This window comes from Balaenoptera borealis (genome assembly GCF_965194805.1).
Source record: "Balaenoptera borealis genome assembly, chromosome: 4".
NCBI classification, from domain to species: Eukaryota; Metazoa; Chordata; class Mammalia; order Artiodactyla; family Balaenopteridae; genus Balaenoptera; species Balaenoptera borealis.
Window position 1 is genome coordinate 119571723 of NC_138861.1, and position 72089 is coordinate 119643811.

Here is a 72089-nt window from a genome sequence, read left to right on the forward strand (position 1 = left end):
AATCAATAGCAAAATAACTGAGGCAGAAGAACGGATAAGTGACCTGGAAGACAGAATGGTGGAATTCAATGCTGGGGAACAGAAAAAAGAAAAAAGAATGAAAAGAAATGAAGACAGCCTAAGAGACCTCTGGGACCACATTAAATGCAACAACATTTGCATTATAGGGGTCCCAGAAGGAGAAGAGAGAGAGAAAGGACCTGAGGAAATATTTGAAGAGATTATAGTCAAAAACTTCCCTAACATGGGAAGGGAAATAGCCACCCAAGTCCAGGAAGCACAGAGAGTCCCATACAGGATAAACCCAAGGAGAAACACACCAAGACACACAGTAATCAAATTGGCAAAAATTAAAGACAAAGAAAAATTATTGAAAGCAGCAAGGGAAAAACGACAAATAACATACAAGGGAACTCCCATAAGGTTAACAGCTGATTTCTCAGCAGAAATTCTACAAGCCAGAAGGGAGTGGCATGATATACTTAAAGTGATGAAAGGGAAGAAACTACAACCAAGATTACTCTACCCAGCAAGGATCTCATTCAGATTCAATGGAGAAATGAAAAGCTTTACAGACAAGCAAAAGCTAAGAGAATTCAGCACCACCAAACCAGCTCTACAACAAATGCTAAGGGAACTTCTCTAAGTGGGAAACACAAGAGAAGAAAAGGACCTACAAAAACAAACCAAAAGCAATTAAGAAAATGGTCATAGGAACATACATATCAATAACTACCTTAAACGTGAATGGATTAAATGCTCCAACCAAAAGACACAGGCTTGCTGAATGGATACAAAAAGAAGACCCATCTATCTATATGCTGTCTACAGGAGACCCACTTCAGACTTAGGGACACATACAAACTGAGAGTGAGGGGATGGAAAAAGATATTCCATGCAAACGGAAATCAAAAGAAAGTTGGAGTAGCAATACTCATATCAGATAAAATAGACTTTAAAATAAAGAATGTTACAAGAGACAAGGAAGGACACTACATAATGATCAAGGGCTCAATCCAAGAAGAAGATATAACAATTATAAATATATATGCACCCAACATAGGAACACCTCAATACATAAGGCAACTGCTAACAGCTATAAAAGAGGAAATTGACAGTAATGCAATAATAGTGGGGGACGTTAACACCTCACTTACACCAATGGACAGATCATCCAAAATGAAAATAAATAAGGAAACAGAAGCTTTAAATGACACAGTAGACCAGATAGATTGAATTGATATTTATAGGACATTCCATCCAAAACCAGCAGATTACACTTTCTTCTCAAGTGTGCACAGAACATTCTCCAGGATAGATCACATCTTGGGTCACAAATCAAGCCACAGTAAATTTAAGAAAATTGAAATCATATCAAGCATCTTTTTGGACCACATTGCTATGAGATTAGAAATGAATTACAGGGAAAAAAATGTAAAAAACACAAACACATGTAGGCTAAACAATACGTTACTAAATAACAAAGAGATCACTGAAGAAATCAAAGAGAAATCAAAAAATACCTAGAGACAAAAGACAATGAAAACATGATGATCCAAAACCTATGGGATGCAGCAAAAGCAGTTCTAAGAGGGAAGTTTATAGCTATACAAGCTTACCTCAAGAAACAAGAAAAATCTCAAGTAAACAATCTAACCTTACACCTAAAGGAACTAGAGAAAGAAGAACAAACAAAACCCAAAGTTAGCAGAAGAAAGAAATCATCAAGATCAGAGCAGAAATAAATGAAATTGAAACAAAGAAAACAATAGCAAGGATCAATAAAACTAAAAGCTGGTTCTTTGAGAAGATAAACAAAATTGATTAGAGCATTTGCCAGACTCATCAAGAAAAAGAGGGAGAGGACTCAAACCAATAAAATTCGAAATGAAAAAGGAGAAGTTACAACAGACACTGCAGAAATACAAAGCATCCTAAGAGACTACTGCAAGCAACTCTATGCCAATAAAATGGACAACCTGGAAGAAATGGACAAATTCCTAGAAAGGTATAACCTTCCAAGACTGAACCAGGAAGAAATAGAAAATATGAACAGACCAATCACAATTAATGAAATTGAAACTGTGATTAAAAATCTTCCAACAAACAAAAGTCCAGGATCAGATGGCTTCACAGGTGAATTCTATAAAACATTTGGAGAGGAGCTAACACCCATCCTTCTCAAACTCTTCCAAAACATTGCAGAGGAAGGAACGCTCCCAAACTCATTGTATGAGGCCACCATCACCCTGATACCAAAACCAAACAAAGATACTACAAAAAAAGAAAATTACAGACCAATATCACTGATGAATATAGATGCAAAAATCCTCAACAAAATACTAGCAAACAGAATCCAACAGCACATTAAAAGGATCATACACCATGATCGAGTGGGATTTATCCCAGGGATGCAAGGATTCTTCAATATATGTAAATCAATCAATGTGATACACCATATTAAGAAATTGAAGAATAAAAACCATATGATCATCTCAATAGATGCAGAAAAAGCTTTTGACAAAATTCAACACCCATTTATGATAAAAACTCTCCAGAAAGTGGGCATAGAGGGAAACTACCTCAACATAATAAAGCCCATATATGACAAACCCACAGCAAACATTATTCTCAATGGTGAAAAACTGAAAGCATTTCCTCTAAGATCAGGAACAAGACAAGGATGTCCACTGTCAACACTATTATTCAACATAGTTTTGGAAGTCCTAGCCATGGCAATCAGGGAAGAAAAAGAAATAAAAGGAATACAAATTGGAAAAGAAGAAGTAAAACTGTCACTGTATGCAGATGACATGATACTATATACATAGAGAATCCTAAAGATGCCACCAGAAAACTACTAGAGCTAATCAATGAATTTGGTAAAGTTGCAGGATACAAAATTAATGCACAGAAATCTCTTGCATTCCTATACACTAATGATGAAAAATCTGAAAGAGAAATTAAGGAAACACTCCCATTTACCATTGCAACAAAAAGATTAAAATATCTAGGAATAAACCTACCTAGGGAGACAAAAGACCTGTATGCAGAAAACTATAAGACACTGATGAAAGAAATTAAAGATGATACCAACAGATGGAGAGATATACCATGTTATTGGATTGGAAGAGTCAATATTGTGAAAATGACTATACTATCCAAAGCAATCTACAGATTCAATGCAATCCCTATCAAATTATCAGTGGCAGTTTTTATGGAACTAGAACAAAATATCTTAAAATTTGGATGGAGACACAAAAGACCCCTAATAGCCAAAGCAGTCTTGAGGGAAAAAAACAGAGCTGGAGGAATCAGACTCCCTGACTTCAGACTATACTACAAAGCTATAGTAATCAAGACAATATGGTACTGGCACAAAAAGAGAAACATAGATCAGTGGAACAAGATTGAAAGCCCAGAGATAAACCCATGCACCTATGGTCAACTAATCTATGACAAAGGAGGCAAGGATATACAATGGAGAAAAGACAGTCTCTTCAATAAGTGGTGCTGGGAAAACTGGACAGCTTCATGTAAAAGAATGAAATTAGAACACTCCCTAACACTACACACAAATATAAACTCAAAATGGATTAGAGACCTAAATGTAAGACCAGACACTATAAAACCCTTGAGGAAAACATAGGAAGAACACTTTGACATAAATCACAGCAAGATATTTTTTGATCCATCTCCTAGAGTAATGGAAATAAAACAAAAATAAACAAATGGGACATAATGAAACTTCAAAGCTTTTGCACAGCAAAGGAAACCATAAACAAGACAAAAAGACAACCCTCAGAATGGGAGAAAATATTTGCAAGTGAATCAATGGACAAATGATTAATCTCCAAAATACATAAACAGATCATGCAGCTCAATATTACAAAAACAAACAACCCAATCCAAAAATGGGCAGAAGACCTAAATAGACATTTCTCCAAAGAAGACATACAGATGGCCAAGAAGCACATGAAAAGCTGCTCAACATCACTAATTATTAGAGAAATGGAAATCAAAACTACAATGAGGTATCACCTCACACCGGTTAGAATGGGTATCATCAGAAAATCTACAAACAACAAATGCTGGAGAGGGTGTGGAGAAAAGGGAACCCTCTTGCACTGTTGGTGGGAATGTAAATTGATACAGCCACTATGGAGAACAGTATGGAGGTTCCTTAAAAAACTAAAAATAGGATTACCATATGATCCAGCAATCCCACTACTGGGCATATATCCAGAGAAAACAACAATTCAAAAAGACACATGCACCCCAATGTTCATTGCAGTACTATTTACAATAGCCAGGTCATGGAAGCAACCTAAATGCCCATCAACAGATGAATGGATAAAGAAGATATGGTACATATATACAATGGTATATTACTCAGCCATAAAAAGGAACGAAATTGGGTCATTTGTAGAGACGCGGATGGATCTAGAGACTGTCATACAGAGTGAAGTAAGTCAGAAAGAGAAAAACAAAAATCATATATTAACGCATGTATGTGGAACCTAGAAAAGTGGTACAGATGAACCAGTCTGCAGGGCAGAAATTGAGACACAGATGTAGAGAAAAACGTATGTTCACCAAGGGGAGAAAGCAGCAGGGGCGGTGGTGGTATGAATTGGGTGAATGGGATTGACATGTATACACTGATGTGTATAAAACTGATGACTAATGAGGACCTGCTGTATGAAATAAATAAATAAAATAAATTTTAAAAATTAAAAAAAAATCTCATTAATAATTTTCTTTATGGAATTCATGTTAAAATGCTAATATTTTGGGTATATTGGGTAAAATATATTATTAAAAGTAATTTCACTTTTTTATTTTTTAATGTGATTACTAGAATATTTTAAGTAATATATGAGGCTCGCATTATATTTTTAGTGGACAGCATTTATCTAGATATTAATCCTTTGTTAGTTTTCAACGTTGCAACTATTCTCTCTATCCATTAACTTTGTTTTTGGTGTCCTTCACTGAACAAAAAGCCTTAATTCTGATGTAGTTAAATCACCAATTTTTCATTCATGATTTGTGCTTTCATGGTTTAATAAACTTCACAAAGATATTCTTCTTTTTCTTCTACTGGCTCTGTATTTTTACCTTTCTTACTTAGGGTTTTAATCCATTTAGAGTTCATCTTTGTATAGTGTTAAGTCAGAAGTTCAGCTTTTTCTCCCCGTGAAGAGCCAATTTTCTTAATATCATATACCACAACAAGGCATCCTTGTCCATTTTTTATGGTACATTTATATCAAATTCCCATAAACACAGATTTATTTCTGAACTCTACATTCTGTTCCATTGGTCTGTTTCTACCCCAAAACCATACTGTAATATTTCTTAATAACTAATAATTTGAATCACTCCTCATTCCTATGCTGATATCGGTTATAAACATCCCACCAAATGAGTTTCTATATTCTCCCTCTGCTTTGTCTAGTCAGCTATAGGTTTTGACCTTTTAAATATTATTAATACATACTGCCATTAGAACTCCCTTTGACTGCCTTTTTTTTTTTAACATCTTTATTAGCGTATAATTGCTTTACAATGGTGTGTTAGTTTCTGCTTTATAACAAAGTGTGACTGCCTTTTCTTTAAGGAGGTTGTTCTCAGTGAGTGTTTTAGAACTGCTAATGAGTAAAAATCTGCCTATCCACTTTAGACAGAGTTATCTGGTCTCATGAGCTGAACACATTGGATAATACTTGAACAACATAACCCAGAACCCACTAAAATAACCCTCTCAGTATAAGACTTGTATAGGGGCTTGATCAATATGAATGACTGGATTTTTAGGAATATCCTCCAGACTTCACTATTTCAAGTGGTGCACCTCCCAGCTATTTGAAACTGTGGTTCCAAAGGTCAGTGAAAACAATCTATGACCAATGAGTAAATTCAAAATTATTTCATTCACTGATAGACCATTCTGAGGCATGGAGCAGCTAGGGCTCATAATTCCTTATAAAGAATCTTCCATATGCTGGACATTGGAGTTTCAAATATAAATTAAATGCATTTTATTTATACGTTTATATCTTGCTTCTTTCCCCAGAGAGAACTTAAAGAAAATAAAATTAATAAAATAACAACCTTCCCTTTAAGGAGTTCACCATCTAGCACGGAAAACATGTCAAAACTATTACCTTAATACAGAGTAGAAGTATTACAATACACATATATCACTAACAAAGTAAGGGATATTTAATACGTAAGGGGAAGAGATTACGGTATCACATTTGATCTGAAGATTAAAAAATAGTCAGTGAAAATTTTAACTTTAAAATGGAGTGTTCTTGGGGCCATATCTTGATCAAGTGATCAAACTCAGCATCACTAATAGTGGAATAACCAGATATAATGTGTCTCCTGATATGATGAGAAATACACAACATCACCTAAGAAACAGTCTTGCTAAAAATGTTTAGCATGAATCTAATCAAACCTCTAGACCTTTCAGTTTACCAAAAATATAGGAGATAGAGGAATGCCATGATAAAAAACTAGTGCACTATTCTATATGAAAAGTAACTAAAGAAACCCAGCAACCAAATACGAGTGAACAACTTTATTTGATCTTGTTTTTTAAAAAAGATATAAAAGACATTCTTGAAACAATTGGATTAATTCAGTACGGAATTACTATTAATTTTCTGAGGCATAATAATGGAATTGTGTTATACAGGAGTCTCTCTTTATTCTTAGGAGTTGCATGGTGATTGTTTAGCAGGGAATTTCATGATGTCAAATTTATTCTGAAAAAATATAACGCAAATACAGCAAAATGTTAACAATTATTGCCTCCAAGCAGAGGAGGTGTTTCATTTTATAGTTCTTTTAACTTTGATGTATGTGGAATTTTTTTCATAACAAAACTTAGAATAACTTGATTCTCTCCTTTGGGTGATATTAATGTTTTAAAAAAATAAAGAAAGAGTAGGCATTAAGCAAGCAGAGAAGGGGAGGAGCGAGGATGACATCCTAGGCGTATGGGATAGCTTGCGTGAAGGCACAAAGGTAATATGCTTGTGTATTAAGAGACTAGGGAGTTGTCCCTGAGAATGTATAAAATTCAGATCTGAATCACCATGTGGACGATGAGCAAACCTCTACTGAACACCTGCTACTGTAACTGTCTTTCATATCACTTAGAGTTCTTTGGCTGCCAGTGATAAAAATCAGTTGAAGTAAAAGCTGAACAGCCAGGACTTAAGAAGAGCTAGAATGAACACAGCTCTGGGATATAGGATCAATAACCAGTCTTCCCAAGGAGAATGGACCGGCTCTAATCCTCTTCCCTTTTTGGGTTTCTCTACTTATGAGCCAATCCGTAGGAGACAGAGTAAGATCTAGACCCAAGCAAGTCCTCTTAACATGGGCACTAAGGGATCAGTCTCTTACTAGGTGGCATTCTTGCTCACCTAAATTCAATTCTATTGAATTCTATCTTCTATTTTCTGGGCAACCCTTGAAGCCGTCTTCTCTCTTTGCTTGTTAGCCAGAGTTGGCTTGCCACCAAAGAACTACAATACAATTTTGTCTCTTTTTTATTTGTAGTTAGACTCCTGAACATTTCCCCATCATACACTCCGTGACACAATTTCTTGTGGTTTATTTTTGTCTGAATCTTTATGGTAGATATGAAATTCGGAGGTTGAAGTTAAAAAAATATTTTTCCCTCTACATTTGGGAAGGGATAGGGGTTAAGGATGGAAAGTACCGCATAGGGAAAAAGAAGTACATTAATGGCAATAATGTAAGATTGAAGATATCACATGGTAAGAAAGGGGTAAAACTAAAATATGAGAGAAGCATTTGAAGGAGAACTCATGTCTTGTTGAGTGAGAGAAGGTTAGAATAGCCAACACTGGGGATATGATATTTGAAATACAACTTGAGGCACTGGTAGAATTCTCAAAGGCATTTCAGGAAGAAGAAATAGCATAAACCAAAGCATGGAGCTGGGGAATGTAGGATATGCCCAGGAGGCAGGTTGTGATCTTATTAGGAAGAACTTGCATGCCAGGCTAAGGAATCTGCGTTTAATTGTAGGTATTGGAAATCACTTAAGGTGTCTGAATGAGAGAGTTACATGGTTAAAAGCAATGTTTTTAAAGAAAATGAGTTTGTCAGAGTTTTGTAGGACCTTGCTGCTCAAAGTCTGGTCAAGGACCAGCAGCATGATTTCACCTGGGAACCTATGCAGAATCTCAGCCTCCCTTCCCAGAGCCAGCGAATCTAAACCTATAGAGTAGCAAGAACCCCTCAAGTGCTCTACTCGCACATTAAACTTTGAGAAGCACTGATGTCAAATACAGTGGAAGAGGAAGATTTGACTTGAGACCAGTTGGAAGACTAGGCCAGAGAGAGATGAACAAAGGTGAGAGAAGCGGACACACCAAGACTAATGAGATTGGCCAAAAAGGGAGAAGGCACGATGGCACAGAGCTTTTAGGCTGCCTCACTCATTTTCCTAATAGATTAATCCTCTTACCTTATTCATTAAAGTCATTGTTTCCTTTTAATACATTTTTCTTCTATTTGTTCTTTCTATTCATTAGCAAGCACTCCTTCTTTCTAATTGTTTCATAGGCCATAAAACCAATGAGAAATTTTCTTGAGCCTAGTTTGTAAGGGATGCAGGTTGCAACTACTGCTGTGCCACATGCTGGAACAAAAAAAACAAAAATCGCATAAAGAGATTAGAAGGGAGAAATAAGAAGAGTGAAAATATCTCCTATTGTATTTCAGGGTTCTCTTCCCTTCTGTGTTTAATATGAATCAAACAGGTGTACATTCAGAGCGTGCAAGTGTGTCTTCATGAGCTTTTAATCATCAGCTTCAAGAAAATTCAGATCTCTCCGAAAGAGGGAAAAATAAACAGCTGAGCAGTGTGACTCATTTACACTTCAAATATACTTTGAATTGGTTATTCCTCAATTAATCAAATAGCTGGTGTATCCCTAAAGTAGTATAAAGTGACACGCTGTGTGAAATCAATTTTTCTTTCCAAAATCATTAAATCCAGTAGCCTGTGACTACATCCCTGCTAATCCTGGTACCAATCCTTTCATCCTCCATTAACTTTGGCACGCCTAACAGGCTGTCAAGAATAATTTCCCAGGACGTAAATAATTCAGAAATTAAAAATTAATAAATAATAACAGAGAACTACTGGGAGATGGGCTGGGTCAATTAGTGCTTTCTGCATTCTGTTTCTTCGCAGCAGGGGGCGGGCAGCCACATTCGTTACTTGAATCTTTCCCTCAATTCTGAGGTCTGATTTACAGCTCTTCATTACTGGATCCAGTCAGACACAATTACCTCCATCACTATCTCAGTTCCTAACTTCAAAGAAACGAACGTTTTCTTGTCTGCTTTTTTTCTCCTTGCAGCAGGCTCAGCTTGACATCCCTGGAATTTCTTCCACGCAGACTAATTAATAAGTCTTTGACTTATCGTATTCACTTCTCTTCTTTGATGTGCTACCTTAGTCCATCATCCCATTTAATTAGAATTTCAGTGATAACTTTACTTATCTTGTGGCGAGATGTAAATTCAAATAATAGGATTTTAATTCTCTTTTTTATGGGGTTATGACATTTTGCAAGAAAAAGTTTCAACACAAACATGATATTATGTATTCTCTATGCAGGGGTAGAGGAGCATTCTGCAAAACTATTTTCCTCTTGCTACAAAATAGTATTGCTGTTAAGCAAGCAATAATGGAAATGCACTGGATTTTTCTATAGCATCGTTTCATCAAGTCCTTTACAGAGAAAAAAATTACCTTGATTTGCATAAATAATTGGAACAAGGTACAGGTCATGTTGCCAGTAAAGGCACTGGCTATGTTTTGAAGAAAAAAGTATCTCCAGAAAGTCAAGGCTTTGATATACCAACCCTGTTAACTCTTTTTGCCCTTGCCTGTCAATCCATGCTAATTTCCATTTTAGTAAATTCTCTACCAGTTTCTTTAGACTTCTTCCCTAATATACCACAAGGAAATAAAAAGGTTCTCCCAAGAACTGAACAGACATTAGCAAAGCACAAGATATAACACTGATGTGCAAAATTGGTTAATAAGGGAAATCAGAAAGCAGCATTTCATTTCTAGAAAACAATACTAAGACCAATATTTATTGGTGTACCACTGTGTACCAGCCTCAGTCTCATGCATTACGTCTGTTAATTCTTCCAGCATACCCATAATAAAGGATTATTATTCCCATATTACAGACAAGGAGACAGTGTCAGTGAGGTTAACCTGGCCTTCCTAATGTCACAAAGGTAGCATATGAGGATGAAGAAATACAGAAGGCATAAGAAGAATAACGTTTAAGTCTTTGAGCATAGCATTTAAAGCCCTCCATGATCTGACTTCATACTGCCTGCCAAACTCATGTTCTATTCTATTACATAAACTCATCCAAAATACATCTCCAGGCATTAACCCAGTGCCAGATTCTAGCATTATACCTTATTAATACATCATCGATGGTTGCTTTAATGCTTATAGACATTGGCTGAAATTCAGTCATTGTAGTTATAAATAGTAATCTCAATATCATAAATATATTATTTTAAAATAGCGAGTACAAACAGAAAAGCACATATATATGCAAGTTTTAGAATAAGAAAATAATCTTTTCTCACATTTTCTTGTACTGTTTTTTCCCAGGAGTAAAACGATTAGCTTTTTTGTTTGTGGCTTAAAAAAAACAGTTACTAACAATAGGAACATCAATGGGAATTAGTCTATCCTTGATCTCTCAATCTTTCCCCTCCACTATGCTCAGTAACAATGCCCAGTAAGACAACAAACAGAGGTTACGGTGACCAATAGAAATTTATTTCATTAGTTAGACCTGAAACCACTGCATTAATGCCATTTTGAAGCTAACCTTTCAGGGATTTAATACAGTTGTTCTTTAACAATAGAACTTGGTTCATTTACTGCTTAAGACATGATTATTTAAATTAAAGTTAATTGGTTTCCTTACTCTCCTTTAGGGCTTTAGGCTCAGAACATTTCTATTAGAAAAATCTAATTTGTCTCAAGTTCCTATTTCTAAATTTTAGAGTGGTTAAAATGCTCTCATATTTTAACTCTTTTTAGCAAAAATTATGTCTAAATTACAGCTCAAACTGGCAAAGCAATTAAAGATGCAGGTGACGCAATTAACAAAAGCGGTCAATAGTAGTTCAGAAGACTTGGAGCTACAGTGTAAGTTGAGCAGTCGTCTCTGCCAGGGTCTCTCACAGGTTGAGAAAAGCTTGAGGCTACTTTTCCTGAGGTTCCCAAGTATCAATTTAAAAATGAAGACATGCCAAAGCAAGATTACCAAGACCATGACATATTTTAAGTGTTTACATTGGACCAATTAATGTTTTAATACACAAAATATGGTGTAACAGAATTAGGCTATTCATAAATAATCACAGTACCAATAAAATGCATAAATTCATGGAGCACTATAGGCTGTGATATCCAGTAATGGGACAAAGTACACAAGTTCTACAATGAAAGTCTTTCAATCCCTTTCCTGTATCTCAATGACTGTAAATATAACCTCATCTCGGAATAATGTTAAATTCTTAACTTCAGGCTCTCTGGAACAGGAGGCTTGAGTTCAAATGCCCCTCTCACCATTCCTTGATAAGTTCCAATCTCATACATTCACTCAAAAATTATTTTGAGGGGCTTCCCTGGTGTTGCAGTGGTTGAGAATCCGCCTGCCAATGCAGGGGACACGGGTTCGAGCCCTGGTCTGGGAGGATCCCACATGCCGCGGAACAACTGGGCCCGTGAGCCACAACTACTGAGCCTGCGCATCTGGAACCTATGCTCCGCAACAAGAGAAGCCGCGATAGTGAGAGGCCCGTGCACCGCCATGAAGAGTGGCCCCCGCTTGCCACAACTAGAGAAAGCCCTCGCACAGAAACGAAGACCCAACACAGCCAAAAATAAATAAATAAATTAAAAAAAAAATTATTTTGAGTGCTTACTACATGCCAGGAACCACTCTAGGCAATAAAAATATATCAGTTCAAAAAAAATTCTTTTTAAAAGGACGAAACTCCCTACCTCATGGAGCATATTTCTAATGGAGACAGATAACATATAATAAACACAATAAATAAATATATAGTATGTCGAAAATAAATGCAGGAAAAAATACAGAACAGGGTTGAGGGGATCTATAAGTGCCAGCGAACGATAGAAATGTACGATTTATCAATATATAGGATAGTTAGGATAGGCCTCGCCAAAAAGTGACCTTAAGCAAACAAGTGAAGGAAGTAAGTAAGAGTAAGCCATGCAGACATCTGGGGGAAGAGCATTCCAGGCAGAGGAATGGCCAGTGAAACAGAAACACCATGGTGCCTTTGTGCAAATTAGAAAAGGTGTTGCTTCCCCCTCCCACATGAATTGATCTGAGGAGAAAATTTTAATTAGCATCTTAAAGGATACTGAGAAGAAAATTAACAAATTCAACACCCCTTCCTGACATGGCAAAAAAATTAAATAGATTAAGAAATAATAATCAATGGCTATCTCCTTAACACAACTTAGCAGAGAAGCACTGGATGCTTTCCTGCTAAAGTCAGGCATATGCAAAAAAAAGTCCATTATCTACACTACTATTTAACGTTGTGTTTGAAGTATCAGCCAATGGAACTGGACAAGAGGTATAAGAATTAGAAAGGAAGAGGTAATATACCTGGATAATATACCTGGCCACCCCTCCAAAATAAATTTAAAAATTAAATACCAATAATAAGTAAGGTAGTAGAATATAAATTAATAAACAAAAATTCATAGACTTCCATAAAAAGAAAACAGTTAAATGGAGTAATGGAAAAGAGAATGCCATTTATATTAGCAGCAAAACAGATAAAATACCTAGAAATAAACTTAATTTAAAAAATGCAGAAAAACTATATCAATAAAGCTTTAAAAATAAAGATGAATAAACAGAAAGACAGTCCATGTTCTTGGATAGGATGACTCAACATCATAAAGAGGTCAATTCTCCCCAAGTTAACAGATAAAGTCAATGTATTAAAAATGTCAACAAGTTTTTGTCTGGAGCTAAACAAGTTGATTCTAAAATTTGTATGTGAGTAGACATGCAAGGCCTAAAATTATTTTAATTTTTCATATAAAATATCCTGAAATCAATAAAAAGCAATCAGCCACATGAGATGACAAGACAACAAAAACCAAGAGAAATATCACACAATAGAAAGCCATGCTTGGGGGATTCAGAGAATAGAGTTATCAGTCACAAAACATTAAATAATTCTGCTAAATATACTCAGGTACTCAAGGAAAGAAAAATCAAGGTTAAAAATTTCTGCATAGAATGAGAAATATAAAAAGAGAAATAAATGGAAAGCTTAGAACTGAACTGAAATTAAAAGCCCACTGGAGTTATACTGAAAAGAGAATTAATGAACTGGAAGACAGGTGAAAAGAAAACAGAACAAAGCATGGAAAAACAAAAGGATAGTAAATATTAAAGAGTGTAGGAAACTGTGGTATCTTTAAAATATGATCCTAAAATCATTGACACTCTATCCATCAAGAGGTGAGGATATATGTCCACTGCCTTTGAATCTGGGGGGCTCATAACAGCTTTGACCAACAGAATATGGTGGAAATAATGCTATGTAACTTCCAAGGCTAGATCATAGAAGGCCATGCAGCTTCTACTGGTTCTCTTAGACTGCTTGCTTTCTAGATGCTCCCTCTCAAGATACTCCCTCTCAGCTGCCATGTGTGAGAAGTCCAAGCCCCATGGAGAGGCCATGTAGAGGTGCTCTGATTGACAGTCTCAGGCTGAGCCTGGCCTTCGAGGTATCCCAACCCAGGAATTAACTAAAAAAGTGTTCAGATGATTCCAGCCTCCAGCTGTCCAAGTCACCCACAGTTGAAGCACCCCCAGTTATCCCGTAGCAAGGACAAACCATTCCCACTATGCCATGAAGAAATTCCTGACCCACGTAATCCATAAGCATAATAAAATGGTGTTATTTTATGCCACTAAGTTTGAGGTGGTTTGTTACAACAGCAACTGATAACCAGAAGAGGGGCCTAGAAATACAGTGATAAGAATACAGTACATAACTGGATATACTTAGTAAGTGTACCCAAAATTAACAAACAAAGAGCTAAAAGGAGAAAGATTAATAAAAACAAGTGAGGTTCTTTGAAATGTTTACTAAGATTGCCACATCTCTGGCAAGTCTGATCAAGAAAAAATGCAAACACAGAATGAAAGAGAAGAAAAGTCATGTTATAGAACTGGGTTATGTAGAACAAGGGAAAACTGTGACAGTGAGACTATTGTTCTTATCTGCTGGGGTGGAGGTGGGCACAGAAAAGTAGGTAAAGTACACTAAGTACACTACAGTGTGCTAAGGGCTCCCCATCTTCTGTTATACTCAACTGCCCAGCAAAGTCTCTCCAGAAATAGTGAGAATATATTCCAAGTAAATGCATTCTTTTGTCAAGGTCAGGGGAGAAGCAGCTATGTGAGAGTCAGCAAAGGGAGGGATATAACCAGAGACTTCCATCTAGTGTGGTAACAAAGATGGCAGTGATGTGAGGCAAGATGGAATTAAAGGCCTCACAGTCTGAGACAGATCTCTGTATGGATGGGGCATTTGCCCTCAGTCACTTGCCTGCTTTCTCACCTCTATAATTGGACTGGAAAACCTGAAAGGGAACTTGAGTGGACACTGGGATACTCTATTCAAATCCTCTCTTCTGGGCCAAGGATATTAGTTGGGTCACTGGACATTGTTCGCAGCTTCAGGAAACCACGTCACCCATGGTCAGGGAGCAGGCAGACCAAAGACTGGCTGATGTGGGATGCAAAGGCCCAGCTTCCTTGCCAGTTTGGGACAACTATGAAGAGCCATCCCAATTCCAGAGCTCCCCGTTGGAACAGCTGAGGCCTCAGTTGTGACAACACTGTGGGTCTCCTGATCCTACGTTCCTCACTCCCTTACAGGTGTATTTTTTAAGAGCACTCCTCAGTACACCAGCATATAACTCTCAGTATGTTTCCAGGGAGCTTAATCTAAGATTAAAAATGTAAAGACCGTTTATAGCAGTCTTCCTTAGAGCCCAGGTAAAGTGTTTACTTTTTTGGATGTCATGAACCGCTTTGACCATATAATGAAAACTAAGGACCCTCTTCTCAGAAAAATACACAGAAGCACTTAATGTAAACTTTCACATGCTATTTTAGAGAGGTCTTTTTTTTTTCTTCCTCCTCATCTTTAAGGCCCTGTTAAAGCTTTACCACCCATGTGAAGCCTCAAGAAACTCTTTGTACATAATCATAAGATTAACCACCATTTATTGAGCACCCACTCGCTACAAGAGGGGTCCGCAACCGGCCGTGGACCGGTACCGGTCAGCGGCCCGTTAGGAACCGGGCGCACAGCAGGAGGTGAAGAGTGGGCAAGCAAGCAAAGCTTCATCTGCGGCTCCCCACCGCTCGCATTACCGCCTGAACCATCCCCCATATCCCCTCCCGCCCCCACCCCCCAAAAAAAACTGTTCCACGAAACCGGTCCCTGGTGCCAAAAGGGTTGGGGACCACTGCTCTACAAGATACCGCGCTGAGTGCTTTAACTTCATGATGCTTTTGATCACGACATAACTCTGCAAGGTTACTAACAGCTTCCTGTTCGAGATGTAAGGACTCACCCAACATAACACAGCTAATAATTAGCAGATATTGGATTAAAATCCTAATTTGTAAAATTTGTGCTCTGAATGAAGGACAAGAAAAAAGAAGGGACGGTTAAGGACAGCAAGTCCTCAAAGGTCACCTAGTGATCAGGGTCAGCATTGGGCTTTAAACTCAGGCTTAACCCCAAAGGTGGCGCTCTTTAAGTCAAATATGTCTTAGCGCCCTTGAGAACGGAAAAAGGCTGGTTTTGTCCCACCTCCGCCCTCCGTAGATCCTTTGTCACTTATGTTTCTTTCTACAGCGATTCCCAAAAGACCTTTGCGTGGCGCTGTTGCGGAAGGCTGGGCGCATCCCGGCCCACACAGGGGTTGCACGTCGCTTGACTTACAACGCGGCGGTGCTATGAATCCCCGCCCACCAAGGGGAGCTGCGTGGCTTCCGTACAACATGGCGGCGTTCTCGCCGCCACGCCCCTTCCTATGACGTACTTCCTATCATGCGCAGTGATATTTGACCCGTGAACTCGCGGGCGCTTTCTTCTTCCTCTTCCGGGGACAGTATTTAGAGGTATGGTTGCTTTTTCCTTGTCTTTATCGTTACTGCCTTTACAATCGGCCGCCATCCGGGGTGTTGCAGGAAACTGGGTCTCTCAGGCACAGTCTTTAGAGCTGGCGTGGGGGTAAGGGCTTAGGAGGAAGGTTGGTAGTGAGCAGTTCCCCGGACTTTAGCTTCAGACCCCCCTCGATCCCGACCTCCGCTCCGCAGCAGTGAGTGGCAGGAGCTCACCACCCCTGGCTTTGCCGCCTTTGCAGTCCGGCGTTCGAAGACAAATGAGTTGTGAGTTCCGGCTGGTGGAGACTGCGAAGTCGCCGGACGTTCTCATATCTTAACGGCCGTGCTTTAACCCCGGGCCTGTAGCTGTTCTCCAGGCTCTGGGAGGGTCGACGACCGGCATGGTCGGGTCATTTCAAAATGTGTTGTAAGACCAATAGCAAGGAAGATAAAAATGTTTTAATAGGGAGTTTTTTGTCTTGGTTTTGGAGAGGCAAACGGCTTATTGGGTCACTCGCACCGGCCTTCCGTTTGGGTTTTGGTGTCTGACAGTTCCAGTGTAATGAGAGTAAGGAGCTTGCAACAACAGATACAGGCTGTTGTCTTTCAAGTAACATACTGTGACGAAATGGTTACAAAATTTGGGGAAAATTAGGTTGATTCAAGTCTTGTTTATGTTTTATGGTATTTTGGGTAGTTCACTGAAAAAAGAAGAAAAACCAGTTGGATGCCATAATCCAGAGACACTTGATCCAGTACCAAAATTAGTATTAAATGGCACCTGACTTGTCCCGGATGCTGCTTTGGGGGCAAAACACTGAACCCTGGGCAGCCACTAGGTTGGGCAGAATGCCTGCTGTCGTTTAATCCTAATGACAGTTGTGTGAAATAGTCAAAAATTATATTTTACAAATAAGCAAGCTGGCCTATGGAGCTTTATAGTCTCAGTAAATGGTATAGCTAAGGATTCAACTTACACGTGGGTGTGCTCGTGTGCCCTTCCTTTAAAACCAGCGTTTCTCAAACTTGCCTGTTGGTAGCACTTTTCTGGATACTACTCCAAACAGAGTCAGACTCTTTGAGAGAAAAGCCTGGTAATCAAAATTTTAACCAAGTGCCACGTTTGATTACCGTCAGGAAAACAAACATCGCCCCTTAGCATTCTTCCCAATCACCCTTAAATATAAGTATAGCTGTCCCTCAGTATCCTGGGGGATTGTTGCAGGATCCCCGAGGATACCAAAATCGCTGATGTGCAAGTCACTTGTGTAAAATCCTCCCATATACTTTAAGTCATCTCTAGATTTCTTATAACACGTAATACAATGTAAATGAATATATAAATAGTTGTGGGCACGCAGCAAATTCGAGTTTTGCTTTTTAGAACTTTGTGAAGTTTTTTTTCCCTGAGTATTTTTGATCCGGGGTTCGTTGAATCTGCGGATGCAGAACCTGCGGGTACAAAGGGTCAGCTGTAGTTTATTTATTTATTTTGGTATACAAATGTGTTTATTTTAGGGGAATGTAATCGCCACTGCACAGTAGAACCTCAGAGAAAAGAGGATTTCCACTTTCCCCTTTGTTTTGCTGGGTCGGGGAGAAATGGTCAATAATCTTAAATAACCATCATACTCAGGATGGATCAATCTGCACTGGGTCCAGCCCTAGGTCCCAAAGACCAAGAGGATGCTAAGGGACTTCCGGTGGGGGCATAAAGGATCAATGTTCCCTGTTCCTTCCCCTGCTTAAATCACTGGCTTTAGCTACCCTCCTCCAGGAAGCCCCCTGATTAAGCCAACCCAGGCAGCTAAAGCATCTTCTTTCTCCCTCCACCTCTGAGCTCTGGGCTGAGAGATTCTACTCTTTGTGGTTTGATTCAGTCTCCCCGGTTCATCCTCATGTAAATCATCAGCTGTGGTTTTAAAACATGGAATCCTTTTCATAAGATACCTTAAGATAAGGATATTCTATGTAAGAACGTAATGGGTAATGTGTAAACTCTGTGATGCTGTTTTGTTTTAAGGTTTGAATTTTTTCTACAATGCAGTTTTATTTTATCTTGATTTAGGCATTCAGGATGGTTCAGCGTTTGACATACCGTCGTAGGCTGTCCTACAATACAGCCTCTAACAAAACCAGGCTGTAAGTATTTCCAAAATTAATACACGTATTGTCATTTATTCTGCAAAATGTTGAGCTATTGTCTATTCTCTCACTTTCTAGGTCCCGAACCCCTGGTAATAGAATTGTTTACCTTTATACCAAGAAAGTTGGGAAAGCACCAAAATCTGCATGTGGCGTGTGCCCAGGCCGACTTCGAGGAGTAAGTGATCCTTTTGCTGTGAATAACATAAGGGTTGAGCTTTTGAGCATTAATTCCTTTGGTGAGTGAGTGAAGGAGAGGTCACCGCTAGGAGGGTTGAGAATTACTAAGCCTTCATAATGCATATCTGTGAAGAACATAGACTTTCTTTTAAAGCCTATGTGGCAAATACAGTGAAATGCCTTTCAGGTAGATCAGTGTACCATTTACCTTTGTAACCTAGATTAATGTTTATACTTAATACTCGTCAAAAACCTAGGACAATTTCTGTTTCTGTTAAAGCATCACAATAATCTCAGCGTTTTCTTTATGCAGGTTCGTGCTGTGAGACCTAAAGTTCTTATGAGGTTGTCTAAAACGAAAAAACATGTTAGCCGGGCCTATGGTGGTTCCATGTGTGCTAAATGTGTCCGTGACAGGTAAATAACTATGAAATCACATGGGCTGTCTTACGTGTGTGTGTGTATGTTGCACTGCATGCTAATCATTATTAGAAGACTGGTGAAAAAATAACAAAAGTTGCATATTGTATCAGTAGAATCCTCCTTGACTAGGGATAATCGATGCTGAACAAACTAATAAATGATATTAGCTCCTATTCAGTTACGATGTTGGGACATCTTTATGCTAGATGTAGAAATTAAAAGGTTGGGTGGGGCAGGCAGGTAAGAAAGTATCAGGTTGATGGAGAGTGGAAGGTCTTAAAAGTGTAGGAACAAAATCGCCGTACGTAGTTCTAGTGTGGCTGGAGCAGAATGTTTTGGGAGATGATAGACAGGAAAGGTAGAAACATCGCAGGTAGTGAAGGGCCTCATAGGACAGGTTTTTTGGCTTGATTCTTTAAAATGTGGTAATTGATGGGGTTTGAGCAGGGCAGCGAAACCTTTGGTGTGCCAGAGACTAAATGTGCGGCAGGATGGATAGTGAAGTCATTCTTTCAACAAAGGATGAGTGCTTGGAACAGTTTGTCTACTTTGTGAAGGCTGACGAAATGGCACCTACATGAAGACCAAAGGCTGGATTGGGGGTGAATGGGGTTATTGGGAGATGACTGGGTCTTGTGGATGTGCAAGAGGATTAGTAGTGGCATAGGTAGGAATAGAAGCAGTGGAGTTTATAGTGATAATATTTGCTCAGCATTTTTATGATAAGCTCTGCCAAAAGTCCATCTGGGAGGTATTTTTTATTTATTTATTTTTTGGTGGAGAAACCAAGGCTTGTTGCTTAAAGTTACATAGATGGTAAGAGGATTCGTTCCAGGTTTTATTGAGGCTCTTGCTCTTAATTAACCCTACTGGCTACATTAAGTTTTCTCCAGAGACCTAAGTGGAAAGATTTGAGAGGTGATTGGTCTTTATAAGAGAAGAAGTTGGTTCAGAGGAGTGGTTTGCCTTCAGTTTATTCAGCTTGTTCTATAAAGTAGTCTGGCTAAGTCTCTACACCAAATCTGACATCAAACTTTGCAAGTTCATTCTACCTTTCAGGAGTTAATTTGTAAGGGGAGGTTAGGCATGTTACATTAATACAAAAACAAGCTAAATACAACTTCCATGAAATATAGGAAAACTTAACTATGGTTGAAGTTTGGAGGAGAAATGACTTTAAAGTAGCTGAGAATCTGGAAGTGGTATTCGAGGTGGAACCTGAATGACGGGTAAATTTTAGACAAGAGGTCGAGGGGGCATTGCAGGCAGGGAATGAACATAGTTTGATCTGGCACATTGAGGGTATAAAAGGAATGAGAAATGAAATTGGAAAGGTAACGTTGGAGATGAATGAGTCATGAGTTTCAAGCTAGAGGAGTTTGGCTTTTTACCAGTCTTTGGTTCCCAGACTTTGCTAAACATAACCACATGAGCACATTTGTTAAAAAATAAAATTCTCAGGCCCTAGCTTCTGGAGATTTGGGTATAGATCTATAGGGTAGCCTAAAGAATAGCATTTGCTGTGACACTGAGGGAGTCTGTGTAGTCTTTGTTCTGGGTAAGAGTGACATCAGCTCTATTTCTGTAATGTGATTACGTGCAGGACATTTGAAGTAGTCAGAAATCCCAGGCTTTTGAGGGTAGATTGTTAGATAACCAGGGGTACCAGAAGGACACCTTAAGCTGAAAGGGTCTGTCCATAGAATTTTTTCAGCTCTTAAGTTTTAAATCTGTACTTGTATAGGTTTCGTTTACTTTTCTGGGTATCTTACCTGATTGCTTTACTTGATTCTTTTATGACACTTTCTTGTGTTAAATTGATTTTTTTAAAACTAACATTTTCTTTTCTAGGATCAAGCGCGCTTTCCTCATTGAGGAGCAGAAAATCGTTGTGAAAGTGTTGAAAGCACAAGCGCAGAGTCAGAAAGCTAAATAAAAAAATGAAGCTTCTTTGAGTAATAAAAAAATCAAAAAGCCTTGTTCTGTTATTTCTGTTGTGGTTTGTTAGTGTACACGTTTGGTTTCTGTAGTAACTAGAGGGTCCCCCAACACACACACACACACACAATTTTTAGTTGATTACTTTTTCTAAAAGTAATTGGAGGTCAGTGATGGCTAAAATTTTTTGATGGTAGCTCTAGACAACATTAAAATATGGACCGTAATATATTTTCTCTTAGGAGCTATGTTATGTGTTCCTGTTAACTCTTAATAATGCAAAAGTATGTAAAGATTTTAATAATAGCTCCTTCTTTCAGTGCCTGGACTGTATCGAGCAGCCCTCCCAAGTATTCTACATAAGGTCTTCTGAATTGTCTTCCAGGACGATTTCTTCAGGCCACGTCAAGCTTATTTCCCATCTCAAGGGAAAGTAGAGAGCAGGTGCTGTTTTTACAAGCCAAGAATCTAGAAGCTGAAAGAGTATCTGAATTCTATAAAATTTGATCCTCTTCCATTTAGGCATTTACTGTTGCTGGCAGGATGAGACTTAAATGTCTTATGCAGAGGAGTGTTTCCTTGATTAGAATAAAAGTGCCCTTTCCGAAGGAAAAAGGCAGAAATCTTTCTGGCCTCTTAAAACCATTGTACCACAGCCAGCTAACTTGTTCTTGGTAGACAAAATTTTTAATTAACATTTTTGCAGAAGAGGAAAGGCAGCATAACTGGCTGGGTGGCACTTGGAACTCAGGGCAGTTAAAAATGTATTAATGGCGGTACTTAATGGCATCTCCATAGCACTTAACATCTTAATCGAGCAACAACCCTTTCATACCTATTTCTGTTTTACAAGTGAGGGGATTGAGGTGCATAGGTTGTATGTGTTACCTAGAGCCATTTGTGTTGGTAGGATTTTTGCAAGTGGTGTCTTTAGTGATTTGAGACTGAATGACTGGGCACCCCCAGTAAACACTTTGGCACAAGAAATGATAGCTGAAGCCCTTTCTTGTCAAAGTTCAGTCTCAAGACATCCATCAGGCTTCCCTGAACACCTGCAAATCCCAAGAATTGTTAAGCAACCAGGATAATACAATTATCTTACGTGATGTTTAATCACTATTAAAATTTTTAATGGGGGTGCAATTGAAAAGCATTGGATTCGGAGGTAGATTAAACATTTCTCTGTGACCTAGGCTGATGTATACTGCATGGACATGTTTTGTGATCCTGTAGTATTGTGTTTGATATAAGGACTTAAAAGTTGGTACTTATAAAATTACACTCCCAAAAACAATATGCCTTATTTAAATTCAATTACTTGATTGGCTTGTAGACTAAATCTACATTTTGAAAGTCTTGAGTTGAATATTTTAGTAACAGCTGTGGAGGAGAAAGCCTCCACTTGCCAGCCCAGCACGAGCTCTTGCCTGTCAGGACTCCTCTCTCCCTACTACGTGAAGTTCCGTGGGACAACTTGACTGAATACAGATGAACTGAGGACTATCAAGTTTCTGGAAAATAAGTGGGTTAACTTAGAAATTTGAGAAAGCTAAAGCATTAAAGTTTTGTACTTTTAAAAGGATTCTTCATAATGTTAGATGGGTTAACCTTTTCTAAATTTGAAATGTCACTTGTCTTAAAAAAAACTTTACAGACAATTTGGAAAGTAGGGGAAAATAGAATGAAATCACCTTCAGTTTCAGTATGCAGATAATCATTTTTAACAGTTTAATGTCTTTCCTCCCATTTTGTTTTCTAGGTATAAGGAAGACTTAATTTTTTAATTAATTTATTCTTTTTTTGGCCATGCTGCGCAGCATATGGGAGTTTAGTTCCCCGACCAGGGATAGAACCCGGGGCCCCAGCAGAGAGTGCCGCGTCCTAACCACTGGACCACCAGAGAATTGCCAAGGTAGACATTTTAAATAAAAATTGTAAGCATACTGTATGTGTAAAAATTCAACCCTTCCTCCCCCCCTTAACCCCTGTGAGCATATTTTGAAAAATCAGTTTAGCGGCTACATATGTCATCAACTCTATGTGCCATAATTTAAATAGTCCCTTTCTTTTGAACATTTGGGCTATATCCAATTTTTCTCTATTTTAACACTTGTGAGCATTCCTATACAGCTGATTATTTCATTTATGCTGATTGTTTTTTTTAAATTCGTAAGCTGGTACTGAAGTACAGTACTTCAATAGTCAAGTTTAATTATTGGGGTTACAATGATGTTTCCTAAGAGTCTTAGCTCAGGTTGCTGTAACGAATTACCATATACTGGGTGATTTAAACATCAGACGTTTATTTCTCACATTTCTGGAGACTGGGAAGTCCAAAATCAAGGTGTTGGCAGATTGTTCTTGGTGAGGGCCCCCCAGCCTTCCTGGTTTGCAGATGGCTGCCTTCTGCAAGCTGTCTTTTGTCTTTCTCTTTTTTAAAAAATAAATTTATTTATTTATTGGTTTGCTTTTGGCTGCATTGGGTCTATGTTGCTACACGCGGGCTTTCTCTAGTGGCGAGCGAGGGCTACTCTTCATTGCAGTGCGTGGGCTTCTCATTGCGGTGGCTTCTCTTGTGGAACACGGGCTCTAGGCACGTGGGCTTCAGTAGTTGTGGCACGTGGGCTCAGTAGTTGTGGCGCACAGGCTCTAGAGCGCAGGCTCAGTAATTGTGGCGCACGGGCTGAGTTGCTACACAGCATGTGGGATCTTCCTGGACCAGGGCTCGAACCCGTGTCCCCTGCGCTGGCAGGTGGATACTTAACCACTGCGCCACCAGGGAAGTCCCTCTTTTGTCTCTTCTTACAAGGGCACTAATGCCATGATGAGGGCTCCTTCCTCCTAATTGCCTCCCAAAAGCCCCCACCTCCTAGTATCATCACACTGAGGACTCAAGTGTCAACTTACAAACTTGTGGGGAACACAGACATGCAGTCCATAAGACAGGATATGAAATGTGACTGATTGGTGACCATTTCTTCATCTAAGTTTAGCCACTAAGTTTTTGACCACAGACCACACGTCTTCATGCTCCCTCTGCTAAGGCCTCTCCTCTTCACCTTACCCTCTCACACTGCCCGGTCCAGTTCTCTCCTCCCACTCCACCACTCCCAGGGGTGCAGAGTTCATCTTGTGATGTGTAGACACAGGAGAGCAAAGATTGGTGGGAACATAGTACCAACTCTGTCCAAATGACCAAAATGGATTCTGCACTGTTCTGGGTTTTGATTTTATAAAAAAAATAAAGCTTTTATTGAATCCAGTTCTGTGTGTGTGACTTAAAGTATTCTTGACAGATTCCTAAAAAGACATGTGAATGTAGTCAGTGGTTTCTTTTTAAAGTCTAGTATTTCTCCTTCCATTGAATTGCTTATAAATTCTATTAGAAGGACTGGGGGGAAGGGGAGTTCTTTCGCCCTTAAAAGCAGAAAATCTCCATATGTTTAAATAAGTAAATCAAGTTTATTTTCAGCAGTGTAATAGTATACCTACAATTTTTACCCTAATGACTTGGAGCTTGGGCTCCCAGAGTTTTGATAGTCAGGGCTATGTCTAGCTTTAACTGTAAACTATCTTATCACACCAACTAAAACCAAAACCATATACAATTCTTGTGGAGTAAGATTGTGAAGTACGGCTGAAGATTATGATTTTTTCTCTGAGTCAGATTACTTATTGCTGGTAGTCCTATAATTATTATGTATAACCAAGAGCGTCCGTGGTGTGCGGATCCAGCTCATCCCGGATGTGAGAGTCAACTGTGTTCCGTGATGTCAGTTTGGTACCTTGAACTTCGCATGGTAGGAGTATTTATTCCTGGGAAATCAGCGAATGCTACAAAATCCTTTCCCTGCTTGCCCACCCCCCCAGGGAGCTTGATGTTTAATATTACTAGGAAGTCACTGGATATTCTTCAAATTACAGTCTATTATCACAATTTAGGCATGATGCTGTTGGTAGCAGGAGCTCTCTCTATATATATCTGGTGCGTGTTTGATTATGATTTGCACTGAAAAATTTGTTGTAATAAATTCTTATTAATACTTTGAATCTATGAATATCCTGGAATTTGATTTTATAAAAGACAAAACGGAGATATTATTGAATCCAGTTCTGTGAATGTAGAGGAAAACAATTTAAAATCTTGCAAAAGTGAAAGTTTCATCTCTTTGAACAGTGATAAACATTGTACTCTACACCAGGAATAGAAAAGTTAAGACTATCTCCATGAGTTTCCTTTCTAAAGGAGAAGATCCACAATAATTCTGGATCAGGGACTTCCCTGGTGGTCCAGTGGATAAGACTCTGCGCTCCAAATGCAGGGGGCCCGGGTTCACATCCCTGGTCCGGGAACTAGATCCAGCCTGCATGCCGCAACTAAGAGTTTGCATGCCACAACTAAGAAGTCCGCATGCCACAACTAAGATCCTACATGCCGCAACCAAGACCCAGCACAGCCTAAATAAATAAATAAATATTTTTAAAAATAATAATTCTGGATGAAAAGATACTTTCTGGTTTCCAAAATATTAGCTAGTCAATACTTTTGAGTAAGTCTTAAATGTTTCTGGTTAATTTGAAGGATTATATAAATATTTTTGCCATACATTTACATTACTTTATAACTTGCTTTAGATTTCATTTATTCACTCAACAAATAGTTTTGAGAAACTACTATGCCAGATAAATATTAATATGACAGTTAACAAAGCAGAGTCTTCTCCTGTTCTCGTGGTATATGGGGGACCCTGTTAAATGAGGATACAAATATGTTTTTAATTGCACACATTGGGGTAAGAATTACAAAGGAGGAGTACACAGTGCTGTGAAACTGTGTAAGAAAGGAACCTCAATGGGAGTGAAGGCAGACTTTTCTGAGGAAGTCACATTTAAGCTCCGAGCAAGGAGATGTCAGCTGGATGCCAAGTAGGGAGAACATTCCAGACAAGAACCAACATGTACAAATGCCCTAAGAAACAACTTGTATTAAAAAAAAAAAAAACCCACAAGGACTCAGAGGCAAAAAATATACAAATCAATTATCACTGCAAAGTAAAGGAGCTGTTACAGTGGAGGATTACTGGACTGAATGTCAATATTATGACATAGTATGAGTGTGTTTTGTGTTTGGTAATTGCAATCATTGTTGCTTTTGTTGTGGTCATCCATTTACAATGCTTGGTGTCAGTTTATTTATCTCTTGTAAAAATAAAATACAGTGTGTGTGTGTGAAAAAAAAAAAAGAAAATACAGATAGGGATGACATCAATAAAAGATTTGAAGTCAGCACACACACAAAAAAAATTGTAACATAGAGATGGAGTGCTGGAGCAATAAAGTGTACTATAATCCTTGCCAAGTGAAAAAAAAAAAAAAAGCAATACATGCATCTCAATTCACTCTCAGTATTTAGAGTCCAGTAAATCTAATGTGTGTGAGCAAATTACTAATCACTAAGAAAGAGCATCCCTTTTAGCACATAGATTTAGTCCACCTATGCGGCCCCAGAGCCAAAAGATCTGTGCTACCTTTTCCTTCCTAAGGGAGACCAGTGAAAGAAAAGCTTTCCTAAACTGTTTACTTAGGAGCAAAGACATCCTTCTGCATTAGAGGATATTTAAATTATGCAATCCCCTAGATAATTTAGGCATCAACCTATTATTAAGGAGGAAAAGGATCAAAATTATTGACTCAATTCCCCTGATATTCATTCAGCTTCTATATTCCTTGGCCTGTGCAAATAGCCTCAGGACTATGCCCTCTTCTCTCTCTCTCTCTCCCTCTGTCTCTCTCTCTCTCTCTCTCTCTGGTTGGAAATAAGCTTACAACTTGACATGCCTACAAAACAAATGGTCTTAAAGAAAATTCAAATGTTTATTGCATCTTACCATAAGTTATGTAAAGACTTTGTAAACCATATGGTCTCTGTTGCAACTACTCAGCTCTCCTGATAGAGTGTGGAAGCAGAAGTAGACAATACCTATAGCTGATTCACTTTGTTACAAGGCAGAAACTAACACACCATTGTAAAGCAATTATACTCCAATAAAGATGTTAAAAAAAAAGAAATAGACAATACCTAAATGAATGGTCATGGCTGTGTTCCAATAGAGCTTTATTTACAAAGCTGATGTTGGGTCACCTTTGGCCTGCAAGTTGTAGTTTGTGGACCTCCCTGCTCTAGATGACTCCTGCTTCCAGCTACAGCTACCAGCTGACCAACTGCATGAGAAACCTCAAGCAAGACCAGCAGCAAACTGCCTTGTTGAATCTAATCAACCCAAAGGACAGTGAGAAAAAATAAAATGGTTTTTTTATCCCACTGAATTTTGAGGAGGTTGGTTACGTAGCAATATACCACTGAAACAGTGGTACAGTGCAATAGTCTTGAAAAATTTTTTTTGCTTGCATATTCCTTAAAGAATTTTGAAAAGCTATGTAGACCCTTGCATATTTTTAGATTATCATCCAAAATTTTTTATTATAAATTTAAATCATTGCAAAGGATATAATTTCCAGCATAGTAAAGATATGAATAATTTTTTTAAAAAACTGTTCTATCACTTTTTAAATATATCAAATAGAAGCTACGTAGCAACCATTTTAAAAAAAAAAAGAAATAAGCTCTCTTAACAGTTGGAAGTTTTATAGTCTTCCTTTTTTTTGACTCATGTTACCATTCCATTTCCTCTGTGGAATTTTAAACTATGTTTTTATGTTGGAAGTGTTTTCCTGATTGGTAATTCCCACGGTTCTATTTCTAAGAAAGAAAAACCAAACGAGAGAGGCGTGGAGTCTTGCCACCCATTTGTCCTCTGGATAAAATAAGGCATCACTGCTTTTTCAACCCTGTTCTCTTTGCTCTACTCTTAAGGGACTCTCGCTCAAGAATGATTCATTTGACAATTTGGGGGAGATAAAAGAGGTGAGGACGTTAAATGACAACGGTCATCGTCTATATTCTACATTCTACATTACATCTGAGTTCAGGTCATCCCAGTGTGGGCCAGGATATCCTGCTCCAACGTCTACCATTTCCCTTATGTGTAAGACAGCGAAAGACACAAAGCCTCACCACTGCTGTGCTTCAGCCACTGGATGGGGCTCTGAGGGTGAATATGATAACACTGGTGCTTTCCAGGAGCTTATAGTTTAGCTGTTTAGTTCAACCACTTATGACTCTTGGTAATTAGTTTAAATCAGTTGTTCAAGCTGGAATGACACCTATGGGGCATTTTGTTGAGGCGCTGATGCTGCGTAATCTGTAATGTACAGGACAGTCCTGCTGAACAAGTCATCCTGAGTCCTGCATGACATTCCATACCCAACCAGATTTTCATGTAGGTGGGAAACCTGTTTACTATTATCTCAGCCTTGGTAAACACCATTTGAATATAAACAAAAGAGTATTTTTGCATGACTTTAATAAATACTAAAATTTCCAGGAATGCGCTATGTAAAACCAGGGAGATTATATTTTTCTTCTGAACATTATCTGGAGAAATTTAACATTTTGGAAAAAAGAAATAGCAAACCATAAAGTTTTGAACTTCTGCAAGGTAATCTAAATTCCCAATTTTTAGAATAAAGTATAAATGTATGGGTGAATGTATTGATATATATATATATATATATTTAAATTTATTTATTATTTATTTTTGGTGCATTGGGTCTTCGTTGCTGCGCGCGGGCTTTCTCCAGTTGTGGCGAGCAGGGCCACTCTTTGCTGCAGTGCACGGGAGTCTCATTGCGGTGGCTTCTCTTGTTGCAGAGCACGGGCTCCAGGTGAGCAGGTTTCAGTAGTTGCAGCACACAGGCCCAGCAGTTGTGGCTCGCGGGGCTCTAGAGCACGGTCTCAGTAGTTGTGGCGCACGGGCCTAGCTGCTCCGCAACATGTGGGATCTTCCCGGACCAGGGCTCAAACCCATGTTCCCTGCATTGGCAGGTGGACTCCCAACCACTGAGCCACCAGGGAAGGCCCTGATATATATATATTTTCTTAAATCTTTAGTGCTGGATATTGTTTTGACAAAGAATCTGATTAACAACAAATTAATTTGTGGCTTAATATATAAATCTATCATGTTCTGAAAAGAGCACCATGATTTCTAAATGCTTTGATTTCTGAACAAGTTACAGAACCCCTACTATGGGCAATCAGGAGACACCAAAGAGTTTTGTTGTTTTTTTTTAAATTTTATTTATTTATTTATTATACAGCAGGTTCTTATTAGTTATCTATTTTATACATATTAGTGTATATATGTCAATCCTAATCTCCCAATTCATCCCACCACCACCCCCCCACCCACTGTCCCCCCTTGGTGTCCATACGTTTGTTCTCTACATCTGTGTCTCTATTTCTGCCTTGCAAACCAGTTCATCTGTACCATTTCTCTAGATTCCACATATATGCGTTAATATACGGCATTTATTTTTCTCTTTCTGACTTACTTCATTCTGTATGACAGTCTCTAGGTCCATCCACGTCTCTACAAATGACCCAATTTCGTTCCTCTTTACGGCTGAGTAATATTCCATTGTATATATATACCACATCTTCTTTATCCATTTGTCTGTCGATGGGCATTTAGGTTGCTTCCATGACCTGGCTATTGTAAATAGAGCTGTAATGAACATTGGGGTGCATGTGTCTTTTTGAATTATGGTTTTCTCTGGGTATATGCCCAGTAGCAAAGGGTTTTAAGTACATTGGCATTTAGAAAGTTCTCTTTGATGGCATGAAGAATTAACATCAATTCATTCAACAAACATTAACTGTGCACTGGTGTGTGCCAGGCACTATGCTGGCACTTACCCTGGGGAGAATTTATGGAGTCTCCCATCTCCCTTCTTTGCCCCCTCTTTCCACGCATGTGGCTTGGTGTAGTGGACAAAGCATAGGCTCCACTACTGTTGTTATGTGGCCTTGAGAAGTTGCTTAAATTCTCTGATTCTCTGCTTTATGAACCCCCAAAATGGGTATAAAAATACTTATTTTCCAAGATTTATAAAGATTAAGTGTGCCTGGCCCCTAGCAGGTACTTAACAAGTGTTAGTTCTGGGTCCCTTTCCATCTCTCTTCAAAACCTAATCTCAGAACACGTCTGCCAACAGCCATTGTGTGAACAAGAGTCAGTGTTTTCCCTCTACAACTATTTACATTTTAGCTTTATGATTTCTGACAGTGGGTTGAAAGACTGACTTCCGCTAAAGGAATTTCAAGCAGGTGAAGCTGGTAGTTCAACCTGTTGGGAGTCAAGGATCATGCACACTATTAAATATAAATACAAAGCTAACAGGTAATCCCAAGGACACGGTCAACGGTGAAGAGCGAGTTAGGATTGCCACCTCTTTACAAATAGACATCAGGGGCTTGAAGGAGGATTGTCATATGAAACTTCCCTTTCTGTTTTAAAAATCTGAGCATTGCCATGTAGACAATGGTTCTCACACTCTAGAGTCACATAAGAATCTGCTGGGGAGATTTTTTTTTTTGGCTTAAAAAAAGAACAAAAATGTATTGTCTCACAGTTATGAAGCTAGAAAACTGAAATCAAGGTATTGGCAGGGCCCTGCTCCCTCTGGGACTCTGCACTGAACACTTCCTTGCCTTTTCCTCATTCCTAGTTGTTGCTGGCATTCCATGACATTCCTTGACTTGCAGCTGTGTCAGTCTAATCTCTGCCTCTGTCATCCAATGGCTGTCTTCACATAGTTCCTGTAAGAGTCTGCTGGGGAGATTTTTTAAATGCAGATGCCTGAGCCCCACGTAAGACTTCCTCAGTCAGAATCTCTGAAGGTCTGGCCAAGAACCTGCATTTTAACAAGATCACAGAGATGGATCTTGGCCTACCCTTTCACAAGGTATGGTAGAAAGTACAGCTGACCCTGAACAGCACAGGTTTGAACTGTGCAGGTCCACTTATTCATGGATTTTTTTTTTCAATAGTAAAAACTACAGTACTACAGGATCCGCAGTTGGTTGAATCTTCGGATGCAGAACCGCGGATACTGAGAGCTGACTATAAGTTGTTCTCGGATTTTTTACTGCAGGGAGGATTGACACCCCTACCCCCTGTGTTGTTCAGGAGTCAACTGTCTATACAATTTAGTGTTAGATGAATATGGGTTTAAATCTTAGAGTCCATCATTAACCACTTAGGTGACTGAGCAAGTTTCTTACTCCCTCTAGGTCTTAGTCACCTCACCTATAAAATGAAGGTAATACAACTTCAGAGGTTCTAACGGTTCAGTGAAATATCCTGTGTTATCCACACCACAGAATGCATGACCTTTTCCTGCTTCTGGTACAAAAACTGCCTTCTCATATACTTATGGAGAAACAAACACAGTGCATCAAGATGGTCATGATGGAGGCTTCTCATTTTGAATGATTAAAGACAAGTGATAATGTTGGAAATAAACCAAAAAGTCAAGTGATATCTTATCCTCCTCTATCATGTTTTACCGAGAATGATTTTTTTTCTCTTTGTAAGGAATTGCATACACACACACACACACACACCCTGCCTGAAAGTGCCAAGCTGTATTTGATTAGTTCTGGGCAGAAGCATGTTAGGGCATCTGAAAACCACAACTGGAGACATCTATTCTGATGGGCCTAATGCTCTGGGTATTTCCTTTCAACCCAACTTGGGGGGAAAGTACTTTGATATAATGTACATATGGAAATATTTTACAGCATTCTTAAAAAGTTAGATATTTTATTCGGTATATATATAAAACATACTTTTCTCTTCCATGTGTGCAAACATGGATAAATCAATGTCTTAAAGAGTCCCTTGTCATTCCCAAGCCAGAATTGTTTTGTTTTGTTTTGTTAAATCGACTTTATTGTGTCTGAAAGGGCCAAATTGACAGCCCTGGAGACAGTGGTCTTTTCTCCAGGCTTCTGGCATTCAGCAGGAGCAGCTGCTGATCAAATGTACCCCAAATACCATTCCTCTGGAAAGACCATTTCTGGAGGTGAGAAGACACTTTGATTTCTCATTCACTCTGAAAGGTGCTGGTGGGGCTGACGGTGGTGTGGTGAGTCACTTAGTCAGGCCTTTGGTTCTGAGGCCATTGCCGCATTTCACATGTGCAGCCAAACTGTAGTCTGGGTTCTGGTTCAAATTCTTTTGAAAAGATTAAAGTCTGTTGTTTTAAATGCCATTCCTAATCGTGGGATAAAACATTCCTAGGAAAATATTCTTCATCACAAGAATTTACTAATAGTGGTTACTTTCGGGGAAAACAACTAAGGAAGGGAAGGAGATGATAAGGGGGAGTTGGCATTTGATTTTCATATTTTTATCCTTTGTACTCTTTGAATTTTATAACTCTGAACAGGTGATCTTATTTTTTAAGAAATGGGAATCCTCTGTATGAGGGTGTTGTAGGCCACTGTTGTTATTTATTCTTTAAAAATTTCTGTATTGAAAAATAAACTTTTTTAAGTTTACTTTAAAAAGCTTCACTACAAATTCTTCTTTTTAAGATTTAATAACAAAAACTTGCCAGACAAATACACATTTCTTTTTCTGCTTTTATATGTCTGTATGATTTGCAAAGCAACTAAATAGAAAAGAAAATGTCCTGGGTTTGATATTTTATTCATCTGAAAATACTGCTTTCCACAAGATTTTTCTTTCATCATTAAACGAGTAAACTATCTGCATTTTAAAGGTAACCTTGACTGCGTGAGATCAGCCTTTTCCATTTGTGTAATGTTTCATTGCACTTATTTGATCACAGCATTGAGGCAAGTTTCTTTTAAATAAGTTTGCATTATGCTGGCAAATATAGTTTATAAATCTCAAGGTATTGAAAATACGTTTGGGCAAAGTTAAAATTATTCGGGACTGTGATTTTTATAAAAGAGAACTCCTGCCCTGCTGTGGCCACAGAAAGGAACTACATGTGGACAACTGTCAAAAAGCAAAGTTATTGAGTTGAATTGCAACAGCTTTGTAGGAAAGCTAAAAAATGCACAGATTTACAGTTATTTTCCTTTAATAAATTTAATGTAAAATGAGTGTGTATATATATTACTTATATTAATGAAGATTATACATATATAGTTAATTCTATATATTAATTAATTTTTAAAATAGTTTCTTTTCTTAAATTTAATTTATTTTTTTATACAGCAGGTTCTCATTAGTCATCAATTTTATACACATCAGTGTATACATGTCAATCCCAATCCCACAATTCATCCCACCACCACCACCTCCCCACTGCATTCCCCCCCTTGGTATCCATATGTTTTTTCTCTACTTCTGTGTCTCAATCTCCCTCTGCAAACTGGTTCATCTGTACCATTTTCTAGGTTCCACATATATGCGTTAATATACGATATTTGTTTTTCTCTTTCTTACTTACTTCACTCTGTATGACAGTCTATAGGTCCATCCACGTCTCTACAAATGACTCAATTTCGTTCCTTTTTATGGCTGAGTAATATTCCACTGTATATATGTACCACTTCTTCTTTATCCATTCATCTGTCGATGGGCATTTAGGTTGATTCCATGACCTGGCTATTGTAAATAGTGCTGCAATGAACATTGGGGTGCATGTGTCTTTTTGAATTATGGTTTTCTCTGGGTATATGCCCAGTAGTGGGATTGCTGGGTCATATGGTAATCCTATTTTTAGTTTTTTAAGGAACCTCCATACTGTTCTCCATAGTGGCTGTATCAATTTACATTCCCATCAACAGTGCAAGAGGGTTCCCTTTTCTCCACACCCTCTCCAGCATTTGTTGTTTGTAGATTTTCTGATGATACCCATTCTAACCGGTGTGAGGTGATACCTCATTGTAGTTTTGATTTGCATTTCTCTAACAGTTAGTGATGTTGAGAAGCTTTACATGTGCCTCTTGGCCATCTGTATGTCTTCTTTGGAGAAATGTCTATTTAGGTCTTCTGCCCATTTTTGGATTGGGTTGTTTGTTTTTGTAATATTGAGCTGCATGAGCTGTTTATATATATTTGGAGATTAATCCTTTGTCTGTTGATTCGTTTGCAAATATTTTCTCCCATTCTGAGGGTTGTCTTTTCGTCTTGTTTATGGTTTCCTTTGCTGTGCAAAAGCTTTGAAGTTTCATTAGGTCCCATTTGTTTATTTTTGTTTTTATTTCCATTACTCTGGGAGATGGATCAAAAAAGATCTTGCTGTGATTTATGTCAAAGAGTGTTCTTCCTATGTTTTCCTGTAAGAGTTTTATAGTGCCCGGTCTTACATTTAGGTCTCTAACCCATTTTGAGTTTATTTTTGTGTATGGTGTTAGGGAGTGTTCTACTTTCATTCTTTTATATGTAGCTGTCCAGTTTTCCCAGCACCACTTATTGAAGAGACTGTCTTTTCTCCATTGTATATCCTTGCCTCCTTTGTCATAGATTAGTTGACCATAGGAGAGTGGGTTTATCTCTGGGTTTTTTATCTTGTTCCATTGATCTATATTTCTGTTTTTGTGCCAGTACCATATTGTCTTGATTACTGTAGCTTTGTAGTATAGTCTGAAGTCAGGGAGTCGGATTCCTCCAGCTCCGTTTTTTTCCCTCAAGACTGCTTAGGCTATTCGGGGTCTTTTGTGTCTCCATACAAATTTTAAGATTTTTTTGTTCTAGTTCTGTAAAAATTGCCACTGGTAATTTGATAGGGATTGCATTGAATCTGTAGATTGCTTTGGTAGTATAGTCATTTTCACAGTATTGACTCTTCCAATCCAAGAACATGGTATATCTCTCCATCTGTTGGTTATCATCTTTAATTTCTTTCATCAGTGTCTTATAGTTTTCTGCATACAGGTCTTTTGTCTCCCTAGGTAGGTTTATTCCTAGGTATTTTATTCTTTTTGTTGCAATGGTAAATGGGAGTGTTTCCTTACTTTCTCTTTCAGATTTTTAATCATTAGTGTACAGTAAGGCAAGAAATTTCTGTGCATTAATTTTGTATCCTGCAACTTTACCAAATTCATTGATTAGCTCTAGTAGTTTTCTGGTGGCATCTTTAGGATCCTCTATGTATAGTATCATGTCATCTGCAAGCAGTGACAGTTTTACTTCTTCTTTTCCAATTTGTATTCCTTTTATTTCTTTTTCTTCTCTGATTGCCATGGCTAGGACTTCCAAAACTATGTTGAATAATAGTGGTGAGAGTGGACATCCTTGTCTCGTTCTTGATCTTAGAGGAAATGCTTTCAGTTTTTCACCATTGAGAATGATGTTTGCTGTGGGTTTGTCTTATATGGCCTTTATTATGTTGAGGTAGGTTTCCTCTGTGCCCGCTTTCTGGAGAGTTTTTATCATAAATGGGTGTTGAATTTTGGCAAAAGCTTTTTCTGCATCTATTGAGATGATCATAGTGTTTTTATTCTTCATTTTGTTAATATGGTATATCACATTGATTGATTTGTGTATATTGAAGAATCCTTGCATCCCTGGGATAAATCCCACTTGATCATAGTGTATGATCCTTTTAATGTGTTGTTAGAGTCTGTTTGCTAGTATTTTGTTGAGGATTTTTGCATCTATATTCATCAGTGATATTGGTCTGTAATTTTCTTTTTTTGTAGTATCTTTGTTTGGTTTTAGTATCAGGGTGTTGGCCTCATAGAATGAGTTTGGGAGTGTTCCTTCCTCTGCAATTTTTTGGAAGAGGTTGAGAAGAATGGGTGTTAGCTCTTCTCTAAATGTTTGACAGAATTCACCTGTGAAGCCATCTGGTCCTGGACTTTTGTTTGTTGGAAGATTTTTAATCACAGTTTCAATTTCATTACTTGTGATTGGTCTGTTCCTATTTTCTATTTCTTCCTGGTTCATTGTGGAAGATTATACATTTCTAAGAATTTGTCCATTTCTTCCAGGTTGTCCATTTTATTGGCATATAGTTGTTTGTAGTAATCTCTTATAATCCTTTGTATTTCTGCAGTGTCAGTTGTGATTTCTCCTTTTTCATTTCTAATTTTATTGATTTGAGTCCTCTCCCTCTTTTTCTTGATCAGTCTGGCTAATGGTTTATCATTTTGTTTATCTTCTCAAAGAACCGTCTTTTAGTTTTTTTGATCTTTGCTATTGTTTTCTTTGTTTCTATTTCATTTATTTCTGCTCTGATCTTGATGATTTCTTTCCTTCTGCTAACTTTGGGTTTTGTTTGTTCTTCTTTGTCTAGTTCCTTTAGGTGTAAGGTTAGATTGTTTACTTGAGATTTTTCTTGTTTCCTGAGGTAGGCTTGTATAGCTATAAACTTCCCTCTTAGAACTGCTTTTGCTGCATCCCAAATGTTTTGGATCGTCGTGTTTTCATTGTCATTTGTCTCTAGGTATTTTTTGATTTCCTCTTTGATTTCTTCAGTGATCTCTTGGTTATTTAGTAACATATTGTTTAGCCTCCATGTGTTTGTGTTTTTTACGGTTTTTTCCCGGTAATTCATTTATAATCTCATAGCATTGTGGTCAGAAAAGATGCTTGATATGATTTCAATTTTCTTAAATTTACTGAGACTTGATTTGTGACCCATGATATGATCTATCCTGGAGAATGTTCCGTGTGCACTTGAGAAGAAAGTATAATCTGCTGTGTTTGGATGGAATGTCCTATATATATCAATTAAATCTATCTGGTCTATTGTGTCATTTAAAGCTTCTGTTTCCTTATTAATTTTCTGTTTGGGTGATCTGTCCATTGGTGTAAGTGAGGTGTTAAAGTCCTCCACTATTATTGTGCTACTGTCGATTTCCTCTTTTAGAGCTGTTAGCAGTTGCCTTATGTATTGAGGTGCTCCTGTGTTGGGTGCATATATATTTATAATTGTTATATCTTCTTCTTGGATTGATCCCTTGATGATTATGTAGTATCCTTCGTTGTCTCTTGTAACATTCTTTATTTTAAAGTCTTTTATCTGATATGAATATTGCTACTCCAGCTTTCTTTTTTTTTTAAATAAATTTATTTATTTATTTATTTATTTATTTATTTATTTTTGGCTGTGTTGGGTCTTCGTTTCTGTGCGAGGGCTTTCTCTATTTGCGGCAAGCGGGGGCCACTCTTTATCGTGGTGGGCGGGCCTCTCACTATTGCGCCCTCTCTTGTTGCGGAGCACAGGCTCCAGACGCGCAGGCTCAGTAGTTGTGGCTCATGGGCCTAGTTGCTCCGCGGCATGTGGGATCTTCCCAGACCAGGGCTCGAATCCATGTCCCCTGCATTGGCAGGCAGATTCTCAACCACTGCGCCACCAGGGAAGCCTGTTTCCAGCTCTCTTTTCATTTCTATTTGCATGGAATATCTTTTTCCATCCCCTGACTTTCAGTCTGTGTGTGTCCCTAGGTCCCAAGTGGGTCTCTTGTAGACAGCATATAGATTGGTCTTGTTTTTGTATCCATTCAGCAAGCCTGTGTGTTTTGGTTTGAGCATTTAATCCATTCATGTTTATGGTAATTATCAATATGTTGTTCCTATTACCATTTTCTTAATTGTTTCGGGTTTGTTTTTGTAGGTCCGTTTCTTCTTTTGTGTTTCCCACTTAGAGAAGTTCCTTTAGCATTTGCTGTAGAGCTGGTTTGGTGGTGCTGAATTCTCTTAGCTTTTGCTTGTCTGTAAAGCTTTTGATTTCTCCATCGAATCTGAATGAGATCCTTGCCAGGTAGAGTAATCTTGGTTGTAGGTTCTTCCCTTTCATCACTTTAAGTATATCATGCCACTCCCTTCTGGCTTGTAGAGTTTCTGCTGAGAAATCAGCTGTTAACCTTATGGCAGTTCCCTTGTATGTTATTTGTCGTTTTTCCCTTGCTGCTTTCAATAATTTTTCTTTGTCTTTAATTTTTGCCAATTTGATTACTATGTGTCTAGGCGTGTTTCTCCTTGGGTTTATCCTGTATGGGACTTGCTATGCTTCCTGGACTTGGGTGGCTATTTCCTTTCCCATGTTAGGGAAGTTTTCAACTATAATCTCTTCTAATATTTTCTCAGGTCCTTTCTCTCTCTCTTCTCCTTCTGGGACCCCTATTATGTGAATGCTGTTGCGTTTATTGTGGCCCCAGAGGTGTCTTAGGCTGTCTTCATTTCTTTGCATTCTGTTTCCTTTATTCTGTTCCACAGCAGTGAATTCCACCATTCTGTCTTGCAGGTCACTTATGCGTTCTTCTGCCTCAGTTATTCTGCTATTGATTCCTTCTAGTGTAGTTTTCATCTCAGTTATTGTATTGTTCATCTCTGTTTGTTTGTTCTTTAATTCTTCTAGGTCTTTGTTAAACATTTCTTGCATCTTCTCGATCTTTGCCTCCATTCTTTTTCCGAGGTCCTGGGTCATCTTCACTATCATTATTCTGAATTCTCTTTCTGGAAGATTGCCTATCTCCCTTTCATTTAGTTGTTTTTCTGGGGTTTTATCTTGTTCCTTCATCTGGTACATAGCCCTCTGCCTTTTCATCTTGTCTCTCTTTCTGTGAATGTGGTTTTTGTTGCACAGGCTGCAGGATTGTAGTTCTTCTTTCTTCTGCTGTCTGCCCTCTGGTGGATGAGGCTATCTTATATTAATTAATTTTTTAAAAAATCTGGATCCCTATGCTACATAGTAATCCACTCTTCACAGTGGCTGTCTCAAAGTCTTTGCCTCTCTCCTCGACCCAACAGTCACTCCAAGTGGCCTAATAATATCTGAAAGTATGGAAACCACTAGCCATGAACTTCTGCAGCTCCCTTTCCCTCTTTGGCACCTCAAAACTTTAATGCACATAAAATTGTGGGCTTTGTAATCAGCAGACCAGGGCTCTGCCACTTTCGGATTATGTCAAGTTGAGCATGTTGTCAATGTCTGTAAACCTAAGTTTCCTCATTTGAAAAAATGGAATTAATAAACCAGTTGGATGGTTTAAAGAAGACAGCCTAATAGGACACTAAGTGTTTGTTTCTTTATGCCTTTAATCTTCTTTCTGCTCTCTTTGTTTAGAAGAATGCTCAAGGGGGACTTCCCTGGTGACACAGTGGTTAAGAATCCGCCTGCCATTGCAGGGGACACGGGTTCAATCCCTGGTCCAGGAATATCCCACATGCCGCGGAGCAACTAAGCCCACGAGCCACAACTACTGAGCCTGTGTTCTGCAACTACTGAAGCCCATGCACCTAGAGCCCATGCTCTGCAACAAGAGAAGCCACCGCAATGAGAAGGCCATGCACCACAATGAAGAGTAGCCCCAACTTGCTGCAACTAGAGAAAGCCCATGTGCAACAATGAAGACCCAATGCAGCCAAATATAAAAAATTGAAAAAAAAAAAAAAGAAGATGGCTCCAGGGACTTCCTTGGCAGTCCAGTGGTTAAGACTCTGTGCTCCCAATGCAGTGGCATGGGTTCAATCCCTGGTTGGGGGACTAAGATCCCACATGCTGCACATGGCCCAAAAAAAAAAAAAAAAAGGCTCAAATCTTTTCTAAGGTAAACTTCACCCTGCTGGGTTCCATCCACACCCTCTCACCATGGCCCTAATTTTGCTGTTACTTACCCCCCTCTCCTCCTTCTGCCCCCTTCAGTCCCTCCCTCTCCACAATTTTCTTCCCCTATCTTATACAAACGTGCCCAAGTCCCAGCATCTTTAAAAACCCCTCTCAGCTACCACCTCAGCCCTCCTCTTCCTTTCATAGCCAGCTGTGTTGGGAGGGATAAATCCTATATTAATTCACTACTATTATTTTTTTAATTCACGTTCACTTCCTCCCTCCGCAATCTGGCTTCTCCTGCCACCACGGTACTGAAATTAATGAATTAATTCACCAAACATTTATGGGCATTGATCATGATACCATGTTCTAGGACGGTGCCTGGTAATAGAGTCAGATCCACACTCAAGTCACCATAATACTGTGCACTTAATAAAATATTTACTGGACAAATGTTACCAATGACCAATTGTCAAATCCAGTGGCTTCTGTTCAGTTTCACTCCACGTGACTTGCTGGAAACTCCCCCCCTGAGCTTTCTCTGCTCCTGCTCTCCCATGGCCCTTTGATCTTGCTATATCTCCTTTGTAGTATCCTCTTAATCAGGTGGGTGATTCCCTAGGCATCGTCTTCAACTCTCTTCCCTCTCACCCTTTTAACTTTACTCTATGAACCTCCTATAATTATAGCCACATTCAGTGGGTGTGTGTGGGCACTTTTCTGGGAAGAGAGCTCCTAGCTTTTATCAGCTCCATAAGGAGATCCGTGATCCTTCCAAACAAAAGCCCTGCCTGCTCCATCTCATATTTTGGCAGTTCATCCACTGATACGACTCTCACTATCACCCAGATGCTGCTGACTCGTGGATCTCTAACTCTGGCCTCTTTCCCAATCCTACCAAGGTCCACTCCTGGAGGGTCCTTCTAGAACAATAGTTCTCACCAAGCAGATGGCATGACCTCAGCATCCTGTTCCTTGCATCTTCCTCCGAGAGGCCTTGTTGGGTTGGAGGTGATGGGCTGGGTGTGCACCTATAATCAAAGTCCCTGGGGGGATGCACTCCGACCTGGCTCTTGTATCCACCGAAGCCCTGAGTGACGCTGGCCATTTCCCCAGCCTCCTCCTCCGGCTCCAGGAAAGACCTTCTTCTTTGGTCCAGCTCTTGGACAAAGCTGCAGAGTTGCCTGGGGCCATAATTCACAGTTCACTTTCACCAGAGCCTTCTCTCTCCAGAGTAACCAGGCCTCATATCTATTTGTTGATCAAATTCAACTGCTTCCACCAGTGAAAGATCTTGTGTAATCTTTCCATCACCATCAACCTCCCTGCTCTCCTCATTCCCCCTGTCTATCGCAGACACTCATCGTCTCCCATATAGACTCCCACATGAAGGTCCTAAAAGTTCTCTCTGCCTCACATCTTCCTGCTATTCATCCATCTTCCAAACACACAACTATTTCATTTAAAAAATAATCCTTCAACAGTTTTTTTATTGCCTACATAATAAAATCTAAATGCATCATGAAAGACCCTCTACAATCAGGTTCCTCTTTCCTTTTTGAGTCATATCTCCAGCCATTCTTCCTTTACTCTCTGTTGTACACAACCACTCAGCTTCTTCTGGACTCTCCCACCTCTCTGCCTTTGCATAGGCTTGTCCTCATTCTTGAAAAGCTTTTTCCTGACTCTTAAGGAATCCAGCTCTTCCTTCAGTGCTCAGCTCAAAAGCGAGCTCCTCTGTAAACCTGCCTTTTCCTACTTGAGATAATGAATCACTCCAGGACTCTCAAAGCAATTGGTGCAAATCTCCAATAAGCATGCCCTTCTCAGACAGCTCTGCCATTAATTGCGTGTGTGTTTCTCCTCTGATTAGAATGACCGTTTCCTGGAGGCAGGAATCAGATACCCCCATTGCATAGAACAGCTGCTACACGCTCCACAAACGCTTGATGAATGAAGGAGGAAACAAATGGTGAACATTATCATGACCAGCACTACTGCTTGCCATTTTTGGTCCCCATCTCTCCTGAAGAGAAGGCAGATGCTTTCAGAGTATACCCACAATTTCCACAAAACAGATATTAAAATATGGGAGCTATGAGATAGAAAAGAAAGAAGATAGTAACGAATAAAAACAGTCCAAATTTTGCTTCTGATCCAACTTACTTCTCTCTAGTTAGCAGTAAATTTGTCGTCTTGATTGGCATTTTGAGATTTTTTTTCCAGTTTCTTAGAAAAAGCATCTTGGCTGCAATGTGAAGAGAACTGGGGCAAGAGATGATGTGAGTCTGGACTAATACGTTGTGGCGAAGATGGAGAGGCGGGAGCAAACTAAAGAAACATTGGGACTTCCCTGGTGGCGCAGTGGTTAAGAATCCACCTGCCAATGCAGGGGATGTGGGTTCGATCCCTGGCCCGGGAACTAAGATCCCACATGCCACGGAGCAACTAAGCCTGCGCACCACAACTACTGAAGCCCGAGTGCCTAGAGCCCGTGCTCTGCAACAAGGGAAGCCACCGCAATGAGAAGCCCACGCACCCCAACGAAGAGTAGCCCCCACTCGCCGCAACTAGAGAAAGCCCACACACAGCAACGAAGGCCCAACGCAGCCAAAAATAAATAATAAATAAATAAATAACTTTATATTTAAAAAAAAAACTAGAGAAACATTAAGGAAGTGCAATTGTTAAGATGACACATTGAAGGATCAAAGAGATGGAAGAGCCAAGGTTCCGTTTGTTCATTGATTCATTCAACTAATATTTAATGAGTCCTGCTATGTGTCAGCACTGTGAGAGGTGCAGGAAATTCAGTGGTGAAAAACATGTTGACCCTGACTTCAAGATGCTGAGTTTCTGATACTGCAGCTGACTATCTGATGGTGCATAGTAATAAACATCCAACCACTCTTACTTAGAATGGAAGCAAATTTGGGAAACATTATTTATCCCTTACAGAATACAGCAGTGAGCAATACCTGGGTAGAGAGACAGATGTGCCAATGAAACACCAGAAAGAAGATATCTGCTGTGTTCCAACAAAACGCTATTAAAAGTTTGAATCCTAATTACAAAAGTAATACATGTTTATTATAGAAAAATTGGAAAATACATACAGTTTCAAAGAAGGGGAAAAGATCTATAATTTCATCACATAGCTATTAATAACCTTTATGTCCCTTCAGACTTTTTTCAACATATAATGCCCAGAAAATGCATACAATATCAACTGGGCCAATACCCTAAATACAATTTCGTGGTCTGATTTTCATAATTTTAAACTTATTATGAACATCTGTCCATTTCAGAAGATAAAATTCTACAGTATCATTTTTAATGGTTGTGTAGTATTCTACCATATGGATGCTTCATAATTCATTTAGTTAATGTGCTATTTTCAGTTGAATATTTTAAATGTTTCATAAGGAACTGATAATTAGGTGGAAATTTATCTCACTAGCTTAAAAAAAGTCTCAAAAATAATAGTGTCACTTGGGGCCCACACTAATTCAGAACTACACAGTAAAGGGATTCTGGGAAATATAGTTCCAGCTTAGCTAAATTGATATGATACAAATCCACCACAGTCTATCCCTTGTCAACTTGGCATCCATGTTTACCTTTTTGAACTGTATTTAACTTAATTTTCAAATAGGAGCAATAGTAACAATATGCTTCTTCCTAACATAATGCATCTATCCCTCATACAACTGTAACATGGTCTCTCCAAAGAGAAAAAAAGAAGTCCTTTTATCCATTTTGGGGTGATAATCATCTGTCTTCTAGATAAGTCATATTCCTTCTTTGATATCCAGTAACTTAAATACTGAGAGGTTAAATAACATCAGCAAATATTCTATAAATGGTAGGAGAATGGGAGGGAAAAAAGAGAAAAATGGTGAATATACATATAAATATATTCATATCAAAATAAAGAAAACTCTTCATAACTATTACAGTGCTTATTCCTACAACTGTTCACATGGGCATAGCTGGTATTTGTAACTACAGTCTGCCACTACTCATTCCATAGTCCCCTTGCCTTCAGCAAAAAACTTCAGCTAGTTGTGGTTTCTTGCCTGCCAGAGTGACCTAAACCTTAATTCGTGAAAGGTCTGAGCCATTAAGAACCCTGCCCCTATGGGGTTGTTAAGTTTTCCATAGACTTTAATCACAGAATACGGAGGTACTGAGAGGCACCTCAGGGGACCTCCCGCATTCTAGACACAATCCTCCTTACCGCCGTTTTGGGGTGGCAATATAATTGAATGTCAGGGTCAACCCGCCCTAGTCAATACAGTACCCCCTACTTGCCTTTTGAGTCAATGGCATGAGGACACTGAGGAGGCAAGGTGACAGTCTCATTTCTGTTTAATGGAACCGTTGAAGTGTCCCTTGGTGGAAGTATTCCTCCCTTAGGACTAAAACTTCTAGACCAGCAGAGCCCAAAGTTGTAGGGAATGGGAAGCAAAAAATTCACTAGTGGATCACTAGAAGTAACCATGAATGGAGTCATTCCCATCTTTGACACTTGATTCCTGGACTGGTGAATCCTGGCTCTAAGAGAAATAGCATCATATATCGATCACTTATTTACAGCACATGCTGCATCTTAGAAGACATTGTCCTAGTCCCAGAAGGTGCTGACATTAATCTGGCATCATAACTGACTTTTCAAAAGGCCATTCCACCATTCCACACAGCTGCTTCAAGGTGATGGTGCACACGATAAAACCAGTGAATTCCATGAACATGAGCCAAATGCCACAATTCATCTGCTGTCAAACAAGTTTCTTGGCCAGAAGCAATGCTGTGTGGTTTAACATGATGCTGAATAAGGCATTCCTCAAGTCCACACAATAGTGATTTTGGTAGCCGCGTTGTGAGCAAGGAAGGAAAATTTGTATCCAGTGTAAATATCTCTTTCAGTAAGAACCAAGTGCCTACTGGAAGTGTTCCTATGTAATTAACCCGCTAATAAGTGGGTGGCTCATCTTCCGGGAGAATGGTGCCCAACTGAGGCTCATTGTTGATTTCTACTGTTGGCAGGTTGGGCACTCAGCAGTGGCTCTAGCCAGATCAGCCTTGATGAGTGAAAGTCCATGCACAACCTGCATCCCTGCTGCCAGGGCCCTGTGTTTGTGGACTTGCTGGGCAAGGACAACAGTGACTGGGGAAAGAGGGTGACTGATGTCCACAGGATGAGTCTCTTATCCACCTGATTATGAATGTCATTCCCTACACAGGTTGCTCTTTGATGCATAGTCACATGGGGTACAAATATCTTCACACTTCATACCTATGCAGAGAGGTTTATCCATATGCCTCTCCTCCAGACTTCCTTAATAACTTTCCAATTGTATTCCTTCTAATTCCCTGGCCATCCATTCAGACAAATGATTAGCCACTGCCCACGAATCACTACAGACCTGCAACTCTGGCCATCACCCCTTCCAGGCAAAATGAACAACCAAGTGCAGTGCTAACATTCTGCCCATTGGGAAGATTTCCCCTCATCACTTGCTTCAAGGGAGGCTGTAGTGCAAAGCCATTTACTTTCAGATAGTGCCAGCACATTGTGCAGAACTATCTGTAAAACAGTCCCTAGTGTTTTCTTCTTCAGTTAACTGGTCATAGGGCACTCTCCATAATGCCATGTGTACAGGCTGAGAGAAGAGGCAATGTGGCAGGAATGTGGGTCATGTGGATCTAGAATGTTTCTCATGCAACTTACATGTACCTTCAGGACCTACTCAAGCCTGATCTCCTGCATAACACTTTCATTTGTTGATTGAGTGCTGCTGTGGGTACCCACATGTATAAGTTGATAGGTCAGACAATGCCAAATTGGTGATGGCTAGTGCAGGTTTTATGGTGACTTGTTGCCCATGGTCAATAGCTTAGTCTCCACTGACGCCCAGTGGCAAGCCAGAAGCTATTTCGCAAAGTAAATTATTTATCTGTGAAGGATGGCATAAGTTTATTCTAAAACTCTTAGCACTCCATACTGTGATGCACCTCAAGGGATGTGTCAAAAGCTTCATAGAGCATCCCTATCTGCCACAGACATCACAAATGATATTGGATCTGCTGAGTCATATGGCCCAAGTGACAGAGCAGTTTGCTTGGCTGGCTGGGCTTGTTGCATAGCCTTTGCCGATTCTGGGTCCTACTCAAAACTAGCAATTTATTGGATTACTCACTAAATAAATTGGAATAACATGACCAAATGAGGTATATGTTGCCTCCAAAATCCTAAGTAGTTCCCTAAGCATTCATTGTGCATCTTTCTTAGTGGAAGGAGGAATCAATGTAGCAACTATCCTTTACCTTGGAAGGAATATCTCACATGTTATAAATTACTAGACCCTTAGAAATTTCAATGAGAAGCCCCTGATGTTTTATTGTGATTGTTTTCCATTCTCTATCATGCGTGTATCTTACCAACGTATCTAGTGTTGTTGCTACTTAGATCACTAGGTCCAATCATCATATCATCAATGCAATGGCATATAGCCTACAAATGAAAAGGCAATAAAAAAAAGTTCCTGAAAATCAGATTAGGACATAGGGTTGGAAATTTGACATGGTCCTGAGATAGGGCTGTGAATGTGTATTGCTGACCCTGCCAGTTGAAAACAAACTTCTTCTGATGGCCTTTAACAATGTATAGATCAAAAAGCATTTGACAGATCAATAGCCACCTAACAGGTGTCAGGGGATGTGACGTGCTCCAGCAATGAAGCCCCATGCGGAACAGCAGCTGCAATTGGAGGCACCACATGATTAAGTTTACATTCATTCATTGCTCTTCTCCAAGATCCATCTTTCCTTAAAAGGGCCAAATTGGCTAACTGAATGGAACGTGGTAGGCATTCCCACTCTGCATCTTTCAAGTCCTTGATGGTGACATCAATCTCTGCAGTCACTTCTGATGTATTGTTTTGGAAGGTAAAGGCAGTTCTATTGGTTCCACTTAGCCTTTCCTACCATTAGAGCCCTCACTCTGTGGGTCAGAAACCAAGGTGGGGATTCTTCCAGACCTGAGTGCATTTACTCCAATTGTGCAGTCCAGAACTAATCCCAGGGGCCTCACTACCTCTGGAAGGAAAACGAAAATGAGAGCAGTGATGAAAGGAAATCGTTCCATGTGTGTCTCTGTTGTTACAATGGGCATGTACCTATGTTTTACTTGCAAATTTTGATTTTCAAAGTTTAAAACAATGACAGAAATAACAAAATCCACAATTCATATCACATTAGAAAGAGTTTGTATAGATCATGAGACATCATAGTGCCTCACACAGTGACTGGCATAAAGTTATCACTCAGTAAATACTTGTTGAGCTGGGGAAATAAACATACTCTTGCATATGCAGAACCCAGAGGGAAAGAGCGTAGTTCAAAGGGATTGTCACCTAAACTGCAAAATGTCTTTGGAAATAAATCTAGGATAAAATTGTGTATTATTATCTGACAAACACAAAGCTACTAATTTCCTCTCTAGTACATATTTAAATAAACTGAAGTCAAACTGAAGTCAGTAGTATTAATAGCCTTGGTAGCTCTGGTTTGTTTAGAATTTAGTTAAAAACTTATTTGTGGGGTTTCCCTTCTCTTTTGACTGGCAGAGCCATTCCTGACTTCAAGGCTTTTTAGTATGACTTTCTACATTAAACATGCTCCTTTTTTCCTTGAGTTTAGATTTGATTGTGCACAGTAAAAATTTGTCATTTTTGCTTTTATATGTAGCTTAAAATGATAGGCTCTACTGTACATAATGGTTTTTTCTTTTCTTTTTAAATTTTATATTATTTTTGGCTGTGTCGGGTCTTAGTTGTGGGGTCTTCGTTGCTGCATGCGGAAATTTTCGTTGCAGCGTGCAGGCTTCTCTCTAGTTGTGGCGTGCGGGTTTTCGCTCTCTAGTTGTGGTGCACGGGCTCCAGAGTGCGTGGGCTCTGTAGTTTGTGGCGCACGGGCTCAGTAGTTATGGCGCGCCGGCTTAATTGCCCCACGGCATGTGGGATCTTACTTCCCGGACAAGGGATCGAACCCACGTCCCCTGCATTGGAAGGCAGATTCTTAACCACTGGATCACCAGGGAAGTCCCCATAAAGTTTTAAGTATTTGTTTCTTCCAACATTTGTCCTTTCTTCATTTACATACAATAGACCCCCCCCCCCCCCCCCCCCCCGCTGAATAAGATTCTGCTTATTTAAGGGCATGCTCTAATGCCCATGCTTATATTCATTATTTGTTTGGTTTTCAGTTACAAAGTTTATGTTGTGTTTAAACAAAACATTTTCTATAGTAAGATTGTTGGTTAGGACACAGATGGTAGCAGATGTGCAAATTTTACTCATGAAAGATTTCTTTCTTACCTGGCTTGTATAACATTACAAACTCAAGTTGGAAAATACTTGAAAGTTTAAGATGTTAAAAAAAATAATGAATTGGTTCCTGGAACAAACTTACCTTTCAGAACAGAGTAAAGAAGTAACAGTAATAATTCGATATATAGATGAACGTGATGTGTTCTGACTTGGCAGTTTTATTTTTTATTAGTAAACTTATATTTTTTAAAACTTCTGTGTTTTTTCTACAATGTATATGGAATTATTTGGCCCCAGAATATATAAGAGGAAGGATACTTATATAAACTTGTCTCATCTTAAACATCTTAAATCTGTTTTATATTTAGGGCAATTGCCTTTAGTTCTCATCCAATCACAGAATATACTTTTTGAGTTTGTTTTACTTCCCAAGCTTCAGTTTTGTCATATGTAAAGTGGTGACATTAGTAATTACCTAATAGAATTGTCATGAAAAGTAAACAAGAACTAACATAAATGACAACATAATATATCTGCCAAGAGGTGGTTAATTAATGTTAGTTTCTTGGACTTCCCTGGTGGCGCAGTGGTTAAAAATCTGCCTGCCAGTTCAGGGGACACGGGTTCGAGCCCTGGTCTGGGAAGATCCCACATGCCGCGGAGCAACTGGGCCCGTGAGCCACAACTACTGAGCCTGCGCTCTAGAGCTCGCGAGCCACAACTACTGAAGCCCGCGTGCCTAGAGCCCATGCTCCGCAACAAGAGAAGCCACCTCAGTGAGAAGCCTGCGCACCGCAATGAATAGTAGACCCCGCTCGCCACAACTAGAGAAAGCCCACGCACAGCAACAAGGACCCAGCGCAGCCAAAAATAAAATAAAATAAATACATTAAAAAAAAGAATAATTAAAAAAATGTTAGTTTCCTTTCTGAAGATATAAAGGAAGCTTAAAAACTTTCTTTATAAATGTATTTATTTTATTTTATTTATTTTTGGCTGTATTGGGTCTTCGTTGCTGCACACGGGCTTTCTCTAGTTGGGGCGAGCGGGGGCTACTCTTCGTTGTGGTGCGCAAGCTTCTCATTGTGGTGGCTTCTCTTGTTGCGGAGCAAGGACTCTAGGTGCACAGGCTTCAGTAGTTGTGGCTCATGGGCTCCAGAGCACAGGCTCAGGAGTTGTGGCACATGCGGTTAGTTGCTCTGCGGCATGGGGGGGTCTTCCTGGACGAGGGCTCGAACCCGTGTCCCCTGCATTGGCAGGCGGATTCTTAACCACTGCGCCACCAGGGAAGTCCCAGGAAGCTTAAAAACTTTTAATTTCTATGTTTTTCCTTATTTTCTCAAGGCAACATATTTTTAATTGTTCCAAAGTTTTCCTTGTTTATATAACTATGGGAATTTCAGAAACATTCTGCTTTATAGTCCCCAGAAAAACTTCCTATGTGTAAATGCTGGCTCTGGTGTAAACACCCTTTATTACTGGTGTTATTAGTGACCCTCTCATAATCTAAGATTAACATCCCTCCCTTAATACACACTGAGTAAGACTCAGGGGGAGACTCTCACTATTAAACAATAAGAGCAGCAAGCCTCATCTGTATTTAGAGTTAGATGCTGCAATGTTTTATAAATATTTTTACTACTGTGGTATTTAAACAATTTCTCAGTAATCGAGTCACTAAAGTGAAGAACCAATGCATGCCATCCTGTAAAACACCATGAGCTCAGTAACAAAAAAACCCATAAAAATATTGGCTCAATTATAAAGGTATCAGTCTCTCCTGGATTTATATAATGTCACTTCGAACTCTTATTCCAAAAGAAAATAGGTATTAGCAGTATCTTAAGAGAGTATATAAAAAACAAAAACTAAACAAACAAAAAAAACTTTTTAGGCCATCTAGTCCATCCCAAAGACAAATTCTCCATCAAATATTTTCATCCACTTGGATTGTAAACATAGCCCAGGCAAGAGATGATGGTGGCTTCCACTAGGGTGGTAAATATGGAATGGAGAAAAGTGGATAAATTAAAGATATTTTTGATGGTACAACCAAAAAGATCTGCTAATAATTTGGATACGGAGGTTTAAAAAAGAGAGAAATCAGGACGATTTCAAGATTTTCGGCCTGAAAGATTTTAGCATTTGCGAAAATAGCAGAGGACACTGGTTATTTAAAATAGTATTTTGGTCACGTCAAGGTATCCGCTTTAGACATCCTGTGGAGATGTCCTCTTGACCTTTGCGATAGATCTAAACTAGATATGTATTTTTAATTTTATAATACATTAATTTAACAATTATTAGTAACAATTATTACTACTGCCACCACTGCTACATCAGGAAGTAAAAGCTCAGCAACGTAGGACTTTCTCAAGCTCTTGAAAAACCTGCTAGTAAAAAAGGCAGAGCTTTCCAAATGTCCCCATTCATCCTCTGGCTCTGGGAACTTACAGCGTCCTGCGTCCAATCAGCTTCCAAATCCCCAGCATGAGCAAGTGGGAGGGGCTCAGATCGATCCTGGTCCTTCTGCTGCTCCGGCTTGGCCACGTCTGAAGGCCTGCAGGTCCTTGAAGGTACAGAAATCACCTGTTTATTCATTGGCTATAACTGAGCTTCTTACTCAAATTTATGCTTCACAAGACTCAATAATACATACTTTTAAGTCATGTCACTTATCCGTTTTTATAGTTTCTTCTTTTCTTCCATGGGTGTAAACACTGCCTCCGAGCGTTGCGGACCTGCCGTTCCCTTCCCCGCGCACGCGCCGGGGGAAGAGCGGGCGGGCCTGTTCCCGGGGGGCGTGTGGGATTGGCGGCCGACCGCTGCCTCTGCCGCCACCAACATGGAGAGTTTGTATCGAGTCCCGTTCTTAGTGCTCGAATGTCCCAACCTGAAGCTGAAGAAGCCGCCCTGGGTGCATATGCCGTCGGCCATGACGGTGTACGCTCTGGTGGTGGTGTCTTACTTCCTCATCACCGGAGGTAACGGCCTGCCTGGGGCCCGAGGGGCGCTGAGGCGCGGGGAGCCGGCCCGCCGCGGGGGCGCGTGTGTTCCGCTCTCAGCCCGGGAAAGCATCGCTCTCCTCTCGATCTTTTCCGAGGGTGGAGGGAAACTCTGGGGTCCCGAGTATTAACGGCCCAAAGGTTTATTTGCCCTCACGCCCGGTTCTGTATCTTGAGGGGACTCCTTTCTCGCTCCCATTGCCTTCCGTCTCCTGACCTCTTAGCCAGGCGGTCCGAGCCGAATAATATATTTTTCAAGCCCAGATTGTTGCTCTTTTTATTGCATGCCGTGAGTTATTTGACAAAGGCCCTGGGAAAATCTCTTTTGGCCCATTCTACTTCCACGGTTGGTCAGGAGGGTTGGGACTTTTACCTTCTCTTTGTCTACGGTCCCTGGAACTTTGGAAGAGATTTGACAGCCTTTAGGTTTGTTAGCTCAAACCTAAGGGTTCGGTGTTGCTTTTGCCCCGATCAACAGTAAATATGAATGTAATCTTTCGAAACCACAGTTTTGATAAATATTTGAGATTGGAGATAGATTTGCAGAAGGTATCGCGTATTTGAGAGAGCGGAAGTTGAAATTTTAAAGAATAAGGAAAATAGCATTACCGTTGAACAACACTGCATTATCATTTTATCCTGTCCTTTGCAAAAGGGGCGTCGCTTTGTATAGTGGTGAGTTGGCAATCCGGCTACAGTCTTTTCATAGCTACCACCCTTTCAAGCCGCAGTTCCATGATTTACTCAACACTGCTACTGCACTTTTAGATTTTGGGAAGTGGGGTACTTGATTTGGAAATGATAAAACTAAAGCCCCACAGATTAGGGACAGCAAGAGCAGCTGGTTCTATTTTGAAGGGAATAGTCAGACATCTTCATTTTCATAGATGTGAGAATAGTTGGCGCTGAAGAGGGAAGTATCTGAAATTATGCAGGCTTAGTTCTAGGATGAACCTTTGGATTTACCCTCCTCCCAAATCTAGAATAGTGACAGTTAACTTATGTTCATTTAAATAAACTACGTTTAAAATATTTTTTATGTTGGTAAGATACTGTCCTAGCATTGCATTAGCATTCACATTTGCTCAGCACATTAATAGGTGCTGGATTGAATAAACAAAATTTAAAATGCATGTGGCATTTTTTTTTTTTTTTAGTAAGTCTTCATCTGCTAGAAATCTTTCCTGTAACCCTTACCTCCTCTGGAGCCAGGGCCTATGCTGGGAGCCTCACAGTTTTCATTCTGGCCACTTTTTCCATCTATGTTTGTAATGGGGAGATTCTTTGCCCTGATTTCTGGGGGAAAGTGAAAGGACACCTTTTAGTGGCCAAGGCCATGAGCTGTCTCATACAAGGAATTGGTTTTGCCACTGGAAAGGAGTCTTCTAGAAACTGAGTGTACCTTTATAAATAAACAATATTTATTGCTGAGAAATATTCATCAAATAATGTATTGAGTTCCTGTTAAGTTCCAGGCATTAGGTACTGGAGGCAACAATGAATGAAACAGATAAGGGCCCTGCCCTCCTGAAGCTTATAATGTCATTGGTTGAGATACGTTAAATATCACATAAATCTTTCTCCATTACGTTATTTTTTCCACTGCAAATTGCCATGAGTGCATTGAAGGAAAAGAACAAGAGATTATGCGAAAACAATCAGAGTTAGGAACATCATTTACATTAGAATGTGGTTTCTGAGGAAATGACATGTTAGCCAAAATTTGAAAGATTGGGGGAAAGGGTATCTAGGCAGAGGGAAAAGTATGGACAAATGCGGGACTGCGAGACCAATTAGGTGGGTTTTGTAGTTGACTTAGAGTAGACAAGGTTGGTGGCACTAGAGATGGAGGAATGTATAATGAAAGATATTTTGGAAGTAGATTCAGTGGATCTTGATGATGATTGATTGGATGTGGGGGGGAGAATGACATGTGAAGGAATTTTCCTGGTGTCTAGTTTGAGCACCAAGTAGGTGGAAATGTCATTTTCTGAGACTAAAGAAATGAAGTTTTTTTGGTTGGGAATGGTGAACCCAGAGGTCACTTTGGCATATATAATAGTTGGACATAACCAAATATAATTAGTTGGATCTGTCAAGTTTGCAGATAGGAGTCTAGAACTGAGAAAAGAGGTTTGTGTTGAAATTAGTCAATAACAAATGTTTTCTGAACTCCTCCCGTAAGCCAGATATTGAAGAACATAGAGTTTCTATTCTTAGGGAGCTTACATCTAATTTTAATAGTGCTAACGTGATCCGGTAGGTGTTGGCACATTGAGAATCATTAGCATAGTAAAGCCCTGGGAAGGGATAAGTTCAGTTGGAGAGAGAAGGTAGACAAAGAAGAGGATAGTGGATCGAGCCCTAAGGAACTCCGAACGTTTAGTGGTTTTATAGCAGAGGAGGCTCAGCTAGAGAGGTAGCAAGAAAACACGGACAAGAAGCCATGAGAAGCCATCTTTTTACCCCAAGAAAATGGATTTAGTAAACTGGATCAAGCACTGCTAGACCTCCTAATATGAGAACTGAAAAGTGTCCTTTGAATTTGACAACATGGAGGCCATTAGCCACCTGAGCAAGAGTAATATCAGTGGTGGCAGAAGCCAGATCGGAGTGAGCTGAAAAATGAAGGATAAGTGAGGAAGTGGAGACAGAAAGTTAACCTTTTTTTTTTTTTTTCTCCAGAAGGAAGCCTGGCCCCCTTTCAAAAAGGAAGCATAGAAGTAGAATGTTAACTAGGAGGATCTGGTGTCAAGGGAAAGTTGATGTAGGGAACAAGAGGTTGAAAATACAGGAAAGAGAAGAGGTAGCCCATGGAACAAAGTCTCTGAAATGGGGGACGGAGTCCTTATTATTGCAAAAGGGATCCCATGGTGATAGGAGGAGGGACTCTTCCTCTGTTGTAGCTGGAGGGAATTCCGGAGGTGAGGATGGATGCAGGTTCCAGTTTGTAGATTTGGTTTGGGGGGGCGGGGGTGAGTTAGGGAATTCCCAAGTGATCGTTTTGTTAGTCAAAGGTGAGGGAGACAGCCTTGCTGTGCTTAAGAAAAGCTGGAGGTGGGGATGATGGAAAACAGTGAAGATAAAGAGGAGACGTTGACAGTGGGAGACTTGAGAAACAGTGTTGATGGACTTTAGCGTAAATGATCATGATGACATTATGACATAATGATGGATATTAACATTAATGATTGTGAATCTCTAGTATTGCCAGTCTGCCTAATGGTGTGATTTTAAAACGTCTCATTTTACTTTTAAGCAAGAAAGTTTCTCTAGTTACCTCTTAATTTAAAGAAACAAATCCAAGTATATTTGGAACATTTTCTTGAACTAAAAATAGCCTTTAATGTTAAACCTGCTTTATTGTGGAGTCATTCTTGAGTTTGAAACAATACTGAATGAATTTCTTTTATGTTTTGCAAGTCATTTTAAAATACTGAGTTGAATTTCTGAAGATAAATTCTGGTTTATCTGAAGTTTAGGAGGTAAGCTGGGCCTCATTTGATTATAATAATACATCAAAGCAGTCCTGTTGAAATATAAATGAACCTTTAGAGACAGATAAAAACTCTAAATCTATTTTAAAATTAGGAATCTGATCTAATCTATGTTGTTGTCTTTCATTTAGGAATCATTTATGATGTTATCGTTGAACCTCCAAGTGTCGGCTCCATGACTGACGAACATGGGCATCAGAGACCAGTAGCTTTCTTGGCCTACAGGTAAAAGATATCATTTTGAATGATTTGGTGGTGGGAAGGAAGATTGCTGAGACATGCCTGCTTATTTAAAAATACAGTGCAACCTATTGGGTGCATCTGTATTTAGACAATAGCTGTTTTAAAATGCTAAATTCAGAGATTGCAGGAAGTGGACAAGAAAAAGAGTAGAAGTATATTATTTATGTATTCACTTATTAGGAAATAAAATATTTCACAATGATTGACATGATCACTTATTTAAAGGAGGGTATCAGTTTAAAATTCATTTATAGGCTGTTCTGGGGTCAGCAAACCACAGGTACCTGTTTATTTGTAAGTAAAGCTTTATTGGAATTAGGCACACCCATTTGTTTCTGTACTATCTATGGCTGCTTTCAAGCTACTGTGTTAAGTGTGATACAAGCCATATGGCCGGCAAGCCTAAGGTATATACAATCTGGTCATTTAAGAAAAAATCTGTGGACCCCTGGATATACTATATTACATAGAAAAAATAATTTTTGAGACTTGGGAGTTCCATGTAGGCAATGAACACCAAAACAGCGTGGTTTGTTTCACCTGAGCAGTGCTTGTTGTATTGCCTTATACAATCCACTTGGTAACTGTCTACCTAAACATAGCTATATGTTTGTATTTACACTTAGTTTAGTGGTATTCCATGCATAGAATATTCCTGGAAAGATTACTGTGATTCTCTGTGGAGGGGATCTGCATGACAGGAGATCTTGATGGCAAGGAGACGTTTCACTGTCTCGTCATCTGAGTTTGAATTTTGAAACTGCTGCATGTATTGCGTTTTCAATTAAAACAATTAGTTTAGCAAAAATATATATACCTTCTTTATATGTGCCTATGTATAAATCATATCTTTAACAGAGAAATTTGCCTTTTGGGGTCCATGAGCTCTCAGAATTTGAAAGGTCTTCATCCCTAGAAAAATCAGATACGTGTATATACAAAAATTTAAGGGTTTATAGATTGCTGGACATCTTTGTGGGGTTCATGAAGCCTTAGTTAAGAACTTGCTTGATTTTAAAAAGTTCACTTTGAAACAAGAGATTTATTAATTATTAAAACTCAGGAAACATTAACCAATTCAAAATTAATTTGAAATTGATAGTAGAAATTTAAATAACATAATTTTCAAAAACTAAAGTTCTGGGTAAAGGGTTCATGTACATATATTAGTTGGCTTTTTAAGATAATAATTAAAATATATGAGTATTGGAAATTCCCTGGTGGTCCATTTGTTAGGACTTTGTGCTCTCACTGCTGAGGGCCCAGGTTCAATCCCTGGTCGGGAATGAAAATCCCACAAGCTGTGCGGCGTGGCCAAAAAAAAAAAAATATGTATATGTATGAGTATTGATTTTACATAGGCAGTTGTGTTAGTTGAAGTTTGAAAGGTTTTTTTGAGCATAAGCTCCATGAAGACAAAGATTTGTGTCTGTTTTGTTCATTGTTGTGTCCCCAGAACCTAAATAGTGCTTGATACATAATAGGCTCTCAATAAATATTTATTGAAATGAATAGCCAGAAATATGGTAAAATAGTTGTAAAGGTAATAATAAAAAATAAGCACAAAAATGTTTTAGCAGAAATAGGAATTTCAATCTAAGGAAAAAGTTTTTTATTTTCCCGGGAATTTTCATTTATTGTTTGCTCTGGTCTTTCTTTTTCAGAGTAAATGGACAATATATTATGGAAGGACTCGCATCCAGCTTCCTGTTTACAATGGGAGGTTTAGGTTTCATAATCCTGGACCGATCCAATGCACCAAACATTCCCAAGCTCAATAGATTTCTCCTTTTATTCATTGGATTCGTCTGTGTCCTATTGAGTTTTTTCATGGCTAGAGTATTCATGAGAATGAAACTGCCGTAAGTTATTAAGTACTTTGTGTAATCAGCAACTTAACTTGCAAACTGGTAAAATAATTACCCGGATCACATAAAATCATAGGAGATTTAATTTAACCCTCATTTAAACAGATGAAAATTTCGAGAACCAGAGAAATTTGTGACTTGCTCAAGGTTATAGCTATAGTTAGTAGCAAAATTGAGACGAATAGGTCTTCCTGACTGTTATCTCCATACATGTTCATGAGAAAATCCCGTTATTTTGCTGTAGCATCAGTGACCACTGACTGGAGACATTTCTCTAAAGGGCTTTTTGGTTAATCTGTAACATATGGAATTCCCATAGTAATAATAACAGTAAGGAATACTTTTGAGCCATTAATTGCTGTTGCTCTTTGAATAGTGATATGAGGAAAACCCACTAAGCATTGGACAGGAAAGGAGAGTTACTGCCTCTCCAAAAAGATGGGGAAAGGATTTCATATATATATTAGATTATTTTGATTCAGAAAACGAACACCATCTTTAGAACAAAAATAAATTGGTTTTATGGCAACTTTTATAATTCTGTTTGAGATCTTTCATTTTAAATGTAGATGAGTCTGATCACATTTCCCTATATTCTGATTTCACCTATGGATACATCAGTAACTACAGGAACTTTGGGCAAACATATCGTACCAAGATTAACTCTTAGAAAATTCATTTTTTAGGGAATATGTTAAACATCAAGTGTCAGCTGTACTGATTTCTTAAAACTGATATTTTCTGATTTTATTATGAGACAGTAAAAGGGAAAATAGGAATGTGTTTGAATTACACAAGTTCACTTGTTCTATGGCTTAACCTGTCCGTATCGATAACACATCTGGGGTAGAATGGACAGACTTTCTAGAAAGTCACAAATACTTCTCCTGCACTCATGTTCCCATCTTAACCCTGCAGTGTGGGACAAGAGAGCAGTGCTCTTTGTCAGCTGAATATCTGTGTGGCCATGTGGCTCCATCAGACTGCCAATGGCTCTTATTTTTGTCCTGGGAAGAATTGGGGACATTTGTTAAATTGTACGAGGACGGGGACCCCAGCCTCCTCTTTTTGTTCCTCTTTGTTCTACCCTTGTTGCCAGAGGTATACCAATAGAAGAGTCTGAAGTTCTTCATAGCAAAACAGGAAAAGAGGAGGCTCCCAGAGAGGATAAAGAGGCTATTAAAAATTAATAATGAAAACAGAAAGAACCTTTGGAGGCATAGAGCAGAACAGAAGCAGTGAGCTGGTTTTGTCCATAGCACCAGATTTGTTCTCATTCTGCTTAAGCTTCCCATTCTTCCTTAAGGTTTTAGGTCTTCTCCTTAGGCTGTGTGTTTTTCTTTTAGCTTGAGCATTTGACTTTTAGGATAACAGAGCTATCTACTACTTACAAAAAGGTTTTGAAAAGTGTTTAATTCTCTGGATTGCTTCTGTCTTACTTTTGCAATTATTTATGTAAACATTTGTCTTTTCCACATTCTATAGGCCAGTTTCCAAGATTGTTGACTAAGATAACAATAGGAAATAAGAAGAGTATACTCTATGGGTTTTGGGTGTAAATTATATTTAGGTATAGTCAAAGCAGAACAATAGTCTAAATAGAAAATTGCTGCTTTCTGTAACTTGCTGTGCAGCTAAATCTAAGATTTAAATTTTTAAGAGGAAGGACTTTATGATCCCCTCTTTGATATGATTTCTCATCTACAGCTCCTAATGCCTGGTACCTTGAGTGTGGAGTGGGAAGAAACAATGGACAGTTTGGGAAAATAAGGGAAGCAACAGTGTTGCATTTTCTGGAATATTTGCAGGCCCCAAAAGAGATGATGAGCCAGGTCTGTGAGCCTGCATATTGCACATGATAGGGGCGTGGTTAGTATCACCAGCAAGAAAGGGATGTGTCTTCTTGCGCATACATTCTCTTTGAGGACCCATCATATATAAGCAGCTTGATATATAATAAATGGGACAGCAGCAACAACAAAAAGTAAAAAACATCAGTAACCATGAGTCTTTTCAGATCAAATAAGTTGCTAACATCTGAGATAAAGGTTGGCTATGCTATAAGATACTTCATGATAGCTTCCAGGGTTGCACACTCACGAAGAATCTGATATCACCTTTAACAAGAGGTACCTTTAAAAAGGAGAAAACAATAGCAGTGAAATGGTACTACTAGCTTTATATTTTCTGATTTATGCTTTTTAAAAGACCTGATGTATTCTCTACTGATATAATTTTGCATATTAAAACATGGCTTTATTTGATGCATAAGCATAGGTCATATACTAATTACAAGGAAGAATACCACAACGTATAACTGTATCAAGAGATATGTGTCCAAAAATGCATGTTCACCTATCAGTATACGCAGATGACAGGCAGCTGTCTCTAAAGAGTCCTCAGTACTTTTGTTTCATAGTGTGAGCCAGCTGTTGAGTAATTTCCACTGGTGCAAATATTAGTGGACACTTTCTTAAAATCTTGAACTTTTTTTTCTTGTGAAGCTTAGGTCTTTTTCTGTTCTTGCTGTTAGAATTATCTGACAAAGATTTTATTTTTTTGTAGGTTTAATCTTTTTAAAAACATTTTTATTCTGTATTGGAATATAGTTGATTTATAATGTTGTATTAGTTTCAGGTGTACAGGTGTAAAGTGATTCAGTTATATATATACATATGTCTGTTCTTTTTCAGATTCTTTGCTTGTGAAGCTTAGGTCTTAAAGTATGCCTTTTGTGAAGTGTCAGGCATTACAGTAGCAAATTTATGAGGCAGTCTTCAAAGTCGATATATACACTAAGAGGCTTTTTATTTTTTATTCAGTTTTGGGGGGAGAAGTGGAGGGGAGAAGTATTGGTTGTCTCAGAGTTGTGACAGTGGTTGCGTGAGGTGAAAGTTCTCTCTGTACCCAGAGTGTGGATTGGCTAGGCTGATAGAGCAGAAGGAAAGGGGTAAGTGAGTTCTAAGGAGATCACATTGGCTGCATGTAGACCCAAGACCCAAGGGAGTCAGGTGAGTCCAGGAGCTGGAAGGGAGGAAATTCTTGAGTGTCTGCTCTGTGTCAGGCAACCCTATGAAGTTTTTTGTCCCCACGTTAAAGATGAAGAAATTTGAGACACTGAACTAATAATAGCTAATGTTTGTCAAGTGCTTATTACCATGAATAGCAGTTACTGTATTAGTAGATTCTCTTATATAATCCTTAAAATCCTTTGACATAACTCCATTTTATAGATGAGGAAACTGAGTGACGTTTGCCCATTCGTGTTAGGCTTACCCACTCGTGTTAGAGGCAGGATCAAAAAGAGAAGTTCTAAAGGCATCAGCGGGGACAGGGTGTATTCAACCCTTTCTTAATGTGGATAGTTTTACACAATCTTTCTATTTTTTTCCTTGATCCTGCAGCTCCTAAATAAGAGGTTGCAAGGATTTATTGCAAAAGAAAAAGTTTGGAACTTTATAAAGCAGACTTTTAATACTTTAATTTAAAGGGGATTTCAGGGCCCAACTTGTACATTTAGTAAAAGGATTTCCTACTTGAACAGTGTGAAGTTTGACTTGTTCAGCAGCTATAGCTAATGCCCCCTGCCTGCCATCAAGTCATTTCCTAAAGAAACAGGTGCAGGGCAGACGCTTCTGCACACTGCTTCCAGGGGGTACGAGGGCTCGCCTCCCAGGCGTGAACAGCTCCTGGTCCTCCTGCTTTCTCCTTTGGTAATATTAGGGTTTGCAGGAAATCTAAACCAGCTTCTTTCCATAAAAAGGTTTGTGATGTTTGTTGCAATTGTGAGAGTCCAAAGGAAATTGATTCTGGCTCTTTCTTTGACTTTTACATAACATTTTTTTCTCTTTACTTTTTTTTTTCTCATCCTCTGTTGTTTAGCATATTGGTTTGTAACTTTGTCCTTTGAGGGAGAAGGATAATGGAACCCAGACCCAGTATTGTATTTATTGGGGGGCAAGATTTGAAATAAGAACCATAATGAGGAATCACACAATTATATTTTCACATTGTCATTTGATTCATCATAAAATTTGTTTGGGACACTTTGAAATGTTGCTTCCTTTTCACTTTTTGTGTTTATAAATTTTATTTTTACAGGGGCTATCTGATGGGTTAGAGTGCCTTCTGAGAAGAAATCGGTGGATACTGAATTTGCTCCTGTTAATGAAGTTTTAAAGGCTGTACCAGTCCTCTGATATGAAATATGGAAAAGGATGAAAAGCAGCAGAAAAGAAACATCTAGTGAAAACATAGGAAATGTATTATAGCTTGGACTAGAATGTCTTCTTGGTATCAGAGACAAGCTTATCAGTATTTTTTCCTGCTGGCCTATACTGACATACCAACGATGTTAAGTGGCATTTTCTTCTTTTTTTTATTTCTTAAAGAAAATATACTTCATTTCTACAACTATAATATTGAATAAAGTGATTATTTTTTACAAACCCCTTAACATTTTTTGGAGATGACACTTCTGACCTTCAGAAATTAATGTGAAATCAGGAAGTGAGATCCCATAAGCTGAGAACTCTGGACAGCTGATCAGCTTTACCTGTGGTGCTTTGCCTTTAAACAGAGTGTGTGACAGTGCATCATTTCAGATATGTATGTAAGACTGTTTCCTGAACAATAAGATATATGAAAGGAGCAGAAATAAATAATTTTTCTAATTAACACCTTTTTAATTTGTTTTTTGATTAACTGGTTGTATTAATCTTTGGTCTATAATTATCCAGTCCCATCTTGTGACTGTCTTAAGCTACTGTTGGTAGCCTGAAGTCTCCAAGTGTAGTTGGCAGGATGCCTTGTGAGGTAACAACTCTGTATCCCTATAAATATTCAAGCACAGGCTGTACATTTATGTCAGTGTTGTTTTAAATGTGATTGTGTTAGATGACAGTTCCCTTCAGGCATTCATTTGCAGTAATTAACACAGGTTTGAGCACATAAAAACATCTGTAGACCAGTCTGGTCTTCCTCTAATTTCTTCTAGCCAGGTCTTTTGGTTCTCCCTTAACTGGCCATGGACTTCACTTCTCTAGGGCCTCTTTAATTCTTACCCCATGATCTCTAAGTTTACAGTAAAATTTTCTCTCAGGTGGGGTTTTTTCGTAATTCCAAGGCTGATCTAAATGTAGCTGTTCATTAAATTAAAAAGATTCATTTCTTTTTTCTTTTTTTTTTAAATTAATTAATTAATTTATGGCTGTGTTGGGTCTTCGTTTCTGTGCGAGGGCTTTCTCTAGTTGCGGCAGGTGGGGACCACTCTTCGTCACGGTGCGCGGGCCTCTCATTATCACGGCCTCGCTTGTTGCGGAGCACAGGCTCCAGACGCGCAGGCTCAGTAGTTGTGGCTCACGGGCCCAGTTGCTCCGCGGCATGTGGGATTTTCCCAGACCAGGGCTCGAACCCGTGTCCCCTGCATTAGCAGGCAGATTCTCAACCACTGCGCCACCAGGGAAGCTCAAGATTCATTTATTTATTCAAAAAGTTTTATATGCCAGGCAGCACTGAGGATTATAGGGATGAGTAAGATAAGGGCTCTGTCCTCATAGAGCTTATGTCCTTGTAGGGAAGCCAAATTATCAAAAGATAAAATGTTTATAAAATTTCAGACACTGATAAATACCACAAACAAAAAGCAAGTTAATAGTCTGTACTATGGTGATGAGAGATGTGGGGAGAGGCGGTTACTATACTCCAGAGCTCTGAAAAAGGAACACAACACCTGTATGTATTCACCAGCTTTAAAGCCTTGATTTAACTTTAGTTATATTTTTCGTTATTTGGCCTTATTTTAAAACCTTAATTACACTAGATGGACAGAAGATAACACAAAGGTGTTGCAGTTTCAAGAGGTCTTTCCCTGAATGATTGAGCAGTGAGCAGTTCCTGTCAAGCACCACCAGATGGTGCTGTTAAAGTTTGGTGTGTTTTTCTATGTCACAACTATTTTGCTTTGGTTTGGTTTTTGTATTTATAGTAAAATAAAAGTACCTTGACTAGATACAATGAAATGTATTTAAATAATTTTGCTGGTAAAATTGCAATGTTTTATGTGAAGGAAAAAAAATCATACCTTGTACTAGACTTAAAGTGCTTTGGGGACACTAAGCCAAAATGTCACAGCCTGATAGAAAGCCTGCGAAGCATTATTAACAGCAGCAGCGGTTAAATAAATGAGAGAGTAAATTAACGGCCTAGATTAGAAACAAGCTAGTCTTTGATTTTATCACAGAATTCTCCAGGAGGTGGATGCTACAGTGGAGTTAGAAGTGCAAAACGGTTTCGTGGAGAGGAACTCCAGTGAGAGGGGAGGATGCACAATTAGCCCGGAGAAGCTGTCATCCTGTGATGTGCAGCTGGCAGAGTTGCTGTCTGCCCAATGGGGAGCTCCAGAGGGAAGAATGCCTGTCAGAAACATGTTGGGTGGAAATGGCTAGACCCTTGTACCGCTCACTGCCTTTTCAGATCTTTGGCCTGGTGCCATCTTGAGATGAGCATGATCTTGGCTAGAAAGCTGAGGTGAACCCTGACAAAGCTAACAACTGGAGGCCGTCAGCGAGCCCCTCTGATTGCAGCTAGGCAGCGAGTCCATCAAGGGCATCTGAGCAGCACATCTCTGTTTACCACAGGTTTATAAAGAAAATATCATAGGATTAAAATGAGAGGAAATCCTATATATCTTGCTTAAAAATGGAAGATTGTACTCTGATTGTTGTTTCTTTGAATTGGGAAGTGTGAGGTAACTTAGGTTCTTAGTAAATAGTACATTCCTGAAGTATAAAGCTGGAATAAAGGTTATTTCCCCACTTTGCTAGTAAGTAAATGGAGATTTACTTGTTACAGAGCTTGAAATACAATCCAGGTCTTCTGCAAAGCAGACCAATTGTTTCCATTGTACTGCCATTTTCTGACACAGATCAGTCTTTGAAGGTAGTAATAAGTATACACTTATTTATAAAAGACATAATGCCAGATGTTGGGTTACATCGGTAAGAAAAACGCAACCCCTGTTCATGTGGAATTTATAATTTAGTGAATATACGATAACGGACCAATTCTCTTTGCTATAGGAACACGTGGGAGGAACACCTAAACCCAGACTCGGTGTGAGGGAAACCTTTAATTTGTTGTTGAAACAATGGCTACTCATCTGCCTAAATGTTTCAAGTACTAATACACTTTGCCCTAAATCTCTTTGACTTGTTTTTCTTATGTACTAAGACTCTTAATTACAAGTGAGAAACTCACTCAAGTTGTCTTAAGCAGACAGGATAAATTATTCGGATGCTGGAGTGTCATGATACTCAGGACAGGGTTGCTGAGCGTTGGGAGTACCAGGATTGGGAACATGGGGCTATAAGGACCCCACTGTTTACTTCTGATGCATTCTGTGGGTCTGCTTCATGCTCTCCTCTCTATGAAACTGGCCGCTTTCTATTACTCTAGTTCACAGTAGCAGGAATCATGGCCGCCAACCTATCTTGATCATTATACTTGACAGCTTCAGCAACTCTAGAGGAAATTTCCTCGACTCAGTAATTTTTAAGGGCACCTTCTTGAATGGAAACTCCTCCTCTTCCCGTGCCTTTGGCCACCCCTCCCTACCCTACCCCCCAGCCCTGCTGCACCAGTTGTCCAGCTCTCTTCGCAAGATTACCCAAAGGCCAGTTGTTGCCAAGTTTGTGGAATTACGTTCATATGATTTGTTACAAAGTATGTGAGACAATTCAAATCCTAATTTCATTACCTATGATGAGGTTTCCTTTAACTTCTGTTGAACCTGCTAGTGATGAGAATCTTTCTACCTCTAGAGGCAGCCCATTCCATCTTCATATGTCTTGGTCTTTTTCTAAAAATTTATTATTATTATTATTATTATTACTATTATTATTATTTGGCTGTGCCACGCAGCTTGTGGAATCTTAGTTCCCCAACCAGGGATCAAACCATGCCCTCAGCAGTGAAGGCGCTGAGTCCTAACCACTGCACTGCCAGGGAATTCCCTCTTTGTCTTTTAGAAAGCTATTTTCTGTTTTCTGTAGTTCATTGGTTTCAGGTCCTCGTGTCTATACTTAGACATATCTACCTGCACTACGTAATGACACCAAGCATTTCAAATAGTAAAACCCTCTCCTGAGCTTCCATTTTTTTCAGGCTTATCATTTCTAGTTTTTCAGCCTCAGATACATTGGTTCTGATTCCTTTACGATCATTCCTCTGTCCCTGCACTCTAAGTTGTCTATATTCCTTTAAAAATAAGTTCCCCGAAAGATTATGTACTGCGCTTGGGGTGCTCATACTAAAATTGATAGAGCCATTTTGGTGGCTACATCCTTCTCATAAGCCATGTTAATATCAGAGTCTCAGCAATGGTTACTATGGATCTAGATGGACGATACCATGAGTTATTAGGAGCTCAGACTTGGGATCAATCAGATTTGCTGTCATATTCCAGCGCTGCCAATTACCAGCTGTGTCTTCATGGACAAGTTACTTAGATTCTCTGAGCCTTTTTCCTCTAAGTAAAATGAAGGTAACAATACCTACCTCATAGGGAAGTTCCGAGAATTAAATGAGATAATGCACAGCCTCTGGAACGTATTAGGTGCTCCAGAAATGTTAGCTCTGAACTTGTCTTTAGCTCTTCTTCCCTTCACGCTCTGTAGTTTTATTTAATGCAAGGTTATACATTCTCCCCCAGGGATGGGAGTGGTGGAAATGTGCACACAGGCATGTGTGATAAATATAGTTGAAGCGTGGAATGTCTGCTTTTATTCTTATGTCCATTTAACAAAGTGTTTTTATGATTTATGTTGTCCATTGCAGGGTGGAAATGAGTTCTCTGGAGCACGTGGCATGACGCCACCCCGAGACTGGAGGCCAAGGAGCTGCCTTTGGTTAATGGACGGCACGGCCTCTTCATAAAGTCCATTTCTTCGGATGCCTCCTGTCGAGGATGAACCTTCACACATGCCATTAAGTGTTTATGTTGGCAGCTGCCCCACCTCAGAAAAAGAGTTTTCTCTTTATAGCAGCCTGTGGGCGCCAGTCTAAACACAGAGCACTCAAGGTTTGACCAGGTTAATAGGCTGGAACAGTTGTAATTCAGAGTCCTCAGAACTGCTGTACTATTTTAACTGAGATGATGGGAAATTATCTGACAATTTTAATATCTAACTATCTTTTCATATAATACTTTGTATTTGTATAATAACATATTTCAACTTTTAAAAGCTCCCTCACATCTATTACCTCATTTAATCCTAACAAGGGCCCCAACCATCTTCTGGGTCTCTTAGTGTCATAAAAAGGAATAGCAGGCTGAGTCAACAAGGAAGGTACAATACCATGCTGGGTACTTGACCCGTATTATTTCCAACCCTTACAGCAATTCAATCTAGTCAATATTGTTGTCTCTATTTCACAGGGATCAGCTGGGATTGAACTAAAGTGGGCCTAGCTCTAAAGCCCTTGTACTTTCTACTAGAACATCATAAACTTTTTGTCCTATATTCTAACTTAGTGTTTTTCAAAACGTCTGGACTATGAAAAAACACTCAGGTCATTAATTTAATGAAGTTGTAGTTTTGATCTCTTACATGCCTTTGTTGCCCCTATAAAGCCTGATTCGTGTCATTTTTCAAATTAACATTTTATTATATCATATGTAATATATTTAGAGGAATATATGAAACAGACATTTGGGAAGCATAATAAAATGAATAAAATCCTGCGAACCCATTCCCAGCATAGGAATGAATATGGCCAGTACCATGGGGACTCTCTTTGTATTCAGTCCTTATCCAATCATTCCCCCGCTTTCCTTCTAGAGGTATCCCCTGATCTGAATTTTCGGTTTATCACTTCTTTGCTTTTAAAAAACGAGTGTTACAACATTCGTATGACTATTCAATGTATTATTTAGTCTTGCTTGCTTTTGAGTTACTGCTTAACACATTGATAATTTAGTTCGTGTATGTTATTTTTTACTGTGATCATAATTTTAAAGATATTTTCAGTTTTATAAAATTTGATTGTCCTATCTTTCTGGTGGATTGAAGTTTTCATCATTAGGTAGCAACCCTCTTCATATCTGATAGTGATTTTTTGTCTCAAAGTCTGTGTAGTCTCATGTAGCTTACTCAGCTCTCTGCAGCTTAGAATTGGCCCTGTATATTTTTCTATCATCTTCTTTCAACGCTTTCTTTGTTCTTATGTCTTAGGGGTGTCTGTGTATCATGAGGCATTATTTATTTGTGTTTTACTCTGACAATCTTTGTCTTTTAATGAGTGAGTTTAGTCTATTTTTAGGAATTGTGATTATTAGACATTTGGACTTTTCTATATGTCCTCACTTTGTACTATTTGTCTCAATTTTTTAATGTTTCTTTTTCCTCTGCTCTCACCTGTTTTGGGTTGATAGAGTTTTTGTGTGTGTATTTTTTTAATCCTTAAATGGCAGATTGCAGTTTCCAAAGATGGCTGCAACGATAACTCTCATCCCACCTGTTTTATAGAAGGTGACCTTGCCACTCCCCATCCAGAGGTGGAGATGATTTCTCTAGCCTGTACTACTTGGCCAGCCTTGTGACTGCTTTAATCAACAGAGGATGGCAGAAGTGAGCTTGTGCTGGTGCCGGGCAGTTTTTAACCTGCCTGGCACCTTCTGTTTCTTACCTCTTAGAATACCAGCTCTTGGGATGCAGTTGGGAACCCAGCTGCAAGATCATGAGAAGACTAAGCCACATGGAGAAAGTGCGTGTGGCCACTCCTGTCAACACCAGCTGAGCTCCAAGCTGGCCACCACCATCGACTGCTAGTTCTATGAGTGAGGCCTTGTGGACATCCAGCCCCAGCTGCTAGATGACTGCAACCACTTGAAACACCCCAAGGGAGAACTACCCCAAGTCAGCCTAGAAAACCTTGAGAAATATTAATAAGCTGTTGTTTTTAGTCACTACGATTTGGGGTGGCTTTTATGCAGCATAGATAACTGGGATGGGGTGTGGCATTGGCTTCGGGACTGAGTAATGGATGGAAACTGACAGGGTCTTGAGGAGGTGGACGATGCAAGCTAGGAGAGCTTTGAGAAGACCCAAGTGACAGGTCCCCAGGGAACTGTTGACTAGGGCTCGAAGACAGTGAGGAAAATGACCTTGGAGGCTGAAGAAACGGCAGCAGGTTTGTTAACACTGCTGCCTGCTGGAAGGTAGAAAATAGAAAGGGCACCTAATGAACCCATGGATCTAACTGGGGAGATTTCCAGGCAGAAAGTAGAAAGTGTCAACTGGCTTCTTCTAGCTCACGTTGCAGATAATGAAAAATGAGTAGAGAGAGGTGAATCAAAGAAAGAATTGTTCGGTTCAGTTTTTGAGTTTAGAGAAATAGAGAGCCCAGAAGAGTCTTTCCAGATAGCAAATGAAATCTTGTGTTTTTAAAACATAGCTTATCAAAGAAATGTTCCTCACTTTTTCTTTTTTAAAGATTTTGTTGTTAAATTGATGATTACAAGTGTAATCTTTTATTTAAAAAATTTTTTTAAAGACTTATTTATTTATTTTTTGGCTGCGTCAGGTCTTAGTTGCGGCACGTGGGATCTTCACCGAGGCATGTGGGATTTTTTTTTTTTTTTGCTGTTCGCAGGCTCTTCACTGTGGTACGCGGGCTTCTCTCTAGTTGTGGCATGCGGGCTCCAGGGTGCATGGGCTCTGTAGTTTGCGGCACGTGGGCTCTAGTTGAGGCGCGCGAGCTCAGTAGTTGCAGCGCGTGGGCTTAGTTGCCCCGCGGCATGTGGGATCTTAGTTCCCTGACCAGGGATCGAACCCAAGTCCCCTGCATTGGAAGGCGGATTCTTTACCACTGGACCGCCAGGGAAGTCCCTAAAAGTATAATCTTTTAAACATCATCTCTCTGTGTCCAACTTATAACTGTAACTTTTAGTTGTACTGTGTATTTCCAATTTACAAAGAACTTTTTTTTTTTTTAATAGCACATAATTGAGTTTTTTCCTTTTTTTTTTTTAAATTTATTTATTTATGTTTGGCTGTGTTGGGTCTTCGTTTCTGTGCGAGGGCTTTCTCTAGTTGCGGCAAGCGGGGGCCACTCTTCATCGCGGTGCGCGGGCCTCTCACTGTCGCGGCCTCTCCCGTTGCGGAGCACAGGCTCCAGACGCGCAGGCTCAGTAGTTGTGGCTCACGGGCTTAGTTGCTCCGCGGCATGTGGGATCTTCCCAGACCAGGGCTCGAACCCGTGTCCCCTGCGTTGGCAGGCAGATTCTTAACCACTGCGCCACCAGGGAAGCCCTACAAAGAACTTTTATATACATTACTCCAATTCTCCTGACTATCCTGCTGTTAGATCTAAGTAGAAAGCTATTGTTAGTCCACAATATTAATAATAGTGACGACCACAGCCATCCTTTCTTCTTCTTCTCCAATTTTGGGGTTCTGACTCTGTGCCTGCTGTTAAGCTTTAGATAGGTGATCTTACATTCTTGTAGCAGAGTATTATGACTTACAATCTAAGGATGAAGACTGTTAAGCCAGAGAGTTAAATATCTCAACCATGAAACACCACGGGTAGAACCTCGATTCAAACCTTAGTTTTACCCCAAGTCCATACTCCCATTTAACCTTTTTCCCTGAGAACAGGTATCAATTTTAGACCAGAAAGCATCTTCAATGTGTGGATTACTTTCACCTTATTAAATTTCATACTCATTGTCTGTCTCACAGTCAATATTTTATGTGAACTATAATTTTCATAAATTATTTGACTTTCTCCATTTCTTTTGGGTAGGAATACACCAGTATTATAATAAGCTTCTTTATTTGTAAAATAAATGGATTGGATCAGGTGATCTCCAGTGCCTCTTTCATCTTTGGTATTCCTTTCACCTCTTCTAATTTTCTGACACATGGGTTTTCTAATCACCATCTGCAGGGCTGCAAATGAATTCCATTTGACCAGCAGATGGGGCTCTTGATAATCAAATGGGAAGAAGCATTTACTGAGCGCCTACCATGTGCCAGGCCTAGGTGCAATCCTGCTGCTGCTTCAGATTTATATGACTATGTTCTTAGGCCTATCTCAAATTCTTGTTTTCACATGTGCTTCAAAGGAACACTTACCATTTTACCAAGAAGGAACTTTTCCCTGTGGAAAATTGATTAAGTGATCACTGAGATGTCTCCCAATGCTAAATGCCATGATTTGAGGCCCAGAGTTAAGTGACCTTAGGAGTCCAGGACTCCTTTGTGAAGGAGCTGATATGTCTGATCTTCTGTGCCTTTCAAACATCTCCCAGGAACCCAGCAGCTAGAAACTGCATCTTATTCAGGCTTTTGTGATCATAAATAGGATACAGAAGCCACTGAGAGTTCAAGAATATTTTCAATTTATACAGATATTTTTAATACTTAAAATCTTTTGTCTATAAAGGAATAATAATACTAATACCATCTTTTTTCCCCCTAAGTACCAACTACATGATGCTTCAAAGCAGGAAGTAGAATAACCCAGATGTTTCTGAAACTTTGGTTTCTCTTTGTTTCTCAAGCTCTCTTACGGTTTTCCAATATCAGTTATTATTATTTTATAAACAGCCACCGTCAATTATAGGGTGGTGGCTTTAACGTTTCTAAGTAAGAGAAATCTCAAGATAGGAGCTGCACTGCAGCTGGCAAGGCCACTTAAAAATGCTTCAACAATCAAATAGAAGAACCGTCAAATATTTTGATAACCTCTCAAAGGTAGGCCAGGACTACTAGTTCTTCCACTCACTAAGCTTGGACCTGTGTCCCCTCATGAGAGGTCACGCTCCCACTTCATGTAAGCCCCTCTTCTCCAAGGCATCCAGAGGTTGAGTAACCTGTGCAGGTCTTTGCAACAAGCTCGTCCTATGTGGGTCCACGTGGCTGGATGTCCTCTGCCCCAGGCCATGCCTGGTCAGCACTTTGAGAAGAGCAGGCAGATGTACCAGAAGAAGCTGAATCCTAATTGTATCTCTGGGCCTTTGGGGTCTAGCACGTGAAGATGTGCTGTTTCTTTCTCTCCCCCTTCCCCCCCCCCCACCCCGATGCCCCAAATGTCACATAAACTGTTTATTACTAACGCAAAACTTTAATAAGGAAATTGCCTATCAAGGACGTTTGTTGTTTTCCTGGTCATTGGAATTCGTCTTGGAGCTCTTCCGCTGAACATGTTAATCAGTGTTTCTGAGCAGATGACCAGTAAACAACGAAAGTGCTGATTCACTAGCCTTAATACAGCACTCCATTCTCTAGGACTTTTAACCTGTTAAATCCCTAACTCTTGTCCTTGAGAGGATTTTCTTTTACTGTGGAAAGCTTTGTTGTTCAGGGAAGGGTAGGCATTAAATATAGCTAATATTTATCGAGAGCGTACTGTGTGCGCTTTGTCTCCAGCATTCTTCATGTCACCTAACTGCATCCTCACAACAGTACTATGAGGGAGTGCTATTTGGCCCATTTTGTAGATGAGGAAACTCACAGAGGTCAAGTCCCTTGACTTGCACAGTAGGTGATGGACCAGAGCCTCTGCTCTTCACCACGATGGAACATTCCAGGAACGTGTCCTTATTTGACCTCAAAGGAATAGGAAATTTTTAATATTTATATAAAAAAAGAATGAACTAGATTGGAAATTGCTTGAGTTCAGGGTCTGATCCTGTTTCTTATTTACTTCTTTATAAAATTTTCCACACCATAGTTCTGCTTATATATTCATATTCACCTGTTGTAGTACTTATTATATTGTATCAGTTAAGCCTCATCATTTGCCTCTGAGAAATGTGCCTAGTACTCAGCATATAATAGGAGCTTGATTTATGTTTGGGAGCTTAAGTAGAGATAACTTTTGGAGACTGTTTTAAAGTTTACAAAATACACGTCCATTGCTCCACTGATGACTAATAACAGATATTTCACACAGCCTTCATTTAGCTGGAATTAGAAAAGTATGCTTTTATACAATTTTTATTTGAAAGCATGTTAGTTTAATTCTACACGATTTATATGTACCAGATTATATGTACGTACCCTACTTTCTTTTTTTTTCTTAATTTTTGGCTGCTTTGGGTCTTTGTTGCTGCACGCAGGCTTTCTCTAGTTGCGGCGAGAAGGGGCTACTCTTGGTTGTGGTGCACGGGCTTCTCATTGCGGTGGTTTCTCTCCCGTGCGGAGCACGGGCTCTAGGCGCACAGGCTTCAGTAGTTGTGGCTCACGGGCTCTAGAGCGCAGGCTCAGTAGTTGTGGCGCACAGGCTTAGTTGCTGCGCAGCATGTGGGATCTTCCGGACCAGGGCTCGAACCCGTGTCCCCTGCATTGGCAGGTGGATTCTTAACCACTGCGCCACCAGGGAAGCCCCCTTACTTTGTTTTTATAATTTGGCTTCGGCATTTCATTTTAAATTCAGGCATGAGGGCAGAATGAATCGAGGCATCTGCTCATGTAAGGGGTCCATGGCTTCAACAATGAGACCTATTAAGAACTTAGAAAAATGGGAAATGAGAGCACTCTTATTTAATTAGTAGAAGATTCCATAATAGAGGTAATTAGTTACCTTGCATTATAAGTCAAGAAACTGTAGATGTAGAACTGAAAGTTTGGGAACACCATGTCCAATCAGGGTAGGCTAGGTATAAGCCCTGGACACTTGTCCACTTGTACCGTGGTTGTTCTGCAGGTGGATAAAG

The 72089-nt window shown here is 39.3% G+C and overlaps 2 protein-coding genes and 1 long non-coding RNA gene across 3 annotated transcripts; 2 read left to right on the forward strand and 1 right to left on the reverse strand.

Moving 5' to 3' along the window:
- The first annotated feature begins 18357 nt into the window (after positions 1–18357).
- Positions 18358–21016, forward strand: RPL34 (ribosomal protein L34). The gene is made up of 4 exons (XM_082389156.1): positions 18358–18431; positions 18513–18612; positions 18928–19031; positions 20889–21016. The coding sequence occupies exons 1-4, from the start codon at positions 18367–18369 to the stop codon at positions 20971–20973; spliced, it is 354 nt and encodes a 117-aa protein (XP_082245282.1). The 5' UTR covers positions 18358–18366; the 3' UTR covers positions 20974–21016.
- A 28690-nt stretch (positions 21017–49706) lies between these two features.
- LOC309627309 lies at positions 49707–50531 on the reverse strand. Its single transcript, XR_014243670.1, has 2 exons — positions 50412–50531; positions 49707–50321 (listed from the first exon to the last, which is right to left on the reverse strand). It is a non-coding gene; the product is annotated as an uncharacterized lncRNA (long non-coding RNA).
- OSTC (oligosaccharyltransferase complex non-catalytic subunit) lies at positions 50518–61042 on the forward strand. The gene is made up of 4 exons (XM_082389154.1): positions 50518–50736; positions 54386–54479; positions 56162–56359; positions 60467–61042. Exons 1-4 carry the CDS (start codon positions 50598–50600, stop codon positions 60483–60485), a joined length of 450 nt encoding a protein of 149 aa, XP_082245280.1. The 5' UTR covers positions 50518–50597; the 3' UTR covers positions 60486–61042.
- Positions 61043–72089: the final 11047 nt, after the last annotated feature.

Coding starts and splice junctions, on each gene's coding strand:
- OSTC (XM_082389154.1), top strand. CDS start 50,598: ATGGAGAGTTTGTATCGAGTCCCGTTCTTAGTGCTCGAATGTCCCAAC. Junction 50,737..54,385: donor TTACTTCCTCATCACCGGAG/GTAACGGCCTGC, acceptor TCTTTCATTTAG/GAATCATTTATGATGTTATC. Junction 54,480..56,161: donor GTAGCTTTCTTGGCCTACAG/GTAAAAGATATC, acceptor TTTCTTTTTCAG/AGTAAATGGACAATATATTA.
- RPL34 (XM_082389156.1), top strand. CDS start 18,367: ATGGTTCAGCGTTTGACATACCGTCGTAGGCTGTCCTACAATACAGCC. Junction 18,613..18,927: donor GCCCAGGCCGACTTCGAGGA/GTAAGTGATCCT, acceptor TTCTTTATGCAG/GTTCGTGCTGTGAGACCTAA. Junction 19,032..20,888: donor GCTAAATGTGTCCGTGACAG/GTAAATAACTAT, acceptor TTTCTTTTCTAG/GATCAAGCGCGCTTTCCTCA.